At 37.7% G+C, this 60999-nt stretch overlaps 6 protein-coding genes across 7 annotated transcripts; 4 read left to right on the forward strand and 2 right to left on the reverse strand.

The window, feature by feature from the left end:
- Positions 1-8052: 8052 nt before the first annotated feature.
- On the forward strand, positions 8053-11821 carry LOC149009959 (dnaJ protein homolog). Its single transcript, XM_089162905.1, has 6 exons — positions 8053-8469; positions 9826-9991; positions 10090-10231; positions 10317-10593; positions 10685-10883; positions 11058-11821. The coding sequence occupies exons 1-6, from the start codon at positions 8320-8322 to the stop codon at positions 11378-11380; spliced, it is 1257 nt and encodes a 418-aa protein (XP_089019031.1). The 5' UTR covers positions 8053-8319; the 3' UTR covers positions 11381-11821.
- A 2475-nt stretch (positions 11822-14296) lies between these two features.
- Positions 14297-15555, forward strand: LOC149009960 (RING-H2 finger protein ATL70-like). The gene has a single exon (XM_089163242.1). It carries the CDS (start codon positions 14575-14577, stop codon positions 15076-15078), a length of 504 nt encoding a protein of 167 aa, XP_089019368.1. The 5' UTR covers positions 14297-14574; the 3' UTR covers positions 15079-15555.
- A 1988-nt stretch (positions 15556-17543) lies between these two features.
- On the forward strand, positions 17544-24213 carry LOC149009961 (uncharacterized). The gene is made up of 5 exons (XM_089163349.1): positions 17544-17649; positions 17751-17856; positions 18179-18280; positions 19572-19732; positions 23892-24213. The coding sequence occupies exons 2-5, from the start codon at positions 17763-17765 to the stop codon at positions 23997-23999; spliced, it is 465 nt and encodes a 154-aa protein (XP_089019475.1). The 5' UTR covers positions 17544-17649; positions 17751-17762; the 3' UTR covers positions 24000-24213.
- Positions 24214-24459: 246 nt separating this feature from the next.
- Positions 24460-26780, forward strand: LOC149009962 (uncharacterized). Its single transcript, XM_089163348.1, has one exon. The coding sequence runs from the start codon at positions 25118-25120 to the stop codon at positions 26351-26353; it is 1236 nt and encodes a 411-aa protein (XP_089019474.1). The 5' UTR covers positions 24460-25117; the 3' UTR covers positions 26354-26780.
- Positions 26781-27706: 926 nt separating this feature from the next.
- On the reverse strand, positions 27707-44272 carry LOC149009963 (uncharacterized). Of its 2 annotated transcripts, none has more exons than XM_089160647.1 (3): positions 29335-31653; positions 28936-29086; positions 27707-28833 (listed from the first exon to the last, which is right to left on the reverse strand). In XM_089160647.1, the coding sequence occupies exons 1-3, from the start codon at positions 29359-29361 to the stop codon at positions 27989-27991; spliced, it is 1023 nt and encodes a 340-aa protein (XP_089016773.1). In that variant the 5' UTR covers positions 29362-31653; the 3' UTR covers positions 27707-27988. The 2 variants fall into 2 exon arrangements, with proteins under 2 accessions (XP_089016773.1, XP_089016772.1); XM_089160646.1 differs by lacking the exon at positions 29335-31653 and adding an exon at positions 43964-44272 and having other exon boundaries at positions 27709-28833.
- A 4129-nt stretch (positions 44273-48401) lies between these two features.
- On the reverse strand, positions 48402-53493 carry LOC149009964 (uncharacterized). Its single transcript, XM_089163578.1, has 4 exons — positions 52730-53493; positions 51181-51336; positions 50388-51071; positions 48402-49921 (listed from the first exon to the last, which is right to left on the reverse strand). The coding sequence occupies exons 1-4, from the start codon at positions 53078-53080 to the stop codon at positions 48689-48691; spliced, it is 2424 nt and encodes an 807-aa protein (XP_089019704.1). The 5' UTR covers positions 53081-53493; the 3' UTR covers positions 48402-48688.
- Between the last annotated feature and the right edge of the window lie 7506 nt (positions 53494-60999).

Here is a 60999-nt window from a genome sequence, read left to right on the forward strand (position 1 = left end):
CTTGATTCTTAGATTTACAACATATTCCCGGGGATCAAAGTTAGTTGTTTTGCCTTCCCGGATGTCCGAGCCAAAATCTCGACAAAGAGAGTCCATCGGTTCTGATTGCTTTAGGAAACGGAAGCATTGCATTAATCGCGATCGGTTGGAGAACCGATTTGATCAGAACTTCCCTTCCTGCAAAAGAAAGGTTGGCCGCTTTCCAATTTGAGAGTCGAGCTCTTACCTTAGAAATTAAGCCTTGTAAGTTCTTTGATCGTGCTTTTCCGCACAACAGATCTGTACCAAGATAGTTTGTACTATCCTTTACTTCCTTCATCCCTAAAATTTGTACCAATTGTGCCTTCCGTTGTTTGTTGACATTTCTACTGAAGAAGATCCCGCTTTTCTCCAGATTGATTTCTTGTCCTGTGAGGTCAGAGAAAATCTCCAAGATAGCTTTTATGGAAAGTAAATCTTCTTTAACTGCACGACGTTCCATGATGTTACTTACGATTGGGAGTGACTGCACGCAAGCACACACATTAAATCAGCAAATTAATGTAATGTACCTGGACAGGCTTAATAAGGTTAGGGAACAAGCCACTGGTGGACACATGTCATGTGTACTTGCTTTTGAATATTTACCCACTCTCAGATATTTGATATTTTGATGGTGTCGCTTGAATAACATTATTCTGAAAGTTTTGTGATATTAGCAAATGAATTCAAATGATACAAACCTACGTGACAAATGGTGACTATTCATTTTCTCTGTTGTCATGTTGTGAAACAATAATGAAAATTTTTAGCTGCCAAAAAAAAAAAAGATTTTATTTATTTATTTTTATTTTCATTTGTATTTGTTATTTGTTATTTTTTATGTTATGAAACAATAATGAGATTTTTTAGGTTTTTTTTTTTTTTTAATAATAATTACTGTTGTCTCTTATACTATAGTTTAATTACTAAAAAGTCTTTGTTTTTTATAAAAATTATTGATGCCCCCTCAGTCCTATCAATGTTAAGAGGTGTTATAGTTGAATGGTTAATATCCATTTTGTATTTCTAAAATTAAGAAGTTAAAATACAATATCATCCTCATTAAAAGAAAAAACATATCAAGTACCAATTTGTCAATATTCTTACCATTTTGAATAAATAAATAAAAAAACTACCTAAATTATTATCTTTTTTTACTAAGAAAAATGAACTTTCTAAAATCGATAATGTGATAATAAATAAATGAAAGTCTAATGGAGTAGGAACTTCTTAAAATTGATACCATCAAATTGACAAAGACTAAAAAATGGCACCAAATTAAAAAGTAAATGTAAAAAAACTTTAAAATAAGGAGCTACCAAATAGGGTTAATTTTCTCCTAATTACTAAAGTAATAATGTAACTTAATATAAAGTGTAAATAAGTCGAATACAACCATAGAGTGATTTTTTGATTTTTAAAAAACAAAATTTGCCACGTCATCACTTAGGTAAAACGATATTAACAGGAGGGGGCACCAGTAATTAGAGGTAAAATGTAATGTTGGATTAGTAATTTCAAAAAGTATAGGGGATAAGGTAGTAAATAAGCTTACAATATAGGGCAACAATAATTATTATTACTTTTTTTATTTTTTATTTTTTATTTTTGCATTCTCACTTGCTGCTTTTAGGTGAGTTTTTTTTTTTTTTTTAATAAATTGTTTTAACAGCTCAGAACAAAGGCTTTTAATTAGTGACAACTTACTTTATATTTGAAAAGCATATAGGGGTTTTCTTTTTTTTTTTTGGGGGCGGGGGTGGTAATGAAGTCATCTTTATTATAGCTAAGTGAGGAAACAGTAGAACATAGCTACTGGATCTATGGATTGAATATAGTTCATTCAATCGTAATCGTAACTAACTAGGCCCTCATTGCTAGTTGGTCAGCAACATGGTTGAACCTCCTAAAAATATGAGATAATTGACAATCCAAAAAACAACTACCAATATGGCAAATATCAGCTAAGATGGACTGAATGTTGTGGGCCACAAGGGAATTTTCTTGAGTAATGGACCTAACCAGGTCCAATGCATCCGATTCTACTTGTACATAGTCCACTCATTCAACTGAAGTGTATAGTAGGTCTAATTTCATGGCAAGGGCTTCTGCAGTTAATGTTGAAGAGGCTGTTTCAGGTTCTGATATAGCAAACACGGATGTGCCGTTGTAATCTCTTAGTATAAAACCCAACCCTGTACTTTCATTCTCAAAAATAAAAGATGCATCTGCATTTATATAAGACCTAGATGGAGGTCTCCATGCCTAGTGGACACCCTCACAAAAGGAACTTTGGGCCCTTTGATAGGCTATAGGAGAAGAATGGGCCTCCACGTACTTTTTAGCTACTTTGTAGGCCTGTGTCCCCACTTGAGCAAGAGTCCATAAATTTATTTGAAAAATTAATTCAGCCTATGAACCCCAACAAATATAAAAGCCTAGACTCACCATTGAATGCTTTTCCTTTGTTGAGTCACCTAGATTCGATAGAAGCTGTTGGAACCAACGAAAAAAGTCAAATGGCCTATCATCTAGTAATTTATAACCAAGCCTGCTTGCAAACCTAAAAAGAATTTTTCATGAGTTTCTTCCTCTTTCCCACATCAGCAGCACATCGGATCAATGTTACAATAATGTCGTTTCATGGCAGCCCCTGTTGCTAGCATCATCTATATAGTTTAACAAAAAAAAAAAGGCATCATTCATATAAAAAATTTAATCTTGGGAGCAACTCTCGAGTGAATCACATTTAACTTGCAATTGTTTCCCCTTCCCTCCACCTGCACAACCCCCCGCCCCCAAACTAAAGGCCATTTTTATGGGTTAAGCAGACATTGCTTTCTTCTTTACATTGATAGTGGAGAAGGAAATTGTTAAAAACACTACAGGTGAAAGAACAAGGCAATAATATTTGGCATTTCGAAATTTGGAGGCAGAAGATTTAGGATCTCTCGTCTTTGTTGTGTCACATTCCTACCCAAAGTGACAGACCTTCTCTTCCTCCCTCTATGGTTGAGAGAGAGAAAATAGAGAACCTTTACCATCAGTCATCAATTTTTGTTCTTCAGCAAAGTTGATGCTTAATTTTACATGATTTTCTTCTCCAAGTCTCAACATCTATGATTTTAGTATTTTTATTTGTTTTGGAGTGCCAATGCAATATTTGCTTCTTCTTTTTTGTGATAATCTCTAGTTGAGGGATTTACAACAATGTTTTAGGGCCTGTTTGGTTACACGAGTCTGAAGATTTCAAATATCTAGAGATTTCAAATCTATAGACTTCAAATATATGGAGTCATAATTTATAAAATTAAGTGTTTGGTTGTGAAATGAAATCTATGGATTCATCCTAAAAAACTATTTGATCGACGTGGATTTTGTGAATGAGCAAATGTATAGTTTTTTTGAAATCTCTGGATTTCACCCCTTACCCATAAATCTCAGATTCACAGTTTTTTGTGTAAAAAGGTGAATCTATAGAATTCATGAATCTAGAGATTTTTCAACCAAACAGATATAATTCTCAGATTCATGAATCCAGAGATTTGAAATCTCTGGATCTCAAATATCTGGATTCATGTAACCAAACAGGCCCTTAAGCTTTTTTTATAAGATTGATAAACTTCTTCGACTTTGTTTTTTTTGGCCAAACCAAATGGCTATTTGTTTACCAGAGAAAATGGAGCTATCATCATTTGTCTATCGTTGTGTAATGTTCATTGCTAATGGGAGGGAAGAGTTCGGAATCAAATAATAGAGGGTTTTAATGGTGACAAAGTGTGCGGTGTACGTTATACGCATGGAAAGAAATGCGCCGCGCGCGAAACAAAAATCGGAAACCGAATACAAATTTCCGGAAAACCAATTTGGGAAAACGACGATTCCGGCAACACATTAAATATATTTATTAATTTCTCCTCTTGAGTCATGGGCGTCGCCGAAGAAGAAGAAGAGAAGAAAGAGGGAGAGAAAAGAGACCGTCTTGCCGGAGAAGAAGAAGAAAGAGAGAAAGGGAAAGAAATCCGGCGAACCGAGCGAAACCATCGAAGCTTCGTTCCCTGGTTATACGTTTACCTTATAGCACGTGAATATGTATGTGTAAAGCTGCTACCAACTTCCACAAGTTTATATTTGAGATTGAAAACATTTAATGTAAAGACATTTAGTTTTTCAAATTCTATGGTTGAAGAGATCCTCTCTTTCTCATGACGAATAAATTTTGATTGAGCAAAGAAATAATTAGGACTAATATACATTGTAGAAAGGGTAAGAAAATCCTAACTGTGTTTTCCTTGTAAAATAAATTGAACAAGAGATCACATAATGGAAGTAGGAAATTCTAGGCGCGTTACAACGTTGCTTTCTTTAATACGTAATTCACCGTCATATACTTGAGATATTGCTTTCTTTAATACGTAATTCACCGTCATATACTTGAATATATCTCTCAAGTTTTGCTAAGCACTCGCAAAACTCAATAACAGAGAAGACTGACTTCGGGATTTTCGTATATCTTGCTGTTGTGAAGCTAGAAGGTTTTTATAGGGCATTGAGGTGCCTCTTCTGAAGAGTGTTCAGATTTGATCTCGCTCGCTCATACACTGCACATGCACTGGGGTGTCTCATTATTATAAATTAAAATTAATAGGTGGTACCCATTAATTAACCTGGATTCCGACACTTCGGTTTCCAATGTGGGACTATATGGTAAAACACTTTCCTAAAATAAATTAAAGAAAATTTTCCACACTTACGAATCCAATAAAATGAAACATATTTTATTATATTAAAAATAATATAACAGTCTTTGCATTGGCATACTAGCGTATAACGGTGTAGCCTTCGGTGTGTCTCTCAACTTAACTAGACATAAATACAATAATAAGTTATTCAAAACATTTATAATTAAAAAAAAAAAAAGAACAAAAAGGAACAATTTTTAACATCACCCTTGTGTTACCACTTACCATAACTATCACCTTTTTTTTTTCTTCTTCTTTTTTTGGACCAAAGACAGAAAAATAAATTCATTCAAATAAACAAGTTTAGAAAAATCCTCCCAATAGGAACAGGGTTCAAATGAGCAAGTCCTCTTGATGGTTGCAACCACCAAACTTTAGATATATCCAAACAATGGGCCCCTTGAGCTAACAAATTGCCAGAAACATTGTCGGCTCTAAAATATGTAATACAACAATATTGTCAAAACCCACCAAAAGTTCTTAATAAGCTGTGAACTAAGTTTAAACAATTATAATTCAAAACACTAGAATCACCATGTAAACTGGAGACCACGACCTTACAATCAAAAAGATCTTGATATTCTTAATCCCAATAGTAAAAGTAACTTAAATATTGTCATTCATTTCATTACAAAATTAAAAAGATCTTAGATATTCTTTATACCTATAGTAAAAGCAACTTAAATATTGTCACTCGTTTCATTACAAAACTAAAAAGACTGTCACCCATTAAAATTGATGTTACCCTTGGATTATCTAATTTACCAATTAAATTCTCTATTACTAACACTGCTAGTCTCAATTTGTTTTTTATTTATCTATTTTCAATATTACATCTACACCCTAAACGAAGGAGATGGAAAAGGAGATTATCAAGAAAAATGAATATTCATGGGAAAATAGCAATTAAGTACAAGATGCAATAGTGGAAGAAAAGTGGTTTTGGACAATGGAGGAAGGTAAAGGCACGTCCAGCATGGGAATTTCATTAAAGGCATTAATGTATTTTTAAAAAGTTTAATTTGTGTGTATCAACACTTGTTATAGTTTCTTAACGGAGTTGGTATTAATCTTTGACAATAATTCAAGGGTGATGCTGTAAGTTTCCTCAACAAAATTAAAGAAGGTTTCCGCAATAACGATTTCTGGTTCAATATCCACGCGGCTCCTCGTTTTTTTCTATAAAGTGAGATAAGCTTTCAATTAAGATGAATTTTATCTAATTTTGTATTCCTTGCTATTTCTCATGGGAATTTTTTATATGGCACTATTTATAAATCTACAACCATAACCCATCTTCTCTTTACATAAGGTGAATATAATTAAGCATCATGTTAGAACTAACATTAAGAAATAAGGAATAAAGATACAAACAAAATGAATGAACACAAAGATTTAATATGATTCATGTTGCTACGCATTCTGCACGTCTCCTCAATCGAATGAACCTACAAGAATGAGCTCGACCAGGGTGGTTGAGTATCACCTCCGACAATCTAGTTAGGAAATTATTCGATTTAGGAAGACAATAAAACAATGAACAATAAAGTGTAGAATAATGATTGCTCTATTCAGTGTACTTTTATCTTGTGTTTTCATACATTTTTATAGTTTTTCTATGTATGAGTTTGTTTTGGATTCAAACATTATTTGGATTGCAATACAAATTGTAATGATTGAGCTCTACTCAAATACGGATCATTGAGTCTTGATCAAATACTTTTTCTCTGGTTACAAGTCTCATAGGATTTGTCTTGACATCTTGCATTTATGCTTATCTGACCGACGTTGACTTGGTTGGTCTGGCTTGGCCCAATCTGTTCGGACTAGATTTAACCGAACTGGTTTTATTCAATTTATTTAATCATTATCAATTCACACGCTAATATGATGTATTAAATTCATATATAAAGATGAAAAAGTGTTGTAAATATGTTTAAAACTTATTCATGTTATTTTATATATATTTCTATTTTAATCGTGTCTTCTATCTATGATTTTATTTAATCCCACATCGAGTTGAGAGGATCTGATTATATGGTTTATATATAGTAAGGGCCCATATATTATTAATTTGTGCGACTCGAACCGAGCCTGAATCATGTTGTGACCCAGCCTTAATTATATAAATTATATATATATTAATATTAATAAATCTATATGACTTGGGTCGTGGGCCTTGATCCGAAAGGCCCATTTTTTCGTGGGCTTGATCCGAATGGCCCCTTTTGTTATGGGCCCTATTCCGGAAATTCCATTGCTGGGTGAAAACGTGGATATGCCATTTGAGTGGCTATCTCCTATATGGAGAGGTCAATTGGAAGTACTTTCCTAAAAGAGTTGAGCTGAAAGATACCCTCACAAAGAGATGTGTCCTTATCCTTTCACAGTTTCACCTACAACCTTTGGGGCTCTATATAAACTAATTTTCGTGTTCATTCTTAACACTGAATTTCCTTCTCTTTCTCTTTCTCTCTCTCCCTGTTATTCTGTTAAGTAGTGAACATAACTTGGGGTGAAGACATTTTGAAAACCCGTATTGCACAATTCGGGGTGTCTAAATACCTTAAAGAAAGTACTTCTGATACGTTTCAGATTTGAAGGAATAGTGTGATTACAATAACAGTTCTAGTGTGCGTGCAAATTCCTCAACCGATTTCAACCAAAACTTTCACTATAGTTTACAATGAATATTTATTAATCAAAAGACCCAAACCATATTATAAAAATTCTCACCTCAATTCACAAGTGAAAGATCCTAATTATATATATATTTATAGAATTTAATTGGGTAAACAAGTTGACGAATTGGCCCAAACCCTTTATTTTCATCATAAATTTCACAAATTGGATCACTTATATCACCTACCAAAATATATTAACGAAGATCAATCTTTAATGTGGGTATAAGAGTTTAGGCGATGGTATTGGCGGATACCGATACGATGACATCGCTGCGTTTACCACACACAGAAATCGAAAACCGACACCGATTCTTTAATCTGAGTTTCTAATAAGAAGATTGAATTTTGACACAAAGCATCTCACTAAAAATATTATTTCCGTTCATAGATTGAAAGATCGAGAGGATTCTAGACGCTTCTCTTTTTATTTTACTGGAAGTCTAGAAGTCCTGTCAACACTGAAACTTCCCAAGGAGTGGCTGGTAAAACTTCTCAAGATTCACTACTAACCAATCCCCATCGTCCACGATAGCAGTAAGGACATGCACGTATAAATACGTTCTCTTACCAAACGACCCTTTGCTTTTTATTTCTTTCCCTTATATTTATGTGCCTCCTACAAAAGCTTTCCATCGATCTCGCTAGGGTTTTGTGATTCTTTGATTAGGGAACTCGTCTCCGCCTTGGGGTTGCCCTCTTATTCAGAAGGAACTGAAATCTGCAGTTTTGGCTGAAGTATCGAATCGATTTCTGAATTGTCATTCAATTTCAGCTGAAATTTTGTCCTCTTTGGTTGGAAGATCTCGATTGGTCGAAATCAAAGGTTGAATTTTCAAGTTTTCAGAGGCGGCTCTGTTTTACCTTGAGTAAACATGTTTGGCCGGGCGCCCAAGAAAAGCGATAACACTAAGTATTATGAGATCCTGGGTGTCTCGAAAGATGTTTCACCGGAAGATCTGAAGAAGGCTTACAAAAAGGCAGCCTTAAAGAACCACCCAGACAAGGGTGGAGATCTTGAGAAGGTATAACTCTGCTTCATCGCCTTAGCCTGCTAATTTTTGACGATTTATCGGTTTAATTCTTTCCCTTGTTTCCTCTCTTTTGATGATTGCGCTATAGCTACATATGTTTTCCTGTTTCATGTCTATCCTTACTAGAATTCGTTACCTTCTACGGGGTATTGCTTCGTTCGAATTCGTCCTTTTGGTTCTAGATTTCTTTGCTACTTGTCAGAGTTTCTTGTTTGCCGTGTATCAGAGAATGTGCTATTGAACCTGCACCTTTTACTCATTCCGTAGTGATATAAATCGGCATCTTTCCCCATCATTGTTTTTTTTTTTTTGGTTCTTTCCCGATTGGAAGTATGGCCATACTGTTGGAAGATTATTTATTTTAAGCGTGTGAAGTATTCCTGCGGTGAACATCTTGCCCACCAGGATGCTGGCCAAGCTTCGAAAGACAGAAGGAGACTTGCTTCCGACCGTTCAGACAGTCACAAACACCGCAGGCATACTCCCGAACGAGCTTACGGTGAGTAAGAAGATTACGACCCCGGTCGGTGTGGAAACGCCTTGGGGGCAGCCCAAAACCAACAAGAGGCCCCGGACAGAGAAGGAACCCCAACCTCGATCATCAGAAAAAGGAAAGCAGCTTGGGAGGCTGAAGAAACTAACTTCGCCAGGAGGACGTTATGAATTATTATTTCAATCGCTTTTTTCATGAATTGGTCTAGGTTAGGTCACAGCATCAGTTAATTTTGCAGTGGGCTTAGAGTTGTTTCTGTTGGGAGTTTAGTCCCACATCAGCTACTAATTAGCTAGCTCCCTTATATTCGTTTTGTTTGGAAATCTTGGCCCTGCATATTGATAGGGAACTAACTACCCTACAGCCTCAGTAGTCCTTCAAATTTTTAGGATGGAAGATGGAGCTTTATAGGATTTGCATTTGATTCATGAATAGGGGTCTCAAATGCATCCACTGGTTGGAGAATTAGGACTCCTGGAAATTTAGCAGTGATTTGAAGGCGGCACTATTGGTTTGATAAGAGCTACTATAGGTGGATATTGTAGGAGAATGTTGTCATGTTAGTTTAATTTAAGTGCTGCTAAAGGTTGGGATGTGAAGTGCCGTCACCCTGTATGCTATGTGTATGGATGATATTCACTCATCCATGATCAGATTCTGTGGTTCCTTCTTTTGTGTAGTCAGAGTGAGGAATTTCTTGGGTTCTGTTATACTGCATATTGTCGTTTGATGCTGTTTTGCCTTTTGAATGAAACGAATCAGGGTTTTGCATTTTCAATGAGTCAGTGTATTTTAACATATTACTATTACCACATAAGAATTTGAAATGTGGGTTTTCTCTTTTATGGTGACAGTTCAAAGAGTTGTCCCAAGCTTATGAGGTTTTGAGTGATCCTGAAAAGCGTGAAATCTATGATCAATATGGAGAGGATGCACTCAAGGAAGGAATGGGTGGAGGAGCTGGCGCCCATGATCCATTTGACATATTCCAGTCATTCTTTGGTGGCAGCCCATTTGGAGGTATATTGCTTGTAATCAACCTTTACTTGTCAAATGCTGTTGTTCCATTGTTTATATTTATATTTTTAAACTTTGGGCTTCATACTGTTTGTGACCAGGTGGTGGAAGCAGCAGAGGCCGTAGACAGAGAAGGGGAGAGGATGTTATCCATCCCCTTAAAGTCACTTTGGAGGATCTGTACAGTGGCACATCAAGGAAGCTGTCCCTCTCCAGGAGTGTGATCTGCTCCAAGTGCAAGGGGTGAGTTTTGGGGCACTTGCAAGCATGATCAAATTTTTAGTCCCAACTCTAATTGACTGATGTTCTTTTTATTTGATTATTCCAGTAAAGGATCGAAATCTGGTGCTTCCATGACATGTTCTGGTTGCCAAGGATCTGGCATGAAGGTGTCAATCAGACAGCTTGGCCCCTCAATGATCCAGCAGATGCAGCACCCTTGTAATGAATGCAAGGGAACTGGGGAGACCATCACTGACAAGGATCGGTGCCCCCAGTGCAAAGGTGACAAGGTTGTACCGGAGAAGAAGGTGCTGGATGTCGTTGTCGAGAAGGGAATGCAAAATGGACAGAAGGTTACTTTTCCAGGGGAAGCGGATGAAGCTGTATGTTAACTTGCTTATTTCTCTTCCATTCTATAATGTTGATGGATGTGATACTAATATTTTGAGTTTTGGCATTGGCGATTTTGTGCAGCCTGATACTGTCACAGGAGACATAATTTTTCTTCTACAGCAGAAGGAGCATCCCAGGTTCAAGAGAAAGGGGGATGATCTCTTCTATGAACACACACTGTCCCTCACTGAAGCTCTTTGTGGTTTCCATTTTGTACTGACTCACTTGGATGGTAGGCAGCTCCTCATAAAAACTAACCCTGGAGAAATTGTCAAACCAGGTATGGCATTTAATTTAAATGTGACAATTTACTTTAAATTTGACAGTAATCATACAACCCTTTAACTGTTGCTCCTTCTACTTGGAACCCAACTGTTATTCATGTTGCCCGATTTGCTTACTTTTTATTGTGTTGTTTCTTTGTTTGGGTTTTTATTGGGGGGTTGGTTAACAGATCAATTTAAGGCAATCAATGATGAGGGTATGCCGATGTACCAGAGACCTTTCATGAAGGGTAAACTGTACATCCACTTCACCGTGGAGTTCCCTGATTCTTTGACGCCAGAACAATGCAAGGCATTGGAGGCTGTGCTCCCTCCAAGGGCATCAATGCAGATGACGGAAATGGAGCTGGACGAATGTGAGGAGACTACGTTGCATGATGTCAACATTGAGGAGGAAATGCGAAGGAAGCAGGCACAGGCTCACGAGGCCTATGACGAAGACGATGATTTACATGGTGGTGGTGCCCAGAGGGTCCAGTGTGCTCAGCAGTGATTGAAATATCGCAATCTTTGGGTGGTTGAGACAAATGGCGATCAAATTGGAGGAAGTTGTTGGAAACTAGGCAACAACCATCAAAGGGATGGTGACAGCCAAATTAAACCAGTTGCTTTTGGTTGCAGAAGAGGGGTCAAAGGGTTATCACATAAATGAACGTGATGATTGTGATAATGTAGGGCAGATTTTGTATGCTGAACCATATTCTATTTTCTGTTGCAATTATTTCTCAATTATATTGTCATTTTATCCCGCTAACTATTGTGAAGAATATAATATCTATTGATCTATCAGTTCAGCTTCTGGTATGATGGCTGAGATTGCCATTTGTATTGCTGTGAGTCTGTGACTTTGGGCTTTCATCCCAGGAGAAAAAAGAAAAAAAAATCTTAAAACTGTGCTGTGCAGCCTGTGCTTTCATCAACAGTGGCAAGTGGTAACCAGGGCGGTGCGAGGAGTTGGGAGTCCGAATCACCAAGCCTTGGGGGCAGCGCTAGCTAGCATCACCTTGTGTCACCCCACCATAACTGCAGGGGATCAATTTTGTCAGATCTCAGACGTGAATTACCTATTTACTTGTGGTCGAGATAAGGTAACAGCAGGGCCCCTGCGTTAGATGGGCTATTGCCAATAGATAAATAAAAAGTGAAAAAACAAAACACGGTTTCGATTCCTGGTTTTTTTTTTTTTTTTTGGTAAACAGCACTTCATTTAAACTAAACAAAGTACAAACACACATGCATGAGAATACAAGGTTCAAAACGAACCAAGCAAAGACCAACGCGACCAAGAGACAGGGGGCCAAGGGTTGGTCAGCCCAAGTGGATCGCGCCCAAACCCTGACAGACACCAAACAACACAACACCCTCAAAGGGGGACAACTACAACCAAGGGGGACAAAGACCAAGGCGGGTCAAAACTCCACAAACGGGGGGCGAAAGTGTGGAGAAGGTTTCCTGGTTGCATATTGGTGTACCTTGTTTGCACGTTTATCATACCTCTACAAGGCCAATAAGTAGCTCTCTCCATCTCCGAGTCCAGTCTTCTCCACCCAGGCAGGCTATCTTATCACCCTTCTACACTCACGTAAGGCCTTCTTTTGGTAGACGAATGGAACTTGTTTTAAGTCCTAAGTGTGGAAGGATGGGAGGATTGCCTGCCAAAGTGGGAAGGATGTCTACCTCTCCATCTTCACCCTGGTCAGCCTTGTGAGTCCCTTTTTTATTTTGGACAACCTTGTGAGTCCTTTTTTTTTTGGACAACCTTGTGAGTCCTTAATGGGGCGTCTATATCTTCTTGGGCCTCACATTTTCCGGTGAGATGCAATGAAAATTCTTTTTTCTAGAATCAAAGTTGCGGGCCAGGTCCCCCGGGGCCCCGCGCTTTTTAATGCCTGGACCAGCAGCGTTTCACCGATACCCTTGACCGCACATCCCAGGAAATGGACAAGATAATGGTCTCAGCATATATATACCTTGATTACATCCTCAAGAGGTAATTTTATGATGACTGTAACACTTGAATTCAATTATTTATTGCTATTCATGTTCAATCACCTATAATCAGATTATGTAGGGGTATAGAAGTTAGAAAAGGAAAAACTCATTTGACATGTACCACCTTTATAAATTCACAGTAGGTTCATTTTAACCGTATCATGTGAAATTTTTTCCAATTTTGACGGTTAGAATTAATGCATGTTGAGCGGATTGGTGTTTTGCTGCATGAGATGGCGAGTACGCAATGCGTATATGTTGGACGTGCTGCTAATAAGTCTGCTGATTGGATGTCTAAGTTTCCACTTGATTTGGAGTGATATTACCACGGGTTGGAGGAGATCATTCATGCGGTTTGTGATACTACTTCCTTTTAGTTTCTCTTTGAATCCTTGACTCCATTGTTTAATTATCGAAAAAAAAAAAAAATTTATCCATCTTTAAACTGGCTCAATCATGTTCTGCTTCCAGACTGGAAGTTCCAGTACTTCAATATAAAACAAAAATTGTAGCCAATGCATGAGTTTGCACACCCACCTTTACCATTACAGAATCAATCAATACTTATTCCATGATAAATTCATTTCTTTTTCTAAATTTATAATATTTCTGGTGGATTATGATCCTAACAAATTAATGATTGAGCATTTGTGTTGTTTTCACCGTTTCAGTTCTCTGTGAAGAACAAGTATGTTCATTTTAAACACTATAAAGAGAGAGGGGAAGAGGGGAAGAGGGGAAGAGGGGAAAAGAGAAAAGTGTGTTCATCTAAACACCAGTGCTCCTAAAGCTTATAATTTACATACACTTGGGTCTTCTGGGGGACAAAGCATGTGCGATTAGAGATGAGAGAGGATCCCGATGGGAATCTGCTAGTGATGTTTATGACTTTAAAGTCCTTTGAATTAAATGCCACAGAAAAAATAATTGAAGAAATTGATAGACATTTTCCAAGCTCTACAGCTTACGGTAGCATTTTCTTTTGTCAATGACAGTGCCGGCCCGTTCCAATGCCTGTCTTAATTACCTGATTGATCAGGCAAGGTTGCTAACAACTTGCTGTGTATGATCTGCCTCTCCAGTTAGGCAAAGATACATACGTTTATCTCACTTTTAGATGTGTTCACTGTAGCAGCAGCAACACGATATGCTCTTAGCTTCTCTGTAATAAAATAAATCAAACGTCATTGAGAATTGAAATTGGGTATTTGAAAATGAAAACCTCACTTTCGTGCATTTGACGTGCATAATGAAGGGGAGAGTGAGAGGTACGGGTACCGACGTGCTTTGAAGATATTGCTTAAGAAATAACCATCACTGGCCTGATAATCAAATCAATCCAACAGAAATTAATAGACTATCGAATGTCCATACATGTACAGAGAACCGTTGACCTTGCACATTTGCCGCTAATGGAGACGCGTAAACTTGGCTTTCTTGATTGATTCTCTTTTCTTGAATCTCAATATTTTCAACCTTTGCTTCAAAACCCAACAAAGCTTCTTTCTCTTTCTCTCCTGTTATCCTCTAGCCGTTGACATCTATAACCATTGACAACCGCTTCTCCCTAGAAGAAAACAAAATGAGAAGAAACCTCAACAAGGCCGTAGCTGAACAGGCCACCTCAATCTTCTCGATCAATACTCAATATTAGCACCATCACAAACTGTTCCCCTTCTGATCTAATTCCAGGAAATGAACAACAGCACGTCAAACTCCAGTTCCGGGCTGTTCAACTCACCAAACGTTGGAGGTTTCGGCTATGGAATTGGTGTGTCCATAGGTATCCTTCTCCTTATCACAACTATAACTGTCACCTCTTACTTCTGCAACCGAACCCAGCTCTCTGGAGCACAAACTCAACAGGGTCGTGGAGAGCCTTCTGATCAACATACCATTGCAGTTGAAGAAGGCCTTGATGAAGCCACCCTTAAGAGCTTCCCGAAGGTCCCATACTCTCAAGCTAGGCTCTCTAAAAAGGACACCACTGCTTCTTGCTGCTCCATCTGTCTTGCAGATTACAAGGGAACCGATATGCTCCGGCTGCTGCCAGATTGTGGGCACCTCTTCCATGTACCCTGCGTTGATCCATGGTTACGGCTGCACCCCACCTGTCCTATATGTCGAAGTTCTCCAATCCCAACTCCGCTCTCTACTCCTCTCGCAGAGGTCGTTCCTTTATCTAGTCGGCCTGGATGAGAGTAAGATTTAGTCCCTGTTCATATGCTCAAAGGCTCCAAACTGGAAATTAATTCCAACCAGTAAATCAGTGCTCTCTCACCTTCTGGTAGAAGTGTAGAACCATCTGTAATAGAACTCTTTCTTTTCTTTTCTTTTTTTCTTTCAATTTTTTATTTTTAGTATATGGATCCACAACAATTAATGTAAACTTATACGAACGACGAGATAATGGATGCAGAAGCAAGACTTACGGCAGAGATTCAGGTCACCTCTCACATGACAGGCAAGTTATTCACAGCTTGAGATCATCGTTGCAATCAAGTAGTGATTTTAGTTATTAGGGCAATCAGATGAATCATATGAATGAAAACTGCGGGGAGTTTCAACCTTGATGCACCCAGAGAGGATCTATACCAGGTCCTGTTTCTACTGATATTATAATAAAATAAGAAAAGGGTCGTCATGGCTTAGAAACCTCTGTAATTCGAAAGGGAATTCTAACAATTTCCAACGAATCTCCTCAAAGAGACAATAGGCGTTTAAACAGATTCTTGAGAGTGGTAGCTGATCTAAATTTCTATGACACAAATGGTATGCAATATGATAAGCATGAAACAAATCAGAAGATAGGGCTGACAGCAAATTTTTATATGCAGCTACCGGAAATCACAAAGCATATAGATCCAATTGGAGACGCTAGAGCAGTGCTTGGTATGCATTATCTGATTTGATTCTGGGATTAGAATGCATTTTGAAACCTGATTCTTTCAATTTTCAGGCTTCAGAATTCACTATAGCCCCAGAATTTATTCAAAATATGCACCCAAAGGGCCCTACATTTCTGTAAAAGAAAAGAAAAAAAAAAACTTCCATCTGATGAACTCACTACAACACCAGAAAACCCAAGACCGCCATAGGGATTATGAAAACGTAGTAGAAAGCAGAAACCCCACTAGTACAAACACCGGAGAACCCTGGATTCAGCAGAGGCCTGGATGCTTCCACAGCAGCAGGGATACCAAATGGATGATCAGTCGGAGAAATCGATGGCGCCACGACCGTACTTTGAGGAATCTTCGACGTTTCTACATCCGGCATTGAAGGCAAAGCTGGCATGAAAGAGGGCGACACTGAAGGTGAAGGTGAAGGCGAAGGGGAAGATGGAGAGGACGGAGGTAATGGGGGTAGCGATGGTGGAGTTGCCGTAACGGGCTCGACTGTAACAGAGACTTTTTGTCCAAGAGCGCAGTAGTTCGCGATACTACAGATGAAGTAATAGACCTCTACTTGCAACAAAGGAACCACAGCCGGGCCGACCCAGAAGGACTGAAACTGGTTCTCGGCGATGCAACTCTCGTAATCTCGTCTTGATACTTGTAGTACGTTATGAAAGTCGGATTGGAATTGGAAAACTGTGGATAAGAAGAAGAAGAAGAAGAAGAATAGGATCAGACATGTTAGTCGTAAAGAAGAGAATTCATGAAGGAACTGATTAGGTTATATAATAGATAGAAATGGAAGGAATACCAAGAGTGTCCCCAATTTGGAAAGACCGTGAAGAAGACCAGTTAGTATAGAAGCCTTGGAATGTTGGAATCGACCATATAGAATCACCCACCCTGTGCTGCAACCCTTCTGCCAATGGCAGCCACCAGGCAACTACAATCACTAATATTACGAGCCGGCTACATGTTGAATACATCATAGAACAAATATGGAATAAGACAGAGACAGAGACAGAGACAGAGACACAGATAAGGATCCCAAGAGTGGTGTGGGCATACATATACGTGAAGAGAAGATGAACAGACGTCTCTTCCCTTGGAGAGAACAGCCGTTACTTTTCTCATTGTTTAGAACTGGCGAGATTTGGGATTGTAGACGGGTAGCATTGCCTCAAATAAATACATGTCATTCTTTTTTCATATTCCATACAATTTAACAATTGCACCCCAAACCCACTTATCTTGTCGACAACCCAACACCATAAAGAAAAAAAAATACAGATGCAGAAATTTCACCCCACGTCAATTCAATTCAGGGCCAAAGTAAAAATGTCAGTTCATGGCATTTGGTTTTGTTTTGTTGGGAGGAGTTGTGTCTGCTAGTGGCCGTGGGGTAAGTGTTTGGAAAACAGAGCCATAGGGTTGGGAGATATTCTTTCCTTGCCGAGCCCGTCAAATTCCTCTTTCCAAGGGGAAAAGACGACCTTTTAGGTAAAATGACAACTTTAGACATCACCTACAACTAATATTTCCAGAAAACCAAGTCCTTAAAGACGTTATCACACACGGCTGTCACTCTCACCTGCGACGTGATTTCGGAATCTGAGGAACCGTACCGGGGCGTAGGGTCTCATGTTGGAACTCTACACAACATCATCTTCATTTACCACCGTTAGATGAATGATCTAACTTTAAGTGGCATTCCAATGAAGATAAGGGGTATAATTGGGCATGTCAAAAACAATTATTAAGCTGGAAAAGAATAAAGAACGCTCCTCTCTGTTGGAAGAACTAGTTACTTTTTAGTACCTGCCATTTTCTCACCGCCAAGCCGAAGATTAAACCGACAGAGGTTCTCTCTCAGGTTGCCGTTCTCTTCTTCAACGCTTTCATGCTTCATATTATCTGTGTAATTCCTTAACTTTTTGTTGCGTAAGAATCTAATCTCATTTCTGTAACTTACAGATCTTTGAAGCCATGGAAGTACTGCAGTTCAAGGTCATGCTTCCACTTCTTTTCGCTGCTTTCCTGCTTTTCCCATCGATTCAAGCCAGGGAGGTTCACTACTGTGGTGAGTTTTACATGATCTTCTTCTTCTTAATTCGGTGAGAAACCCGATTTTCTGTTCAGTTTCTTTTTTTCTCCCTTTCCCATCGAAAGTTTTATGCTGCAAGAGAGTAATCTCGTTTGTGATTCTGGTAATGGGAAGTTGGAAGAAATTCGTGCTTATTTGGTTTATGTTTTAATTACTTTTGAGGTTTTATTCTCTTCAGTCACTATAGTTCCGCTCATTAGCAATTCTGTGTATCAATAATCTGGCGGCGGTTTTATTAATTGCTGGTGACTGAATCGTTCGTTGCTGATTTGTTGTGGGTATTGTCATTTGAGTGCAGATAGGAAAGGTAACTATGCCGTTCAGGTGTCTGAAGTTGAGATATCTCCAGACCCTGTAGTTAGAGGCAAGCCTGCTGCCTTCAGCATCATGGCATCTTCAGGTAAACTCTCGGCTTGTTCATAAATCATAATCCTGGATGTTGTTATGCTTTCGTTCGTTTTCCTTTTGGCTTTGTTCATTGCTAGTGAAATTAAAGGAAGGGTACTGAAGTTAGATATTTTGCAAACTTTTATAATTGTTACAGGACATGATTGTGTAACTGACTGCAAAACATTCCATATTTGGTTATTAGATTCGAGAGTTTTAAACCACCACGGCACCACCAAACCCCCCCCCCCCTCCCCAACCAAAAAAAAAAAAAAACCAACATTATGCACTCAATTCTGTTGGATTAAGATGATGGTAGAGATTACAGTTGAATACCATATTTAGTTTAGAGTTAGGAGTAGATACGGAATCATGATCGCCGAAGTTTCTGTTTCCTTTTTCAAACTGACTTCACTTCCGTTCCCATTACTTGTAACCAGGCGGAGCCATTAGAATTTTACTTGTACCCATCTCTTCTTAAACGGTTGCAGATAACCAACTCACAGATAAAATGGGCATACTGTACAAAAGATGTGTGCTCCAGTTCAGACTGAGCTTTTTATCTAGTGTGAGCAATGCAAAAGTGAGTTCCATAGAACTAAACAAATAATTAATTGTAGGGCTGAAATAGAATACGATCTGCACTTTTACATTCACCCTTGTTATATGGGATGATTCATTGAGAATTGCTTTTGTACACAGGGAGAGGGGAAAAAAAAATGAAGATCAGAATTTGCTTTCTTCTCTCTCTCTTTTATATTGAAGATGAAGAATTTTAGGTTTCTCAACTGCATGATGACGAGATTTTGGTAGAGTATATATAATGTTATTTTTTATTTGATGATGGCTAAAATGCTTGGACCTGTCGTTTAGGTAAGTAGTAGATTGAATTATTTAGTTTCAAAAGAATGATAGGACCCTTTACTTTGATTGTTTCATTTAATGGGGTCTAAGATTCAAGGACTTGACTCTTAAGAGTCACTTAAAGCTAGTGGGCTCCAAACACTTGAGTTTCATGCTTTACATATATCCAATTAATGATTGGAATGCTAAATAAGTGGAGCTGGAGGTGTAGTTATCGCTATTTTTTGTACTCTGTAGAAAATAAATTCCTATACTTGCTTGTATTTTGATGGGTGATTTAACCCAGAACTGCAGACTAGGTGCTTTGTTTCTGCGATTTGAGTTTCCTACTACTAAAAGCTGCTCTCTCCTAAAAGCTTCTAAGAGGATTTTTATCCTTAACTTGTTTTGGAATTTCATTTTTCCTATTGAAATGATCCTATCTAGTATTTTCCATGCAGGTGAAGCCATTTCTGGTGGGAAAGTAGTTATTGATGTTGCTTTCTTTGGGGTTCACATCCACAAGGAGAACCATGACCTTTGTGAGGAAACATCATGCCCCATCTCAGCTGGTGATTTTGTGCTTTCTCATTCACAGGTCCTACCAGGATATACTCCACCAGTAAGTTATCCGTCCTATTCATTTCATAACTAAAACTGTAATCCCCTTAACTGTTCATACCTCTATTCCTAATGGCATGCTGACGCAAGACTGCCATGCTCGACTCAGCTACCTTGTTATTGTGGTAATAAACTTTAGTTCATCAAATTATTATTCTTTATTTTTTCTGATTAATGAAGAAATTGAAAAAATGTTTTATCTGGACCTAGTAATGATGTTCTACAAACATATATTTTAAGGTGCAAAGAAGCTGCTGTTGTTTTTTTTGGGTATTTTGGTGATTTTTTTTGGGGGGGGGGCGGGGAAAGGCACGCCCAGTGCATGAGGTTCCGCCACTATGTTGGCCAGTACCTGTAATAGACACCTCATAAGTCAGTGTAATTTATGCTACAGTATGGAATATTTCCTGGAAAGTGTTTCCCACTGTATACCATCAATGTTTTCTATAATGATACGTACCAGCCCGGTAAGCCCTATTTGTAGTGGAATTGGTAGGTATTGATTGATTCTGTAGGGATTCAGTAATTTCATAAAGTTTACAAGGTACCAAACTGGTATCAACAATTCTATATGAGTCAATATGGTTCAGTTCTAGATTGGTACAGTTTATACGCCTTCAAAACATGCAAACAGAGTTGTTGTCACGTAAGTGTTCATCTTAGAAAATTTCTACTGTAAGATCAATGACAGATTGCAGTAGATCATCAAATTAGAAGCTGAACTCAGAATAATTTAGTCCTTGATGTGAATAGTAAAACTAGGAATGATGTTCAGTTTAGGCTTGTTGAATCAGGAGAAAAATGGGCAAAAAAATATTTGGAAGCTTAGAAAGATGGTTGATAATAGATGTTGATTTGCATGATTCAGTATATATATATATATATATATTAGGTATGGGGAAAGAATCATAGATTGTTGGCAGAAATATTACCCCCACCCTCAACCATGGAATCAAATTCAAATAGAATAGTAATAGAGAGCTTCAAAAGAGAAACAAACCGCATGGACGTTGATTCGCTGAGAAAATCTACCTTAGCTTCACTCCGTTAGGTGTCAATTAGATCAAATTTCAATCCCATGAGACTTGGTAAAACACAAGACGATTGTTAAAAAAAGAAAAAGAGCACCAAAAAGTCTTTTATTTATCAAAAATTGTGTTTAGTAGTATAAAAGAGTCAAAAATAGAAATTTAATGATAAAAAAGAAAGTCCTGACCTGATCCTTAAATATAAGGTAACCAAAATTAAATAGGAAAGTGAAATAACTGAGGACAGACTCAAACTAGGACTGGACCTGCGGAATCCTTGTCCAGCTCCACTAAAACACCTATTAACAATTACTTGCAATTTAGAGGGAACCACATAGCAGGTTCAATTGAACTAAACCCAAACAACTTAGAATAAGACAAATAAAGATACTAACCGATTCTGTCACTACCCATATTTAGTCCCATAAAAGAGGTCTATTACAATAAAATCCATGAATCGAAGGCCTATATTGTGGATAATTGATCCAACGCTGGACGTATTCCTAAGCAACAAAGCCCAGCTTGGTGATGAATTACCAAACTTGCAAAACAGATTGAAGGTATGGATCTTCCAAAACAGGTTCCTAGTAAAGGCACAACTTATCCTTGTTCATAATAAGGTTAAATTTTTTTTTTTGATTTTAGTCTTCCTTCACTGATCGTCGACAGTTGTGCTGAAATGTTGCTTATTTTTGTGTTCGGTTCCATTAAAAAATTTAAATGTTCAACGATGCTAATTGAGTGGCAGTGATAGATGTCAAGGCGTTGCCCACCTTGCTTGGTGTCGCCTTGGTTTTCGTTGCCCTCTATTGCCTGCCTCGCCTTGTTGCCTTGACAACTATGGTGGCTGTGATCCTCCAGTTCTAGAACACTCAAGTGCAAGTTTGGTTTTTTATTTTCTCAATATATTATTTGACACGAGAGAATCCACAGTTGATATTGTCCCGATGGACCATTTGAGCCTCGGGAGATTTTATTTGGCTCATGGTTGAGTGAGCTTCTTATTTCTCGTTCATATTTGCATGTCAAGCAAATGTGCATTTGCCCTTTTTTCCATTCATAGAATAGACAAACCTTCTTTTTCCATATCTCTGGAATGATGAGGCTACTTTTTAGGAATTGGTTGCTGAAAAATACAGAACCCAGACTTTGAATTCTGAGGAGAAAAAGGGTTAGGAATTTGATGGATAAAAAAAGCTCATAGTTGGTGTCTTAATTACATGCATGGAATTATGTATGTAGATAACGATGATGTGGATCCCTTATGTTAAGTATGTCGGTTATCAAAGAAGAGTCCTTTTGAGTTTGAATATCTGGGCTGGATTGAATTACTACAGAGCTTTTAGGAATGTGCTGGCTGCTGAGTTTACTTTTTTTTTTTTTTGTCTCTGTAAGGGAACAAGGCTCTTGTTATGAGTCAATTTAGGCATTTTTTATGGTTGTTATAAATGAAGCAAACCCCTTGTCAATTAAGGGTGATATGGGGAAGGTTGTTTTCTGAGAGTTTTGGTGGTGTTGGGCAGTCCATAAAGGAGTGATATCCCAGATGTCATTTCCTCTCTTTACTCCATGACTTCTACCTTCCCCTCATCCTTGTGATTCATTTTCTTTTGTATCCTTTGCTCTCTGTTCTTCTACCATAGTAATTAACCTTTTATGGTACTTCCATAATTCAAAGACTGAAAGACTGACAGTAGTCTCTTCTTGACTTCCTAGGGCCAGTAACGACCTGCGGAGGATACCGACCTACTCCACTAGTAGTGGTCCTGCAACAACTTGCTAATAGTTTGCAGGGTAGCTTTTGGACCATACAGCACCCAACCCCCATCACATTTCCAGGCTGAGGGTTGTCAGTGGGAAAACCTGATAGGCTTTCCTATAGCTTTTCAGTGGAGAAGAAAAAAGATATGAAGGTTCCTGTTATCATGAGTGGATTTGGTCTAAAAAATTATGGGAAATTACATGATTAGATATAATTAGGTTGTGCTTACAAAACTATTCACTTTATTGTTTTAGCTAACCAAAAGCAGTGTTTTTTTGGTCTTCTGTTACCGTTTCGTTCTGAATTCCTTCAACCACCCACCACTACTTTTGTCTTCCTCTCCAGCACCTTCCCTCGCCCCATCAAGTTGACTACTTGTGGCAGACCATGTGCCTATACCACCGATTCTGCAACTGCTAACCCTCCCTGCAACCTGAAACTTCAGCTAAGCGCCTCAAGGTCTCATCCTTTTGATTGTCTCTCTCACTAAAAACTACCAGCTCTGCCTCCCTGGTGAATCCTCCTACAAGCATCACTCCCTGCTTGTGGTCACTCTTGCAACTACCAGAGAACATGTTGAAAACTGCAAAAAGCTTTTTGGAATTGCTACTAGTGTTGTGAAATCAAAAATTGTTTTCAAACCGTCTTCATTCCTCCTCTTGTATGTTCATGAATTGTTTTAAAGAACATATTTGACTTACAACTAGTGGTTGCTTAAGATCAGGAGGTGACCGATTTCTTGGGTAGATCACCTCTGTACCTCCTGATTCTCTGAAACTCCTTGACCGCTACTCTTTGCAGTTGCCTTGTGGCAGCTCCAGATGGTTTTATCTTTTTCAAAATCACTCAAATTCCATCTTGCAAATCATTAGCAGCTGCTGTAGACTCTGTCTGCAGAGGAATGGGTTGGGTTGTTGGGGTAGGGATGGCTGTTGCTCACAAGGGCAATTGGGGGTTGCAGGGAAGGTGGATATGGTGATTGGAAAAGGTAAGGTAGTGGAAGTTGGTTTTTTTTTTTTTTTTTTTTTTTTTTGGGGGGGGTGGTTTGGGGGGAGGGAGGTGTGAAAAAATATGCATAGCTGAAGTACTGTTTTGGTTACTTATATAATCTCAGACCAAAAGTTGTGTTCTTTGTTAATCAAAATACAGATGCTGTAAATGAAAAATGGAAGGCGTTTGATCCTCCCCCCCCTCCTTCTCTTTTCAAACTATATCTACCATTTCTGCGTGTGTGATTGAACCTTTGAAATTGTATTAATAATAGTTATGAAATTATTGCTTTTTGGTGTAATCCGCCTTCCCCCTTTTCTTTTACAAATTCTTGTAAGCTGGTTGAAGTGTTTCGTCTTTGACAATGTTTTGATGCGCAGGGTTCCTACACACTGAAGATGACAATAGAGGGCGCAGATGGGAAAGAGTTGACTTGTGTTAGCTTCGATTTCCGCATCGGGATAGGTTCAGCAGTGTCTGATGTCTAAATGTTCTCACGAAAAAACAAAAAGATGTCTAAATGCTGGAGGAATGGTCTGAGATCATCACCTGTTAGGTTAATATTGTAAAGAAGAAAGATAAAATCATGAAGATGCTTGTTATTAGCTTTTATGTTGATGTGGAACCTGTCTGAATTGTCTATTTGAGTTTAGGTTTCATAATCATTTCATTTGGGATGCGATTCCAGCTGTGTGATCATTATTGTTGTCACTCTTTAACCCTTCTAAAAAGCCAAGGGTGCTGTTCATCTTGCGGTGGTGGTTCAAATGTTGCACTTTAATCTAGGGAACGTGGGATGCCCCCTGATGTCTAACCAGTGACTTATCTTTTACGACTCAAATCTCCGGCCATCAGGTTGAAATAGGTCATTCGTGGTTTCTCCATCTATCTCGTGTCCAAAATGATTTTCATTAAAACAGAAAGCGGTTTGAACAATTGTGGCATCATTAGCTATGAAGCTGTAATGGGTTGGCCTCAGCAGTGGGTTGCAGGAGGTGCAAAGACAGACACGGTGAATGCAACAGCAGTGGATTGAACGCTTTGAGATACTCTTCCTGGTGGGTCTGGTTTCACATCAATGGCATACTTTTGTTTTGGTTTCACAACCAACTTTGACATTTATTCTGATACATTGCTGTGCTGGGAAGCATCCGATGATGGATCTCTATCCCCTTTTGTTAGGGACCCATGTTTATATATAATTATATATATCCCAAAAGAGTATCAAATTTCTTTACCAAAAAAAAAGAAGAGAGTATCAAATTGAGTACCGGGATAAGAAAGCTACTTTGCCATGGCAAGTTACTCATTTGAATGGTGGAGGCCCCGGGCCCTGCCAAGGAATTATGACCGTTGCATGGGATACACTGTTTTCCTCTCTCTTCCCTCCCTCAGCTCTTTTGCAAGCTAACCTCCTTTTTTTTAAATTTAAAGTGCAATACAACTGTGCACATGTTTAAATTGAGAAAGCCAGAGAAAAATTTCCCTAACCCATCATCTGCAAAAACCCGTCCTTTCTCTGTGAATATACCCTTTTAGATTCAACTTTATCCCGGAAGTAATAGATTCGGTTCCTGACAAGCAGAGAAGTAGAGGAGTAGAGGAGATGAAAAGCATGAAGGGAAGATTCCTAAAGAAACTGAAATCCATTCGTCCGGCCACTTCCTTGAAAGCAGAGCGAGTTCTTCACGTAAATGCTTCTGATGGGTTCTTAGATTCTTTCATACCCCACTCCGACAATGGGGTGTTTCAGAATGCAGTCATGTGCAAAGTGCAGGATGACAAGGTCAATCAAATTAATCTTTCCAAGCTGGAACCCGAGATTATTGACATTGCAGAGCTCATGAAAGACCTTGAAGAAGCGGAGGAGATGGAGTCGGAAGAAGATGATGTTGGCAACAAAGAAAATATCGCTCTCTCTGTAAAGCCGACATACATGTTTTCTCTGAAGCAAAGTCGAAATCCAGAGGCTTCCGTCATTCTACCAGAGTCCGCAAGCTGTCATCTTCGCAATGGCCCATTGTCGGAGCTCGACGTGTCATCTCTCCGGCAACCTGACGTTCCACCTGTCGATCACGATCCACAGATTCGAGAGTCATCACTGTCCGTAATACGTCCAGGCCCCTTGTCAGAGATCAAAATTTCGTCTTTCCGGCAACCAGACCTGAATCCAGGGAGCCTCTTTGACCCCAACCTTCTTGCAACCTCTGAGCAGGGAGTGATGAATAACATCAGAGCCCATGAAGCTGAGAGAAAAGCTCGAGCAACTGTATCAATGGATACAAAGGAAAGAAAAGCTGAACCTGAACCAGAAGCTGAATCTCAGTCGAAATCTTGCCTGGTAAAAGACGAGTTTTTAGAATTTGAAGAAAAATGCCCACCTGGAGGAAGTGAGAAGGTGATTCTGTACACGACGAGCCTCCGAGGGATAAGAAAGACATTTGAGGATTGCAATACTATGAGGTTTCTATTGAAAAGCTTCAGGGTTTCGTTCTATGAGAGAGATGTGTCGATGCACATGGAGTTCAGGGAGGAACTGTGGAGGATCTTGGGAGGTAGAGTAGTTCCTCCTAAGTTGTTCATAAAGGGTAGGTACATTGGAGGAACTGAAGACGTGATGAGCTTGCACGAGCAAGGAAAATTAAAGCTGCTCTTACAGGGATTTCCAGCTGATCAGACCGACAGCAGGTGCGATGGGTGCGCCGGGATAAGGTTTGTGCTCTGCTCCAATTGCAGCGGTAGTCGAAAGATAATTCCTGAAATGGAAGATGAGGAGGATTTGCCCATCAGATGTCTTGAGTGCAACGAGAATGGATTGATTGTATGCCCCATTTGTTGCTGAAAAATCATCTGTGGCTCTCTCTTTGTACTACTTCCTCTACTTGTTTTTGTTCCCTTCTTTCCATTTCTTTTGTTACAAGATTGTTTCTATTTGTTTGGTTTGGAGCAAGAGGCTTGGAGTCGTGTTCATGTAATACCTACCCTTTTCTGTAGCAGGGGATTAAAAGTTTTAACTTCAACATTTACCATCTGATAGATAACCTTTGAAATTATCATAAATAAAACATGCTTTTGAGAAATCTTTTCCCCGTTTTCAGAAATTCAGTGGGATGCATGGTGCAGTTCGGTCCTTAATTAGTATTTTCTGTCTTCTACTTTCTTGGGTAACTGGTGCATCCAAACCCTTTACTTGGAGTTATATTGGAGTCGTAGAGATCTGAACTCCGAATATTAAGCTCAAGGAAGAATTAATGACGAGTACTGTCCACTGGGCTCTCCTGAACTGGTTAGGGACAACTGCAGCATACATCATCAGCTGAGCCTCACTCTTTCTCTTCAGCAGCTGGATTTGGTTCTCTTATGTGACAACCATTCTCGTACACACTCGAGCATGTAAGACTGTAAGAGCAACAACCGGAATCTGAGCACTCCTAGGAGCAAGAACCACAGTGTGAGTGAGTGAACTCCATCTGTGCACCTAGGAGTAAGACTGTTAAGAGCAAGAATAGGAATCTGAGGATCCCATTGACAGAACCTTTATCCTATCATGCGCTTCAGAAGCATAGGTTACACTTAGCGGTCATTACTTTCTTGATTCAAGGATGAGGGCGAACATACTTGCAAGAACTGGCCAGGGTGGGTGCAAAGATTGCGAAGCCTACACCGAACCCTAATTAAAGAGGATCTGCAAATTTAATGATTTCTTCCTACGTCATTGAATAATGGACGGCCCTACTAAAAATAATGCCTTCTGACTCTCCCTTTTACCTTGGGACATGAATTAGTGAATCCCTGGACACAAATGACAGATAATTATCGCTCGCTGGACTGTTAAGCAATGTATTTTGGGCCGTGAAGACTGAAATTTTTTATCTCAGCCATTCAAATTCAAAATTTCGACCAAAATTTTGGATCTGACAAACCGAAATCTCGCTTGACAATACCCAAGCAAAATTATTATTATCTCAAAGGTTCTGAAAATACAAAGTACTCCAGGAGGTCAGGATCTGCTCCTTGGTTAATGTTTATACCACAGCACACCCCATCAGGAAGTAGATAGGAGCAAAATTGCTTCAGTCCACCGTCATGCAGAATTTGGACCGCCTGATCCGAAATTCTGGTTGAGATTTCAATTTGACGGCCTGGATTTTTTTCCAAGACAGTCCTGCGCATTGACTAAAGTAAAGTCCAGATAGAAGAAACCCAAAAAGGAAATTTGTAAAGCAGATCAGAAACAGAGAGATCACATCTCAACCAATATACAAAATCTTACATCAACACACTAAATGTCAAGAATGTTGCTTACAAGTAAGAATAGATGGGAGTCAGAATGAGTACCTAATTATGCAAATAAAAACAAAGGCGAAGAGCGCCAGGAAGCCGCCATAAGAAATCTAACAGCAAGACAATAAATAGTCACCATCAGTCATAGATCCTAACAGAGAACGATATAAGGGTACCAAATACATTAGCATCTTCAGCAGCTAACTGAAGACACCTTGAGCTGATGTTGTGCATCCTCAGAGTTTAATGTGTGTGCGTCCATGGGTTTTTTCTCATCTTGGCTCTGCTTATGGCTGATATTATGCGGTACACAAGCACCCACTGTGGCCTCTTCTTCGATGATATTCCCTCTCTTGGTATCCTCAGGAACTGCCTCCTCTTCTGCCTTGACTTCTTCCATACCAGATTTCTCCTCCGCAGCCTTGACTTCTTCCATACCAGATTTCTCCTTGTCTGCCTGAACTTCTTTGGCATCAAATGCCTCCTCTTTTGTCATGACTTCCGTCACTTTAGGCTCCTCCTCTGCCAGCTTAAGTCCTTCGCACTTGACTCCTTCAGCAGAGGACACCTCCTCTGCCACTTTCACCACTTCTTCAGATCCTACCTTTTTGGGTTCAGATAGTGATGGCAGCACCTTGGACCCTGCTGGTTGCTTCTCCTTATAGTCTAATTGCTCTGGATTCTCAGCCTCTTCTATACTTTCTTTCTCAGTTTTTTTCTCAACAGTCTGCTGAGAATCCTGCTTGGAAGCGTCCTCAGCCATCACAGCATCATTTGAAGTAGGGTTCGCTACATTCTTTTTCATTTCATCATCTCCCTCCTGCATTTCTACGTCTGTGTCTCTAATTTCTTCTACGGCTGCAACAATAACACCTTCCTTTTGAGGAGCATCACCTTCACCATTATCACCAGTTTTCTTCTCATCGGCTCCCTTCTTTGAGCTTGATTTCTTCTCTCGTTTCTTTGGAGGCTCAGTTTCTGGGGTCTCAGTTGCCTTTACCTTTTCACTGATTCTTGCGGAGCGCCTCGGCGTGTCACCTACTTATCAGTCAAAGAAACATTACAGCTCATTTCGTTGTACATTGAAATCCATGTTACAATTCTGCCATGGGGAGAGAAAGAAGGATAGAGAGAGAATACCAGTGCCCCAGTCAAACTCAGAAAGAGATGGCCCTCCAGGGTGAGATTTAAGGAACTGCTCCAACTGTCTTTTATTCTTCATCTCCTCACCAGTAGGTGCTATGAAAATTATTTCGTTCCTTCTTGGAGTTCCACCTTTCTTGGGGGTGAACTGTAGCAGAAATTAACAGTACATTATTTTAAGTGAACATGATCAAGATAGAAGGGAAGGAAGAAGGGTGACCTTACAACATAAATAAAAATTATATGGTCAGAAAAGAATACGCTGACATTATACCAATGAACAAGAATGGAATCTGAAAGATCCAATATATCTTCTTTTTATTTTATATGCAACCTTTCAAAGGGAAGTACAAAAACCACAGATGACACAATAATAATAAATAAACAGTCAGGAACCTGAAGTCTTCTGGGAAAGTGGCCCATTTCTTCAGTTTCTAAAACCTGCAGGAACCCACTATGAGAAAATGAACCTATTTTATGCAATAATGTTTTGTTGTTTTGTAGAAAAAGGCATATCCATGCCAGAAGGCTCTCTTATAAAAAATTTGCTTCATCCATAAGTATGGTGTTATCCTGGTGCCGAAGGCTTTCATACAAGCAGAATCCTGCAGGGGGGGGGGGGGAGGGCCATTTTTCCTACGCAGCCTTACCCTAACAATCATATTGCTCAGAGGCTGTTTCGGTACCTTGACCTCAAGCTACATTGTGGTACACCAACCATTGCACCAAGGCATTTGTGAATACAACTTGTCAGAATGTCATTAGTTGCAAAAGCAATAACTAATAAATATTGATTGATCAAATGACATAATCAAGGCAAGAAAAATATAGGTATATGGCTATGTGCAACTCCAATCGCAACAATTGCAACACCAATATAATTGCTCAAATTGCACACCCAATCACATAATTCTAAACACCAAAATGCACTCCCAATAATTCTTGCATCTTTGGCGCTGATTATGACCAGTGCTATGCTTGATTCACATCACAATCTCATTGAAGAAGCTAAACTCAATTTCACTCAACACTATGACATGGGATGATAGTTGCAAGGCACTAAAAAGAAGCTTAAATGCATAAACAAAAGTCTCCTCAAATACCAACGGTAGATAGTACAACAAGTGGACTGCAATTGTTCATAAATCGCGTCACTTTTTGCACAAAGTGGCCACACTTGGGACTCAGAATATGAGTCATCATAACTGCAGCCTGGTACTTTATCAATGCAGCAAGCAATGGTCCCTGGTACTTGTATCTTCTGTGCCAACTCAAGGGTGCATAGCATTTACTCCTAAAACTGACTTGATCCTGTATTTAAGCATGTTGAACAAGGACAAATAGCAAGGCACCTCGCTCATAAACAATGGACGACAATCCATCCAGCTCTGCAAGCCTATATGCTACCACTTAGAGGATGCATTCCTAGTGATGACATGAAAAAAAGAAGAAAGAAATGGCTCTAATAGTAGAAATTCTAGTAACCATATCATTTTCATATACTTATCCCTGTTTTAAGGCCTTAGTCTTGTCCCCTCTCCTTTTACTGGTTGACTATAAAATGCTACACCGATAATGATAAAAGTACTCTTAAGTACAGTAGAATTTTTTTAATGATTTTTTCAGTTACTTCTTTGCGTTGAAATGAAAAAGCATGCTGACACATGAAGGATGATTGATGCCCATTGTGCATGCATTTTACTGATGATTCTGGTTTTGTTCAAAATCTCACACGGGGTACATAGCATGTTGGAATTATTAAGGGGTAATTTAGAATGGAAAGGTTCCAACATAAGATCAAAACAGAATTTTTGGAACCCCAATAGTAGGAATAATGAAGGCAAATGTCGTGGTCAAGGTTGATAACCAACGAAACCCATAATGATCATTCTATCTCTTAGTTGATTGTAATAACATGGATCGACTTGAAAATCATGCTCCCATAGAACAAGCACTGAGGATCATTGAAAGAGAAAATCTTTTGTATTATTATAGATTAAGTTAACAGTAACAGCTAAATTCTTCCAAACAGCCAGATACCAGCAATGCTTTCTCAAACTAAATAATATGTAATTTAAAAAATAATATTCTAAAAAATATGAAAGAGATAAGGATGTTGAGATGAATAAGTGGCAAGAAGAAGGAGAAGTATTAGGAATAGACAAACTTTCACGTAATTTAAGAATGGCATTAAGAGGTGATGATAAAGAAAAGGCAGAAGGAATTATTGCATGCACAAGGTAGGAGTGATACAGTGCAAATGGAGGAATTATGAGGACAAGGAGAAGTCTAAAATGGCTGGGCAGATGGCAAGGAAAAACATGAACATCTGCTTACATATAAAGCATTGAACAAAGCAGAAATAAACATCATTAATGTAGCCAACCCTGATTTGATTGGACAAGGCTCACTCAACTCACCTGCAATTAGCTCAAGGACTTCCAGACAGTGGGATAAAACAATTTCCACCTCATATTAATTTCAAAACAAAAAATGGTTAGGAGCAGAAAAAAGAATAGAGCAAATTGCACAAGCACCCCAAAATGGAGGCCTTAAAGTACTGACACCCCACTTTATGTTTGAAAAACATAGATACCCCAAAATTGGATTTTCATTGGACACATTAGTCCAATTTGTCACTGAAAACCATTAGATCACTGTTTTTTTTTCCTTCATATTTTGACAGGGATAATTTTGAAATTGAAAGAAAATAAACAATGATTTAGCGGTTTTCAGTGACAAAATTGGACTAATGTGTCAAATGAAAATCCAATTTTGGGGTGTCTGTATTTTTTCAAACATAAAGTGGGGTGTTACTGCTTTAAGGCATCCATTTTGGGGTGCCGGTGCAATTTACTCAAAAGAATATATTCCTCTAATCTCACTAAGTTACCAAGCCAATCCCATTCAGAGGATAAAATGAATATGATTATACTACACAGATCAAGCCTTTTGCCACACCTACATCAGAATATTACCAGAATCTGCTTATGTCGAGGGTGAAACATTTTTTCAATGGTTAATATGCATCTTCAGTGTGCGTGTGTGGAGGGGCTGTGGAGGGTTTGAATTTCCATATTTTACAAACACAGCTCATTTTTTACTAATAAAACAAAGTAAAGAGTTCAAAGATGTAGAACCTAAAGGAACAAGTTCTTACCTCACAGAATCAACATTAATAACAGAGAGAAAACTAGACTGGGGGCAATGTCAGATAGTCAATGGACTAAGTGTTTCAAGGTATAATTTACCCACCGAAACGCCCAGGTACAATACCTGGACAGTTCAAATTAGCTGATACCAGGTAAATGATACCTGTGTAGTTCAAATTAGCAGCCATCCTCAAGTCGTCAAGCTTTGTTTTAAGTAGAAATGACATACCTGAGTATGGTAACAATACGTCGTGTCCAAGTACATATAAAGCCAAGGCTATTACTCCAAAGCAGTTCAAATCCACCATAAAACCACCCAAGAGTCGTATTTAAGCAGAACTGACATACTGGAATGCAGCAACAATAAATCCTTACAATGCCCAAATACATATTATACATAAGCCACGGCTATCACTCCAAAGCAGTTCAAATCCCTTAATAAAACCACCAAAACTCTGATTTTTGGCCAACCGTTTGCTGTACAGTTGAACTTTTGTTCCCAGTCTAAAATTTAAGGCTCAATAGTTGATAGTAATCAATGCTCATTTGAATTTTAATAAAATAAACATTCAAAGAAACACAAAATTTAATACTCTTCAATTACTACTGGACATACTAATTAATCAATTTTACAGAGATAATAAAGATTATCAAAGTTTTGTGAACTGTCATTAATTAAATTATACCTGATTTGAGAATGTTATCGAAGGAACATCTTGATTATTAAGCATATCAACTAAAACCTTCTAAACTGAAATCAGATCTTAACATTTTGAAACTTATCTGAAATATGTTGGTGAAAAGTTTGCATTCTTTGTAACAAAGGACTATTGGTTATTCCTAGAAGAATGGGCCACTCAATTACCAACATTCCTTAAAGCACTCGGATATGACAAGTTTGACAAGACAGCAGTATTAAACACAGTTGTCAAAGAACTGCCGAGGTGTCCAGGCAGATATATGGGGCTTGGGTGATGCTCCACTTCATGCTAACACAATAACAGAAGGTGCTTTAGAGCCCTAGGCATCGTTTAGGGCTCCTAAAGACGCTTTAACTCACAGGTGGTCGTCTTTTGGAATTAATTTTTTTATATATATATGAACAGTTTTTAATGAATTATATGATTCCATATGCAGTGAGAAGCATGAATTCATGTTGTCAAAAGAAAATGAAAACGTAAGCCTAATTGCATTTCACTCTCAAAGATCAAAAGAAGGGGGGAAAATGGAGTAGAAAAAGACATACTGCAGTGGGTCCTCTTCATGGCCTCAGGCAACATTTTCCAGCAGACTAGAGTCACTTCATGTTCTCAGGGACTTCATTTGTAGACACCACTCATTCCAGGTCCTTTATTTTTCTTGATTTTCACCCTGTAGTTATCTCTTCCTCTCTAAACCTAATGGCGACTTCTTCCTTCTCTTATTCTGGTAGCGCACCCCCAGCCCCCCAGGAAAATGAAAGATAATAATTAAAAAAAAAAAATTCTTCTTCTCTAAACTAAACCCAACACTCTAACAGCAACATACCCTTTAAAGCATCTCAGGTGGTTCTTGTTCTACGATTGAGCCTTTCCCACCACCTCTCAATTCTTTGCCTCCTCTTCAGTTATATTTTTTAAGTTTAAATCTTCTTTGCTTTCTCCCAGCTTCTCTTATCTTCTTTGTTCAACTGTTCAGTACTTGACAGTATAATTTACTTTGTTTTTTTTGTTTTTTTATATTTCTTTCATTTTCTTTCATCTGTAACTGTAACTGAATATGATTTTCCACTACTCCATAATTGTCATGGTCTCAGTGTAAGTGATAACATTATACTTCTTCTTTATTTCCTTCTGCTACAGTGGTGTTTTTTTGTTTTTTCCTTCCTTATGAATCTTTTTATTTCCTTCATTCGCCAATGGACTGTACTGTGCTTTTCTTTTACTTTTACCTTCAAATTTTCCCTTAACTTTTTTTATACTGCCTTAGTGACTTTGTATGTATATTCCAACTTGCAATGTCAATATGTTACTGTGTATCTGTATCCAGTGTAACTGAGTATTGGCCTATATTTGCTACAGCTGTGTTAGTGCGTTGGTGCATGTTACTGTAGTTCTTACTTCAGTAACTCATTAATTTTTACTGTGTCACTGATGGATATTCAAATTTACTATACCACTCATAGCTGATACATAAAAGAAGAAAAATTTAACAGTGAAACACTTAGGTCGTCTAAGCACTTAGGAAGGACCTCAAATGTCTTGGATTGCCTAGCACCTAGATGACTATGGCATTAAACTATTTTGCAAAAACAAAGAATACATAAAGTAATGAGGTAAGCCGAAAAAGCAACAGGGCACATTCTCTTTGCTGATGTTAGTAGGTTGACACACTTTTGACTCCAAGATAGGTTTCAAAAGGCTGTGGTCATCTTGAATGTTCTACTAGTCCAATGACACAAAAATTTGCATCAAGCCCATGTAAGCCCAACTGCCCAGCTCCTTGCAAATGGCCTCAAAAGGAACTTACACAAGACCCAAACTTTTAGAAGAGACAAGGCCTCAGAGCATGAATAAGTAAACCAAGGGATCTAACCACAATCTATCCATTGTACCCAATCCAACATATAATAGAATCTGTGGTGCATTATACAGGAACATAACAGTTTGCAGCATAAATAGATTTGTCATTAAAGAAATGGATAAGTATTGGCATCAGCAGGATTAGAGCACAGTAAGAGCATCACCAGTAATTTAATTCAAACAAATATGTACTTTGGTAACCTACAGGAATTTTTAAACAAGCATCATATTTATATTTCAGAATGTCTGTAAGCAGTATCGTTCACTTAGAAATGGTTGAGAGAGGTAAATGGCATTTAATTCAATTAACGGTGACTTAAAAGAGAAGGAATAATAATATGGAGAGGAGAAGTATAACACTATGTCAGAGACAAGAAACCCATTAGAGGATCTTACAATGACATTTCTCACATACTGCAAAGGTCAAAAAATGTAGACAAAGAAATAAAACATTTGAACCTCCTCAAAATCTGAGATTGGTTTAGGGTTTGCATCACAACACCATAAGAGTTTTTATGGGTCCATAACCTTGAGACAGAACAACTCAATGTCCTTATAGATTTGACAAATCAATTGTCTCTACATGCAAATCACAACACCATGACTGATATTTTAGGAGTTCAATTGATCCACAATTTAATAGCCCTAAATTAAGGAAGTTTACCCAGTCATTACTAAGTCTACTCAAAAGCCAAATACCTCATTATGCAATTCCTCACAATCATTTAGTCTCTCAAAAAAATTGTATTTTATTAAAAAGGACCACCAATCATGCAGGAAAACCAAACCCTACACACATTCCAAATGCTTAGACTCGTTCCATACAAAAGTCCAGAAATACACCAGTGAATGCCAAATTTCCTACCAAGCACATTGGTAAAAATTAAGTTCTCAGGGCACAGTACAATAATGAAAGAAGACTTTTCTTTTAATACCATATAAGCATTTTCCAAAATAAAAAATGCACGCTTAAAAGAAGCTTGTGTCAAAAGAAAACAAACATTTATCTGCAAAATCAATGTGTATATAACTACTTGGATTGGTACTGTGTTTATGGATAAATTATTATAAACAGGAATATGGTTGGAGTAGCTCAAGGACAATTGAAAGCTGAGTCTGTTGACAACTAGTTTTCAAGCAAGGTTATTGACAGAGTACTACCTGAATGAGGGGGACTCCCTGTCAGAAAGGGTTCTCTTCTTTCTTACAGATTAGTGTTTCCCAATTAAAAATGCAAGTGCAAATTCATTATGATTCCTTTCTATTGGATTTCAAAACCATTAGGCAAGGAAAAACTGACAACTGCTTAGATATGCTTTGGATATCACACCATAGTTGCATAGCAAGAGGAAATCATCTGTACAATAATGAAATGTTTGGGATACTACATCGTTGCTGGCTGAATAATATTAAAGTTTTGGGATCAAGTGAAATATATAAAAAAGTCTCTCAGATATTAGAACATTGGAGCTGGTTGGCACTGGAAGAACAAAGCATATAGGAGTCCATATTTGCAAGAGAGTTTAATTTGGCAGTGACAGAACATATCAAATATATAATAGGTGATACAGTAATAAAATTTAAGGCCTCTATGAACTAATCCAGTAATTGCTATGTACACAACTATTGAATCGCTTGTTTATGCAAGTTGTAACTGATAGTCCACTGATCACAACAATAAAAAATGGGAAATGGAACATTCGAACAATACAATTATAGTCCACTGATCACAACAATAAAAAATGGGAAATGGAACATTCGAACAATACAATTACTGTGAGTTGGCATCACGCATCCAGATACAAAAAGTTGGCATATAAAGCCCTTTGAAGTAACTTCTATCGGATAACATATTCACATGGGACCATAACCACCGAGTATACTTTGACAAGAAACATCCTCTAGAATATATGTTTCATTTTTGTCTCAACGCTGAAGAACCGAAAGCACTGTATGCATTATAATTGTTTGCTCAGACCTTCAGATCTTCAAATCAGACCCAAAAAAGTTCAGAAAAAAGTATTTTTCAATTTCTCTTTTAAAGGGGGCAAAAATTTATTGATACGCAGACTTAGTTGTGCCATCCATTAGATATTGAGGGCAGGTCCAAATTTGCCACATGTCAAAATGTTCAAGAAGTGTTCTGTAAATAATTGAGTCAAAAGAATGTTTGACCACAAAATATCAATTTTAGCACACCACAATTTCTTCTAAGACTTAAAAGAGGAAATTATGGGATGATGAGAAAGAAACAAATAACAAGGTCTTTATCACTATAGCCAAACTCCAGGGGAACAACGGGTAACATTACGACAGTCAACCCGAAAGGAATTAACCCTTTCTCTAGGACTGTCCCCACCCCCAGCCGAAAAATGAATACATAAATAAGGAAACAAAACTAATAGTAATTACTAGGAATCAGCTTATCAAGTTCTGTGCAAATTAAGCACCAGCTGATTGACATCATACACAGTTGGATACACTTCCGCGTTTAGGGTTCTGCCCATTAGACTGTCTTATTTTTGAGCATTTGGATTCACTTAATTGTATAGAGGTACTGATGAAGTACAAGACTTCATTGAAGATGGCCTTAAACAGCCACAGCACCAGAAAGTCTTGTGGAAGCCCAGATCCCAAAGACCCAAAATCAACCGACTCTTAAGTTCCTTTATTTACGTCACTAATTGTCCTTTTATTTACTTTTAATATCAATTGCTTTAATTAAGATTCTAACACCATCTCGTATGATTTATGGAGTTGCTATAATTGGATCTTTTATTTTAGTAGGTTCAGGTTTTCTTTTCTATGATATACACAGCAACCCAGCATTCACAAAAATTTATGCTTGAATCCTTAAAATTTCTTTCTTAGATGACAAAAGCTTTCCTTTTGAGGTTTGACTGTTTGAGTTTTTTCATCTGCAATGTCCTACTTCGGATTATTCCTTGGGTTGCTGGATGGACACAATCTTCTACCATGTTTTCCTTCTCTAACCTCCATTATTTTCTTCATTTTTATTTGCTTGTCAGCCAGGTTTGTTGCAGCCAATACTAGACTGCATCATTTAGTATTAAAGCCAACTAGAGATCCGCCATCGTACCTATGTATAGAGGTGGGCCCACAGCTCCAGTTGAAACAATGACCCGTGGAGTGGAGAATCTGCAACTTTGCCGATAAGTTACAGATAACCAAATCACCAATCATGCTGATTTTAACAAATGTTCAATGAGTAACTAGATGAGGAAGTTGACAAATGCATAAGTATTGGAAGGCTTGAACTAAACGTTGCTTCAGAAACACAATTGAAGATCTAACCAAGGTTAAAAAAATTCATCTCAAAAAGCCTTCTCCACAGGGTCAAATTTCTTGAGGGAGACTCAGTAATTTTTTATCATTAAACTTGCCTGGAATGAAGTTTTAGTTAGCCAGTGGCCATAGTTGGCTCCAAAACTTTAGGAAGCTTGTTTTAGGCTTAATAAACTTATGTTAATAGTTGAATACTCAAATTATTTTATTATAACAAAGCACCTAATATGGTATCTTGGTTTTGCATCCTTGGTTAGTAGTGAACATCAAACCATGAAACTGCCTATTCGACAACTAGTTTGAGTGTATTGGAATCCGTTAAACAAGATATTGGCGGAAATGTTACTATCAAATTTGACAGAAAAAATAAACAAATTCTAGATCTACAAAAGTGCATCTTGCTCTACTGGAGCGAAGCGAGCCTTGGCGCAATGGTCAGTGGACCACTTTGTAGCCTGAGGTCAAGGCATCGAAACAGCCTCTCAAAAGAAATTGCTGGGGCAAGGCTGCATAGGAAAATTGCCCTCCACCCCTGGGACTTCGCTTGTGTAGAAGCCTTCGGCACCGGCTCACCCTTTGCCATTGGGCATCTTGTTCAAGTATACAAGTGGATCACAAAGTATGTTATATATATGTATATATAAAGAGACACATAATTACTTGAGAAAAGTTAAGAACTTTAACTTTCTACAACAAACCACAAGATATAGTCAAGTGTTCAATATACTTATTACATATATATCCAACTCAAGTACACTGAATAAAACATAGTCATTGACACCTTACTACTTTAGTCTTCCATGTCTCGACTCCCAAGTCTCGACTTCCAAGTCCAACCTTACTACTTTAGTCTTCCATGTCTCGACTTCCAAGTCCAACAATAAAATATAAGTATGTAATTACTGACTAAAGAGGTTGAGATCCTCAAAAATATTCAAAATTTTCATCAACTTATTTGACAATGTGCTTTTTTTTTGTCCCACCTATGTCATTTTTGTCTAAATATAGTCCAGATTCTCAAGTTTCTGAGACTTCACCAAGTTTTTGACCTAGTTCTGCCTGCTTCATGGAGTGGTAACAGCACTACATTCAATAACAATATCATATAGATCACGAAGGAGGTGGACTGCACCAAGGAATGCCAGCCCATCTTTGCCACTTTGCCAACAGTGCTTAATGCTTTTTGTTTCACGTCATCCAGTCAACCATACAACTTTATTTGGTCAACGGCATCCATAGTTGTCAAGGCGTCGCTTAATCGTCGCCTCGGCGTCTGGGCTCCTTCGGAGCACCTCAAATTGGCGTCGCCTTATTTTTAGGCAATAAGGCGTCCGCTTTTTTTTTTCTTTCTTTTTTAAATCACGAGAAAGATGCCTAATCGAAGGCATATATTGAAATACTTATTAGATTCCGATTGTAAAGTATCTATTGTTTGAACCTATATGCATATGTATAATGACGCTACATGTGATCAAATGTTAAAATAAAAATAAAAACAAACAAAATTGAAAGAGATTAAGTTCTTGACTCAAGTCTCACACTCTCACTCTCACCCTAATCCCTTTCTCTCTTCCTCTCTTCTTCTCTTCCATTCCCGCAGCGACACTCCGGCAAGCAGTGGTCAGTGACAAGCAACTTCTTCTCTTCCTTTTTTCTTGCGACTTTTTATTTAGGACCTATTATGTGTGGTTTGTAGTATGTTGGATGACTTGAGGTAGTCTAATATTAGTTTTTTTATTATATAAGATATGATAGATTTAGAGTGAATGAGATGTACACTAAAAATTTCACTTAAAACGCCTCAACCGCCTCAAAAGCGCCTCGGAGGGCGCATCGTCGACTCATCGCCTCAATTAGCCTAAACCGCCTTGCATCGCCTCGTCGCCGTGACAAAAATGACGGCATCTAATTTTCTCCGTGTTTCCGTCCGTGACCATTACTCACAAGGGTTTCTCAATTAGAAACTTCAAAGATGACAAGTATAAATACAGAGAAGTAGTTGCCATTTGGGTGTGGAGATTGGTATTCTGAAACTTAGTTGGTCAGCACCATTATTCCAGGTAGAGTGACTAGGAGAGCTGTATCATTATGTTGCATCAAGAGGCTTTTGGAGGTCTTTCCTACTTCCTAGCATGTGTTGGTTTTAGTGTCAAGAACATTCAGTAAGAGATATCATGCATGATGAAATCTCCTACCACTCCCAGAATGATCCAACTAGGGATGCTACATCGCCATGGTCTCCATCATGTTCAGTATGGCTAGTTTATTATACAAGGCTCAATGAATCACAGCCCGTGTGACAACCATCTTCAACAGCAGTGTATTTGCATACTAATATACCATCTCAGATCCACCTTCCAGATTGCCAGGTTTGGTCTCCATCTTTGTAGGTTTTCAAACTAAGGAGTACCAAAGAAGCTCAATTGAGCAATTTGCATTAATAATGAAAGCTTGAAGAAGGAAAGGTCAATGATCTCATGGAACTTTTGGTCCACATTCTGTCTTTCCATGTCGGTTTCTTTCTTTACAAGTATTCCTGAAAATTGTTTCCAAGTTTGGTTTCAGTCGCCACAATTGCTGAGTACAAGAAAGAGGACGATGATTGAGAGGAATCAAATATGTACTCGTTGAGATTCCTTCCATGAATATGGCTTGTAGCAGTTCAGTTTCCATGTCTACATGTTTCAAGGTGGAAAGGGTCATAGGGAGAATGAAAATTTGGAGTTAGGTTCTGCTTTTGTAGTTCCTGGGAGCAGATTAGGGTTAGTCCTCTTATAAGGTCTATTGTGGTGTATTACAGTGTATGGTATGTCGTGTGTCCACAAAAAATTGGACTGGCCCCTTTAATGTTTCCATGACCCACAAGGATAAGTTTGACTTATGTCTCAAATTCAATTTCTCCAAGCCATGAATATCACCAACAGATTGAGTAGCTTCAAGTTTTGCCAGAAGTTGTCACAATCCACAAATCAGTAAGTCAGGAAATAGAATCTTCTCCATTTAAGGACTATTTTGACTGGAAAGGTGCTAAAACGGTTACTAAAACTCAAGGACTAGTTTTCTATCACCAGAGGGTTTTGATGCCCACCCAGAATTGCATCTCATCATTTATCTTGATTATAAATTTAATTATTAATATGATCAGGCATAGTTTTAGAAATCTTGATTATTTGAGATTTTCATTTGACTGATGAGCCAGCCCAAGCCCATGAGTAGTTTCTTTAACTGTAATACAAGCAGGCATAGGATTTTGTGGTTGCTTTTAATCTCAACCATAGGAATTTAATAAAATGGGTGGTTGAGATTGATCAAGGTTTCATTAGCATTTACTTTCCTCCATATATGTAAGGCTATAATCATATCAGTTGGTTGACAACCCCCATCAAAGTTTTGAACAACTTCACCCCTTCCAAGTCTAGAAGAATTTGTATCATACCCGGCTGACCACACGCCACACTCTATTTTTCACACAAAAGTATGATAAACAGTATCCACATCTCCAAGCTTGCATTAGGCGGGCATTACTCATTAAAAATTCACAGGAATCATGTTACTGCATTCCCAACATAAAGACACCAACAGGGATCTTTATCTCCCTTTTCTGTCAGTGGCACAAGCACATTTTCCAATTTAACCATGTTAAGATTAATTTATTATGTCAATACAAATAAAGCAAGCATAATATCTTATAGTGATCAGTTAATAATAATAGATTTCCCTGGGGGCATGGTGGTGTTACAAGAAAACCCTCATCAAACTAAGGAACAACATTTTCATCCAACTACATAATCATCCATTGCCAAATAATATTATTGATATGCAAAACTTCATTATATACATTAGATATCTCCATATCCCCCCCCCCCTCTTGAAGAGATTAAATTCTTAAAGAGACAATAAAAGGCACGCAGAACTGATAAGAAGTCTACAAGTACGCATTTAAATGAGGACACTATAAACAGTACAAAAACCAATGAATGGAGCACAGTTCATGATTTCATTTCTAATTCATAAATTAATACAAGGCCATCTGGAGATACAACAGCCAATTTAACTCAAGAGAAATTAAATTTAGCAGAAATTTTAACAGGAATCAATTGCAAAACATTCTACATAATATCCTCAGCAGAAAGGTGCGAGTCCTCATATTCTGAGAGTTCTTTCTTTCCGGAAACAACAGACAGCCGCAGGCATATCCAAACCACCATGAAACCTTCAGGGCAGTTTAAAAAAATATTGTCCAGGTGCCAGCTCAGTCCCTACCAACTCCAATCCATTTTAGAATCAGACAGATCCCTGTTGATTGATCAAAGCTTATAAACTGACCAATATCATATTGTATAGTCACCAAGGATTAACCCGTACAATAATTGGATCAGACAGCATCAACTAAGACATTGAAGTATCGCTTTAGGCTAAGGTCTGTAACTATTATGTATCAATGACATACTAGGATGGCAGTACAATTGACTAAATTGGAAAGCAGGACAGCATGCAATAACTCATATTGAAGGACATCACATATGCATCACAACTGATTCTCCATCCTTTCTAACCAGTGACACAACAGAAACAAAGGGATAAAAACCAAAGAAATGGAGAGAGAGAGAGAGAGAGAGAGAGAGAGAGAGTGTGTGTGTTTGTAACTCTAAAACTTTTCTTAAGATTTCATAGTTCTTCTGTAAAATGGACAGATAAAAGCCACTTAAGAAATAAATTCATACCTAATTGTTGTGTGAAAAAGAACAAACTATTGTAAAGTGTACGGCAGAACATGGGGCCAACCACTTATTGAAAAACTTAATAGCTAGACAATGTTTGCACCAACATCAAGAAGTGCCCTTAGTAGTAAAAAACTTTTTTTTTATTTTTATATGTTCTTGAGAAAAATAGTTCATAACGCATACCAATCCATAGTAAGGCAGTAAGACACAGGTATTTCTTGTTACCACTGATTGCTATTTCATGCAGAGGTCAGTTCTTCTTGCTTATTATCTCGTCAAAAAACACCTTTTGTACAGAGAGGAAAAATAGAAACAATGGAGCTGACCAACATGAGCTTTACAAAATACAGATAGATAAAAACGCAAAAAAAATGTACTTCACACTTGACATCAAATACAAGATCATAACCCAAAACATTATACAACACTATAGTGGATAAATGTAAATAATGGTCTACAGATGTTATGCGCATTTGCCAAACAGAGAAAATTAGAAAGATAAGACAAATAAATGCATCATCTATTGATCTTAATGCAATTTAAGAAGAAGAAAAAATCATAATACTTATGATATTCCAAAAAGAAATCATCAAATTCACTGCACAACTTAAAAAGGAATAAACAACAGCTCCATTTTCATTTTTGAACAGCACTAAAAATAAATATTGGACGGCATCAACTAACAGCTAAACTTTAGTGCAGCTACAAAGGTATATAAACGCGCACACTCACATCAATAAAAGAAAGAGCTGCTCAGGTATACAACCAAAACAGTAAAAGCATAAAACAGGGAGCCTCAATTACTTCACAGGAAGAATGCTCCCAGTCGCTTAAGAATGTACAAGTACCGTCTCGAGTGCGATAAATAACTAACCCGACAAGCTTAGCTCAATAATTCTGACAAATTAAGCCCTTGTACAGCTATACATACACTGCCTTAGCCATTACCATAAAATTTCGGGTAATAGTCAACCACAAATTCCAGCGAGAACTACTTCAGGACAAAAACATAGATATTACAACAAAAATCATTCCGGAAGTGAATTAAACACTTGAGATACTCAACGAAACTCTAAGCTATTATCCTATCAGACGAAGAATTCCAAGAATACAACGATCATCACATAAACCCTAGCCACAAAACGCATAGACTAAGCAGAGAAAGCACTGAAAAATAAATAAGATAACCGTTTCTGTGGTAGGAAACAGAAAAAATACAATGAATTGGTTGAGACTAAAGAGAACATAAAATGGAAAGGAGAGAAAATTAGACAATTCAAACCTTCTTCTTCCACCCTTCCGGCGCAGGGAGTTCAACTGAGACCATCTCATATTTGCTTTCCTGCTTCTCCATCTGAGTTTCGTTTTCGCTGGGCGTAATTTCCTCCTTATCTGGAACTTTCGCCATGATCGAGTTTCGCCTTTGCTCCAAACTCCAAAGAGAACTAAAATGAAAAAGAAACGAAAACAGCAGCGTTCCCGCTCTTACTGCTCCGAGCCAAATAGCATGAAATGGCACAAAAACAGTCAAAAAATAATAATAAATGAATAATAATGAATAATAAATAAGAGAGTAATCTGCATCCCTCCCTCGCGCAATCTTGAAAAGGAATCTAAAACTATATTGGAATCCCGGATTTTATGTCCGGAGTCTGGACCGGATGGTTCAGGAGTTGATGTACAGTGTGATTCAGTGAAGTGAACAAAACCCGAAACTATATTTGGAAATGGGTGCGGGTTTGGTACCGGTATTGATGTGCTCTGGCCTTGTGGACCTGTGGTGACGTGGTGTCGTGGTCGTTGCGGGGTGATTTGACGATAAAGCCCACATTCCCGCAAAGCGAGGGTATGGAGGCGTTACTGGACATGCCATGTGGCTTCCACGTTTTTCACCCGCGGAAACCGTTATTTGAATTGTGGGTACAAAGGGGTTTAGGCGGAAAAAAGAAGATGAAGAAGAAAAAGAGGACTCGTTTTACTTGTGGAAATGATTTTTTAGAAAGTAGCACCAAGAAAATCTATTATAAAATTAAATTTTGGATTTATTTGTAGTCTAATAGATTATTACAAGGGACCACACACCTTTATAGGAAAGGATCTTAGCAAAATTTAGGTCCATATGTTAATAGAATATTCCTTGCGTATATCCAGTCAAATACTGACTTAAGGATAATATTGTAAATGGAGGATTTCGCTCATATTATTTGCATTTTTGCCCAACGCTACTTGATTTGTCAATAGTCTTATCTATGAACCTCCAGGCTATGATTCTCTTCAGTAGAAATGTCAACAGTGCGGTTTGGAGTGGTTTCGGGTGTGGCTTAACAGTTTCAAGCTCAAAAATACACTACCCATTTTTAACATGGCCCATCAACAAAATAATGGTTTCGATTAGGTGCGGTTTGGGTTCGGACTAACTGTCTATACTCGGGTTGACTAACGGTTTAAGCTAACAATTTAAGGTATACAAGAAGAAAAAAAAACAAAAAGAAATAGTTAAGCATCCTGCAACAAGACTACAAGAGCCAAAGTTCTATAGAAAACAAAATTGTTATAAAAAATTTCATTAAAAAATAAAAAGTCATTCCACGTTGTAGAAATCCCAACCACCTTATAGAAATCAAGAACCCAGATAATAAATAGTAACATAGAAACTGCGAATTCATTCCTCAGGCTCTACCGGATAGTCCTTCTGAAACTAACCAAAAACCCTTTTAAATTTCAACTTATGTTATGATTGATTGTTTTGAAATGGTTATTGTTTTGTGATGATTTAAACAATATTTAATGTAAAACTATAAAACAGGTTATAACTGGTTGCGGTTTGAGTTTGGGCTAGTGTGTGTTCTACCACTCTCAGCCCAAACACAACCCATTAAGATTCGGTTAAGGTATAACGAGCTAGTGCGGTTCAGTTTTAATAGTTCAAACTGCAAATTGATACCCCTACTCTTCAAGCACAACAATGGTTGTTATAGCACTTTCCTAAGGTTTTTTCAGGCAATTTAGTGGAGAAAACCGAATTCCTCACTCACTCCCTATTTTTCTGTTGTTATTTTTTCTTTGTTAATAATGATTTATTGTTTAAGAGAAAAGATTGTGATTTAGTTGAGAAAGTTGATGCTGCAGCAAGAGCACTAGAGCAGCATTTGAAATTCTCTCTACGTTGTAAATATGTTTAAAATTTAATTAATATTATTTTATATTTTTATATAAATATATGTTTTAATCGTGTTTTTATCATATGATTTTTATTTAGTCCCATATTGGGTTTAAAGGTACTGATTATATCGTTTATATATAGTAAGGACCTATATAATATTAATTTGAGGTTGAGGATCGAATCTTGTGCGACGCAAATCGAGCCTAAATCCTGTTGTGACCCTATCATGGTTATATAGATATATATTAATATTAATAACTCTATATGACTTGGGGATGTTCATAAGCCATCCGGAAGACCCATTTTGAAAGCCAACTATTGGGTGAAAACATGGAGATCTCATTAGAAAGATACCCTTTAACTTAGAGCCTTTAATCAGGTTATTTTGTTAAGCAATGAACATAACCTGATTACACATTAATTGCACGTTAAATCAAAGAATAATGTGAAAGGATATTTCGAATAATATCTGAAGCCAGATGTATTGTATCAAAAGCTTCTTGAAGAAGATTCAGGCCTTGGTTTCTTCAACAAGTCAAGCATCATATTCAATCTATACTATTCAACAAGCATATGTCAATCTAAGGGGATCAGGAGAATATTCTTCATGAGAACATCATGGATTCTAAGTATAAAGGTAATGGTTAAAAGACATAAAACAAATCAAGTGAGAAAAGAACAACATTTACTCTCCTACAATAACTCTTAGCATCAAATGATCTTTGAGTTATAACTCCTCACTACGAGATTTTGTGTTATATAGAATCTAACTAAACTAAATGAGGTGACTTCTATCCATAGAGGCGATCCACTCTTAGGCTGTCCCTATTGGGCTGGGCCCTTCCCCAAAAGGCCCCACCGTCGGAGCATAAGCGCCCTCTTGCTTCATTTCATGTGCAAAGGTTTAAGATCAGCTCAAGTTGTCTTTGAACCAACTCAGGTCTAGTGCACATTCGGGAGCAACACCTCCAAAAGGTTCTGCTTGACTTGGATTGTCTCAAGTTGATTCAAGTTAATTAAAGGCATACACCACCTCACCCCGTATTTGGTTCAATGTAGTGTTCACTTTGTTTTTAAAAACCACAACACAGTGGTGGATGTTCTAGCCCATAAGGCAACCGTTTTGCCACCCTAGCTACACTGATTACACTTTTTGGCTTAGAGATATTTGCTCTGTAATCTCAATCCCTTCTGCCTAAATAAATGAACTTTCTTAAAAGAAAAATGATAATATTTTATTCTTATGACTTATGAGAAACAGTAAAAGAGAAAACTGTTCAATCTAGTCAATACCGATCATTATTGACTATGGATTTCTTTTCTTTTTTTTAATAGATGCCATTGGTTGTAACTTGTAAGAACTCTAAAAAAAGACAAGCCAGTTAGTCTTAGCCGGGCGTCATGGTGCTTAAAAGTCTATGCCATGAACACATGGGCAATGTAAATTTCTAAACAGGGCCTTAAATGGGCACTAAGTAGAGCAGCCCCAGAGGGTTGACTATCCTCCACCTTTTTTTTTTCTCCCTGCTCTTGCAAGAAAAGCTGGGGAAGCCATAAACAACCTGTTACAGGATTGTCAATACAAGACAATAATTCTGATTTGGGGCGCCAGCCGGCATTGAATAATCTGAGCAAAGGCTTTTCTTAAGGGCATTTCTATATCTGTGGATTGTCTTCTGGAACAATCAGAAGGAAACGGAAACATCATTCAGCTCTAGCATGTATGAGATTTGGAGTTTCAGAGAGAGGAGCTACTGCTGTGGGCATCGAATCTTGTACTCTCCTGGTACTGGCATCTTCTACTTTCTTCTGGCGAAAACCTGCCTATCTGCTACCATGAAGTCACAAATTAATTCTCAGCTGCACGGTGGAATGTATAAGCATACTCCTCAAGTTGGCTCGAGATCACATCACCTGCCATCAAACTGAAACTTCAAACGAAAGGATGAAGTCAACGTGAGTTCAGGTAAGAAACCACCTTTTTATAGTCTGGCTTTGCCTATGTATGCTATGGCCCAATACAATTTATCCTTTTCCTTTTGTGCCAAAAAGTTTCACAACCTTTACGTAGGGCTCAAGCAGGATACCATGTTTCTTCTTTTCAGTTGTCATTCTGTTCCCCACGATATGTTGATTAGCCGAGTTAAGAAAAGAACCCAATTGGCAGGCCATATCATAGCAGCATAGCTGTCGCTCACGGGCATATCTCTCACTCTAACATCCACAAAATCTCCAGCAACCTACCTGTAAAAGTGAACTTCGTTGAAACTTGACTGAAAGCCACCTAACCAGTTACCCACCCAACACATACGTGTGGTCCCTCCCTTCCATCTCACACCAACAACAGTGTATTCCCAGTCAATAGAATCGCTTTTACAAATTTAATAGCCAAAACCAACCACAATGAATAGCGAAGAAGACATACAAACCCTCAAATCACCTTAAAAAGTTCTTTTTTCTATCTAATTTAAAATTGGAAAGGAAAAGTTTAATAGATACCCGCAAGTTACATATGGAAGTTAACACAAACACCCCCCCCCCCCCAAAAAAAAAAAAAAAAAAAGAGTAAATCAAAAAGCATTTACAGACCCCAACAAAAACGACCAACCCAAGAAGGAAAATTGACTAAATACACGATGATGCATAAAGATGCTCCGTTCCCTGCCTTCCACAGCGGAGAGCTGCCTCTCTAAACGTCAATGGGCTCTCTTCGTTTATTAACCCATGCACTTCTGCAGGACTCAAACCTAACCTACTCTTTATGTGAAGTTAGAATAATCACACTTACAATTTGTACACTCCAACCAAACCCCCCCCCCCCCTTTTCTTCCTGGCAATTCTTTCCTAACAAGCTGCAACTGCAACTGCAACTGCCATTGGGGTGGCTATAGTTGGTGCAGCATCTGCTGCTGGTGCTTCTGGTTGTAGGATCACAGGCTCTGGCTCAGAATTCCATATGGGGTCCTGCTCTGTCTCAGGCTTGCATATGGGCTCGTGCTCAGGTTCAGGCTCTGCATCAGGCTCAGGCTCAGAATCTAGTGTTGGCTGTAGAAACTCAGTGTAGTGAAATTCAATCTGAAGTCGATGATGAAGAGGTGTTGATGCCATAAAACCTTTCTTGATATCCACCTGCAGTTCCCTTAAAGGAATGGCAGCCAAGAAGTTCTTGATGTATTCCTTGCATGACTCCTTCCCACTGCACACAACCTCATCTTCCCCTTCACTGGATTTTGATTCCTCTGGGTTAAAAACTAAAGGCCCAGCAGCTGCATCGTCCTTGAAGTCATTCTGCTGGACCTGATGATTTGCAGATTCAGCGACTGCTATTGCTTTCTGCTGATCCCCAGCGGGTTTTCCCTCCAACTGTGCCTCCTTAGGCAATTTGTGGATTGTTGTGTCTTTGTCAAATTTTAGAATATATGCCTCTTTACATCCCTCATAGAGCCTTTCCCCTAATGTGTCAACAATATAGTAAGCATCTGGCTCAACCTTGAGGACAAAGAAGTGGTCATTCCAGCTGACAATGTAAACCTGGGGATCACCGTTGCTGGGGCAATTAGATCCAGCATGGCTGATCTCATCCCAAATGTTGTCAAAAGACATAGCACCATGCAAGAAGTCAAAACGACCATCTTCCATCCCATCTGGATGGAAGAACCCAACAAAAGACTTCTGAGGGACAACAGTCAGAGGCCGGATCTTGGCCTGGAGGACTGTCTCAAGATCAAAGTGCTTGTCAGGGAACCGCTCCCTATAGCTCTCATTCTCACAGAGGTTTCTCCACTCTAAGGAACCTTCTCTGATCAGGCTGTCAAACTGAGACTTAATAGGCATGTCATCTCGGTTGTTCTGAAACCAGTCAGCGATCACAGCAACCAGGGCAGTGCATGCGCTTTCTCCTGCAGCCCGCCCACTTCTCTGATCAATTGAAGCATAGAAAACCCCAGTCTTGAGCTTCATGTGACCATCACGGCTTATTATCTCCTTGTGCTCCCAGCTACCCACTGCAAAATTGTCATCCCCAAATTCAGACACTGATGACCCATTCACATTTGAATCCCCATCTGCCTTGGACCACTGTCAAGAAGAATGGAATATTCAACTTTTAGAACCTCAGGTATTAGAAGAAGCATGTGCTAGATAGTAAGTAATGGCACAAGAAAGAAACACACAAGATATATCCATGCTAGATTGCAGAAGAAAACCGTATTTGCTAAGCATGCAACAAAACTGCAACTAATGTCATTAATGCCAATTTTTCTCATATCATGAAATGTTGAGATCACCATTCATTCCTTTTCAACAAGATCATCACACAATTAAATTCCAAGGTTCAGCCAATTTTTAGGACCACAGCAAAAGCAGTCACAATAATGATTTTAAAGATCCCCAGAATTAAAAATCAGAATTGTACGATGGTGCCGTAAACCATTAAAGGCCAGTGACTCTCTCGCACCTTCCCTTCCCTAGAACTTTACCTTGATCCTGGCTGGGAACTAATCCAAGGGGAAAAAGTAAAGAAAAAAGTGAGATAGGACCTTACCCCTTGATTGGACTCATCAGATGAACTGAGCTGCCGACGATCAAAATCAATGTCATCCCCACCTTCCTCTGCATTGGCTTTCTTCAAAAGTGGCTCCCCCTTTGATTTAGGAGATCTGAAGCTCAGTTTTCTTTTTCCCCAAGGCAAGATGCTCCTCTTTGAACTTTGCAGTAGAGACTGCTGCGAGATTGATGCCATTGACTCCAAATTCAAGGATCCCACATCAGATTTGCGGTTGCTGTAGTAAATCCAGTCCCCATTCTCTTCACTGATTTTCATCTCGGAGTAAAATGATCCTCCAACACAGTTTGCATGGGCAAGTGTACCATAACTGAATGATTTCCTAAAACTAGAAGTCACCTTCTCATCCTCCAGTTCTCCGTCATCATAGTCATCTGGTGAGTCTGTGTCATAAGGATATGGACACTCACCATCCTCACTTCTCGGGGAGAATTTGCCCTCACTACCCTCTTCTTCACTGCTTGTCTTCTTAGCTTTTCGAGTAGACACATATTCAGTAAGTATTTTTACCTTTCGCAGTCCTGCTTTAAGTGCAGAAACTTCATCTTTCTCTGTTGAAACAGCTTCTCCTGGTGGGGGTGACTGTGGAAGAGAAACTATTGATCTCTGAATCGTCTCACCATGCTCCTGGGTGGCTCGTAATTCCAATAAACTAAGAGATATCTGCAAAGAGGACAAAGGTCAATTCAAACAAATCTAGGACCTCACAAAAGGAAATGCAAATAAAGGAAATTGAAACAATAATAGATGCTGAAACATACTAAACACTTACACAGATGACAGGACGAAGCTCAGTACCACCACCAGGCTGAATGAGAGGGATATTAACTTCAAGGTCCTTCCCTTCAGCAGCAGAAGCAAATTCTGCAACGTTTAGAGTTGCTGTTCCAACAACAGAGACCTTATTCTTTTGTCCTTGTTTTGAGATCTGATCAAGGGGCAAAATAAGAGTAAGTCCACATGCTAAAGAAAGTTAACTGGAGATTATTTCTACTCATGCATATAGAAAATACAATACTAAGATGCTAGATACTGCATCCAAGAATGTTCTCCTTTTTCTATTTGCAACTGGGCATTACTGAAAGCCTAAAAATTCTCAGAAAACTATCAATCAAAACTAAAGAAAGACAAAAACAACCACTACAGGAAAAGGGATGAAAACATGATCAACGCCCAGCATAAAAAAGGTCAATCTCAACTCTAGCAAAAACAAATATAAAGTTTTTGAAAAGCGATAGACAACAGCAGTTTTCAAGCAAATGACATGGAGAAGCATTAGAATTATCAGAAGAAAATAATTAAATAACACCTGCACAAGAAAATTATGCGGAACATCCAGCAGCATCCATACAACTTCAAAGCTGGCTACAATCTGGATAAAAACTTAAAAAATAAAAAGAAGGAGAAGAAGAAGAAGAAGCAAACAAGCATTGTGAGAAGGATCCCAAAAAGAACTATACTTCTGGGCACTAAAAGACTTGTTCTTTGTGAGAGAGAGAGAGAGAGAGAGAGAGAGAGGATTATGACTCCTGATTACTCCCAACCACGTCTACTCCAGGAAGGAAACCATAGGAAAGGACTGAAACCCAGCAACAATTCAATTTTCCATCAATCATCAAATCCCTGAGAACCCAGACCAACAAAATAGCAGAGAAAGAGAAATGAAGAAACTAAGATACTTAGCTCACAAGGAAAAATCAGCTTCCCAAGCGAAAAAACTTCAAACAAGAAGTCAAAGTTAGATCATCAACCTAAGAAAATGACCAGTTGCACTGAAACTCTAACAGTAACGTGTATACTAGACAGGTACGCCTTCCTCTTCCCACCCCTCGTTTTGTTGGTTGTTTTTTCCTCCCAAATCCCATAGCGGTGAGTCAAAAGCTTCAAACAATTCATTTTTCCAACAAAACTCAAAAGAATATTATCCTTCTAAGTTACCAATCAAATCGTCCATTTCCACAAGAAAAAAGTCAGAGAACGGCGAAATCTAAAAGAAGAAACTAGACAGTAAAAGAAGAGCAGAAAGAAATCACCCTCCTGTGATCCTGTTCTTTGGGTGTGAGAAATCAAGGTCAAAAAAGGGTTTATAGACCAAAAATAGGGAGGAATGAGATAAAATCCAGATAATAACTTTCATCCAAAACCAAACAGAAGATAGAAGTATTTATCTGCATTAAGAAGAACAAAGGCACGCCCCAGGAAGGAAGGAAGAAAAAAATTAAAAAGGAAACAACAACAACACTCAGAAACCTTAATTGACCCAGCAAACGATCAAGAGACTCGAATAGAGGGAGAGAAAAAAGGGAAAACCAGAAACTCACAACTAGAACGGTGAATGCAATTTCCCACAAATTGAAAGCGTTATCCTTTTGAGCAGTGAGGTTACAAATGGAAAGAAACTCCTCGTTCCAATGAACAAGGCCATCAGACTGCACGTCCTCCTCCTTGGTAAAGTTCCTCTTCACCGTCCTCCTCAGCGAACTCAGAGCGTTCTTCGAGCCTTTCCACTTTATCTCCACCACTAATCTTGGCACTTCCACCACCGAATCCTCTCCTTCCGCAGGAACAACCGGAAGAAGAAACCCTTCAAGCCTTCGGAGAACCAGCTTGACCTCAAATTTCTTTGAGGACGGAGGCGGCCATGGTCGCCATTTCATCATCTTAACCACCATTAACCCTCCGATCAAGATACCAGAACTCAGAATCCCCCAAGAAACACTCAAGCGAAATGAAACCCTAAAAAATCCCAAGATCTTCAAGAAACGAAGAGAAATCAAAGAACCCACAAACAACTTCCGAAGCACTCTAGACTGAAACTTGAGCAACAAACGAACAGTTCAGATCACCGCAAGATCGCCCAAAGTCCTCGGCGCCAAGAAAGGACTCCTCCTCTTACGGGTCTTCGGAAAAAAAAGATTCTAAAACAACACAATTCTCTAAAGATTCAACAACTATAATCTCTCTCTTCCTCTCTCTCTCTGTCTCTCTCTCTCTCAAGTCCCAACTACAATAAGATTATATATAACTTGTCTCTCTCCGTGTAGTTAATAATCCTCTCAACTGGTTGTTGTCTCGCTACATGCTCACTCTTTTCGAGTTCAGACTTCAGAGATACAAACCTGCCGAATATGCCCTTTATTTTTTTATAATTTTATTTATTTATTAATTTGTTGGAAAATTTGTCCCTGATGCATACACACGCACGCCACGACTCGAGTCGAGAGACGATGGATGGGGATGGGATTGTGGGCGACCCAGGTAATAACAGCCAATCAATTCGTTTTTTATATTTTATTTTTTATTTTTTATTTTTTATTTTTTTATTTTTTTATTTTTTTTTCACATACAAAAAACTTCATTCAAATAAACAAATCTGACTGTATCCTCTGCAGGAACACTATACAAATGATCAAGTCACTTGATGGTATTGTAAAAATTTTAATTCATTACCACCCATTATCTATTAAGAAGAAAACTTTCTAACTCATACAAAGAGATTCATGCTACTGTCAAATTTAAGAATAAAATCTTCGTTTATAAGAACATTGTAAAAATATAAAAATTCAAATCTTTTTTCTTTAACATTAAGTTTATTTTTAGACGATGTAGGTTGGAAAATTTTATCACCACGTGGATAAAACGTCACAGTTTGAAATTTCAACTTTAGTAAAAGTATTCACATTCACACCATAGAACAATACAAATGAATGTATTTATGTTGGCTGCAATTTTAGATTTAATTCAACCAGAAATGTAATCAAATTGATTGAATGATTAATTTGAACAATTCAAACACAAGTTGACCCTTGCCAACTTACTAATTAATTTGTTGGTTGTAAATTGTTTATAGGAAATTATTTTCTTAGTGACTTTAGCTACAAGCACGTCCTTACGTGTTCACACATATTGATAAACAGAGCTTTTCCTTTAGATTTTTATTTGGAAATTACTTGGATATAATTTATCATCCTAAAGAGTCAATGCTCAAATTATAATTTTTTGTACCAACAAAATTAATAATAATAATAATAATAAAAGGGTATGTTGAGCCATCCTTGATGGGTGCAACGTATAAAATGATTATACATTTTTATTGAGAAAAAAATAAGATATCATTATTTTAAGATCTTATATTTATTTTTCATTATAAACTTATGCAGGCTCAGGCCATGAAATGCAAGAGGGTCACTCTTATGTAATACTTAAGAGTGAATGGACCTTAATCCAATTATAACCACTACAATTAACGGTTATAAGTTAAAGATCTACGCATATCCGACCGTCTAAATGGTAAACGTTATGAAATGTTTAAAATCATGTTTATGAGGTTAGATGCTTCGAATAAAATATCTAGTTGAAAGGCAAAGAACAATTTTTTAAAATATTTTTTACTTTGCAACTCCTAAATCAATTGCATGATGAAGCCATCTTCATTCATTAAAGATGATATCTTTTGTTGTAATACCAATGCTTAAGCCCTAACCACAAGGTTGGGTGAAACTCCTAATAACAAAAGACTCAAGAGTCATGCCTATCTAGATTCATGCTTATGATAATTGCTAGGATATGATTCATTTTTAACGACAATAAATGAATCTCCTAATAATGACTAGGATATGATTCATTACCAAATAGGATATGATTCATTTTCAAGGACAATAAATGAATCTTCTAATATTGACTAGGATATGATTCATTACCAAATAGGATATGATTCATCTCCAATGACATAAAAGTCATTATAGATTATAGGAGATTTTAAATCTATGGAGTTATAATTCATAAAATTAACTGTTTAATTAACCTGAATTTATAGAATTTTCATTATGAGAAACTGTTTGATTGACGTGATTTTTGTGAATGTGTAAATATTTAGATTTCAGATTTCATCGCGTACCCAAATGTCTGCAGATTCACGATTTAGCGTAAAAAGATGAATCTATAGATTTCATGAATTCATAGATTTTTACAACCAAACGAGTAAATCTCGTATTCATGAATCCTGTAACAAAACAACTCTAAGGTCATTGAAGAATAAAGCCTTTTAAATATAAAATCAAAAGTAGATTTTCTTACATGTAGACTCTAAGTTATAAATTGATGGTTATTTATTTATTTCGTCATATCATGGTTTCTAGAAGCTCATAGTCTGTATTCCAAAAGATAAAATTAACTATTTGTATTCCTTTTAATCCAAATTGAAATATACTCATAAATCAGGTCATCATGGTCCTTATTTTATTAGGGCCTGTTTGGTTACATGAGTCTGGAGATTTCAAATATCTAGAGATTTCAAATCTATAGATTTCAAATCCATGGAGTTATAATTTATAAAATTAGGTGTTTGGTTGTAGAATGAAATCTGTGGATTCATCCTAAAAAACTATTTGATCGACGTGATTTTTGTTAATGTGCAAATGTATAGCTTTTTTGAAATCTCTGGATTTCACCCCTTACCCATAAATCTAAGGTGAATCTCTAGATTTCATGAATCTATAGATTTTTACAACCAAACGGGTATAATTCTCAGATTCATGAATCTAGAGATTTGAAATCTTTGGATTCATGAAACCAAACAGGCCCTTATGTTTTCGTTTCGTTTATCCACCTATCACTAAAACAAACAAAGCCTAATGAAAACAAAGTAATTACCAAACAACCATAAACACTGTTAAAAGTAAATATAAAAACTTGCGATTTTGTCAAGAGTGCGACATGATCCGTGGTGGTCATAGTTTTGTATTCACATTATTGTAACCAATTTCTCAATTAGCACACTGTTTTCATGCAAAACCCTTTTATTTGGATAATTAATTAAGGCAATAAAAGGCATAAACAAATCATCCATCAAAAGTTACTTTTGACATATGATTAATAATACAAAAGATCGACATTATAAGTTTTTTATTTGTTTATTTGTTAAAAATGTGTATATATTATTGATCTAAAACAAAGTCACGGGGAAGTTTACGCCAAAGAGAGTCAAAAAAGCAAAATCCATGACAGCAAAAGTTACTTTATTTAAATATTATTGTTCAACAACAGTAATTTGAATAAGTTCATAGATTTGAACTAACATTAAAAGATTTCTAATGGTTTTATTATTTTAAAATAACGGTGTTCTTTTTGAAATTTGTCGAGGAATCTGCGTAAATACTTGAACAGTTGTTGTAACTTGTAATCACAATACTTCTTCATAGCTGAAACGTATCAAAGGTATTTTCTTTAAAGTATTTAGACACCCAAAATTGTACAGTACGGATTATAATTGTGTCTTCATTTCAAGATCAGTCAGCCCAAACCTTTTAGGTTACATTTCAGAAATGTTACTTAAGGTGTAATCAGATTATGTTCACTACTTAACAGAACAACAATCGGGAGAGAGAGAGAAAAAAAAAAGAGGACGAGGAAGAAATTTAGTATATAGAATGACTCGAAAATAGGTTTATATAAAACCCCAAAGACTGTGGGTGAAAAAGTAAGATCATCTCTCTTTGTGAGGGTACCTATTCAGCTCAACTCCCTTTAGTAAGGTACCTGTCCAGTTGACCCCCTAAAGGAAAGTGCCTCTCTAATGACATTTTCATGTTTTCACCCAGCAGTGGGCTTTCCGGAATAGGGTCCATGACAAAATGGGCCTTCCGGATCAAGGCCTATGACCCACGACCCACGTCTCAAGTCCCAAATCATATAGAATTATTAATATTAATATATATCTATATAACCATGGCTGGGTCACAACAGGGTTTAGGCTTGATTTAAGCCGCACAAGGTTCGATCATTAACCCAAAGTAATATTACATAGGTCTTTACTATATATAAACGATATAATCAACTCCTCTCAATCCGATGTGGAGCTAAATAAAAACCATACGATAAAATACAAGATTAAAACATATATTTATATAGAAACATAAAATAATAATAATTAAGTTTTAAATATATTTACAATAGTTTCAAATCCAAAGGATATGCATTGAATGTTTTATAGATGTGAACGTGTTTCTAACACGATAGTGACAATTCTTATATAAAGACAATAAGACCAAGCATTGAGAACAATCTAATGACCAATTAAAGTCAAGGCTAAATTAAGTATGACTAACACCCAAAACGAGTTACTGTCAAAACGGAAGACAAATTTGAGCACACCAATGAGAAAGATCATTTTCAGGTAGATTAACCGATTCAAGTGGAATTATTGTGATGAGACATTGAGATATTTCATGAACATAACCACAATTGTTAATATTAGACAAAGTTTGAAATAGAAGACAACTATATATGGAACAGAGAAGTTGATATGAGGAGCAAAGGAGGATTTGATTTCTAGAGGTGGCCACGTATCTGCTTGGATAAGAGTTTTGATATCTTAGAAATGAAAGATCGTTTTTTGTCACATAAGAATCACATGACTAAAAGACATTTAGAAAACTTTCTCTTAAATGTTTTTTCTTTCTACATATTTAATGTTAAGAACCAAAATTACCATTCATTATTTTTCAAAGAAGTCCAAACGACTTTATTTGGTGAATCACTTCAAGCTTGGGAAGTTAATTTTCCTGATAAAACGGCAGAAAATAAAAATAAAAATAAAAAATTAAGAGAAAAAGAAAATAAAAAAATTCGTTTTTCTTTTGATCAAAACTCAAAATTTGTTATTCATACAAAGAAAGTTAGAATTGAAAAAAGAAGAAAAAACGAGAGAAAACCACACGCACGCCTTGTGTATTGTTTAGATTATTAACTTTTGAAGGAAAAAGATGACATCTTTTGGATTCATTTGATGCTTCAAAGAAATTGGGTTACAATATCTAACAAGAAAGTTGCACTCAAGAAAATAAAAAATAAAAATAAATAATTTATTACAAGAAAATGTGTTTTTATTCATAGTCACGTTTTTTAAAGGTAAGATTCATCTGCACTTTGATTACATCCTCAGGGGGAGAGACGTTGTTTGTAAGGGTCGAACCTACGATTTTTTCACTAATAAATATGGATCTCTACCACTCTACAAGACTACAACTCTATCAATCCTGCATTGACAGATAAAATAAGAATTCAATATTAAAAAAATTCTTTTTATCCATTATTTTTCTCTTTAATATTTTTATCAATAAAAGAGAGGTCAAGTACCGATATTTCACACCGGAAAACACATTTATTAGCTTTATAAAAATAAATAAGTTATCCTAATCAAGGAAGGTTCATGGAAGAGTATCGCCTCTTAGGATATCCTAAATTTTTACTACATGACAAATCAATAGGCTCTAATTTTTGGATAATCTATTAACGTATAAAGCAGTTTACCAAAAAAAAAATTCTAACTTATAAAGCTTTAGAACTAACCTGTTCATCTACATAACACCAATCTCTTTAGTCCTTTCCCTTCCTTTCCCTTGGATTGGTAGAAGAGCCAAGTTTTTCAACTCGAATGGTGTTGAGGGGACAAATGGACAAAGCAGTTGTAAACTTGTCTCTCATCATACCAACTGCTCTTCTCCTTACAGTTACTTCCTCACCAGTTTTCACAAATTTTAAATAATAAATTTTTAAGAGAAGTCTTCCATTTTGCTTTTTATTTTATTTATGTGGATAAAGAAAGCCTCACACCCTCCAATGTTGCCACCAAACCCTATCTTTGGACTAGTGATCATAACATGATTGGAAGAATACATATTTAAAATGATAGTGGGCGGCACCATTTCTTCACTCTTCTACTCTACAAACTACTACCCAAAAAAATTGAAGAACTCTACAAAGCACTTCTTTAACCATATGACCACCACTTCTGTTCTGGTTGATAGTTTTGTAATTTACATAAACTCCTCTGGCCTCAGAGAAAAGTTATGCAAATGATGAATTCAATAAGAAAATGATTCATATGGGTTTATATTGTTAATTATAAGTGTCTCACTCCCTCTTCTCAAGTGGGCTAATTTATGATAGTGAGTAGAGAAGCTATGAGAGCCACATAAACTCACATTTGATCATCTTTTTCTTACTTAGTTTAGTGTTTTGTACATAAGCAATAAGAATCCAAGGAACCCACTGCCGGCCTTCCACATCTCATCACCATATGCCTTTCACTTTCTGACTGGGGCATATTAGAAGTCTCCCCAAAAAGGGGAAAAATAAAGAAGAAACACACTCTGTTTTATCAGAACCATTGTTTAAACCCAAAACCCAAAATAATATTTACTAGTCATTCATCATCAGGTGGGACTTTACGGTAAGTTTAAAGCCAAAGCAATAAGAAGTCTTTCTTGGCCACAAATTTTGGTACCGATGTGAACAATGGGTCATCATGAGATATGATTCAGATTATAAAAACAAAAGAATGAACTAGTGCAATGGATGAAGAAATTAGCGCATGATGTGAGACACAGGAGTTGACAAATGTGGGAAAAGTGAGGGGGAGCTTTTCAAAGTGACACTGAGTGGCCCCTTAGCTAAATACCATTTTTCTTCCCCCCAATAGACAAAAAGAAGTATGATAGATTCAGATGAATAAATAGGTCAATCGCATCCAATAAAGGGTTAGTGGAATGGTTGAGAATCTAACTTCTCAATGGAGATGTTGTGTGTTCAACCTGTTCAACCCATGCCGATATCTTTATACCGAAAAAAAAATAATTAGTCCAATCATGCACGAGTCCTTTTGACAAACCCCTGTTCGGAAGAGTGGATTTCATTCATCATGAAGAGCTGGAAAACTAACAGAGTTTATCTTCCTAGCAGGAGTCCTTTCAAAACCAGACTAAACCAATTGCAAAAGGTAGACCTGAGCAATTATAAACGTTTTATTTATTTATGGGGAAAGTCGTTTCAACAATCTGGCATATGGATCTAGGGCATCTGGTCAAGACTACTAACATCTGCTACATCCTCATCCTTCACCAATATTTGTCAATTAATAACTCTTAATCATTGTTCTGTATTTCAATTGCATAGGTAAGCCAAATCTTAATATCATTTCCGGTCCCTTTCCTAAATATTTGCAGATAGATGATTCTGACTATTCTTTTAGAAACCCTCCACCTTATAGCATTACTTTGTTGCAATGACTTATGATACAACAATGGTTAACTCTTACGCAAATTAAAGAAGAAAAAAAATCAAAGAATCTGACATACACATCTGAAATCCTAGAACCAGATATGGGCCAGATTCTCTCATGCGCAATAAACAACCCCCTCTTAGCAAGGGAGTCAACAACAGTGTGGAATAAAACTGAAGGTCACCCCCTCAAAGTATCCTTCAGCTGAATGATATCGTCCACCAAGTATGCTATTTCGGTTGGACAAGTTTTGGCTTCTCCTCTTAGTTCCTGATTATCAGATTCAACCTCTACTTTCATGAAATCCTTCCCAATGGCATAGAGCAGCCCCTTCCTTACTGCAATTGCCTCTCCTTGTAGAGGGTGAGGAACAATGCAATGGATCTAAGACTTCCAGCACTGGGAGCCCATCATGGTCTCTAATAATAACTCCAAACCCACTTGCATCTTTGTTAAAGGAGGCATCAGAGTTTAATTTCAAGTACCCAAGGGTGAGCTTACCCCAAAACTGTCTTTCCCTCTATCTTAGTG

This window comes from Hakea prostrata, chromosome 7, assembly GCF_041222555.1.
Source record: "Hakea prostrata isolate BN-2017 chromosome 7, UWA_Hpros_2, whole genome shotgun sequence".
Lineage (NCBI taxonomy): Eukaryota > Viridiplantae > Streptophyta > Magnoliopsida > Proteales > Proteaceae > Hakea > Hakea prostrata.

Excerpts from the sequence above, each read along its gene's own strand:
- LOC149009961 (XM_089163349.1), top strand. The coding sequence starts at position 17,763 with ATGGAAGTACTGCAGTTCAAGGTCATGCTTCCACTTCTTTTCGCTGCT. Across the intron at positions 17,857-18,178 it reads CAGGGAGGTTCACTACTGTG|ATAGGAAAGGTAACTATGCC; the intron begins GTGAGTTTTACA and ends ATTTGAGTGCAG. Across the intron at positions 18,281-19,571 it reads CAGCATCATGGCATCTTCAG|GTGAAGCCATTTCTGGTGGG; the intron begins GTAAACTCTCGG and ends TTTTCCATGCAG.
- LOC149009960 (XM_089163242.1), top strand. The coding sequence starts at position 14,575 with ATGAACAACAGCACGTCAAACTCCAGTTCCGGGCTGTTCAACTCACCA.
- LOC149009962 (XM_089163348.1), top strand. The coding sequence starts at position 25,118 with ATGAAAAGCATGAAGGGAAGATTCCTAAAGAAACTGAAATCCATTCGT.
- LOC149009959 (XM_089162905.1), top strand. The coding sequence starts at position 8,320 with ATGTTTGGCCGGGCGCCCAAGAAAAGCGATAACACTAAGTATTATGAG. Across the intron at positions 8,470-9,825 it reads AGGGTGGAGATCTTGAGAAG|TTCAAAGAGTTGTCCCAAGC; the intron begins GTATAACTCTGC and ends TTATGGTGACAG. Across the intron at positions 10,232-10,316 it reads ATCTGCTCCAAGTGCAAGGG|TAAAGGATCGAAATCTGGTG; the intron begins GTGAGTTTTGGG and ends TGATTATTCCAG.
- LOC149009963 (XM_089160646.1), bottom strand. The coding sequence starts at position 44,089 with ATGGCGAAAGTTCCAGATAAGGAGGAAATTACGCCCAGCGAAAACGAA. Across the intron at positions 29,087-43,963 it reads CGGAAGGGTGGAAGAAGAAG|TTCACCCCCAAGAAAGGTGG; the intron begins GTTTGAATTGTC and ends TTTCTGCTACAG. Across the intron at positions 28,834-28,935 it reads TGAGTTTGACTGGGGCACTG|GTGACACGCCGAGGCGCTCC; the intron begins GTATTCTCTCTC and ends ACTGATAAGTAG.
- LOC149009964 (XM_089163578.1), bottom strand. The coding sequence starts at position 53,080 with ATGGTGGTTAAGATGATGAAATGGCGACCATGGCCGCCTCCGTCCTCA. Across the intron at positions 51,072-51,180 it reads AGCTTCGTCCTGTCATCTGT|ATATCTCTTAGTTTATTGGA; the intron begins GTAAGTGTTTAG and ends TCCTCTTTGCAG. Across the intron at positions 49,922-50,387 it reads CTGATGAGTCCAATCAAGGG|TGGTCCAAGGCAGATGGGGA; the intron begins GTAAGGTCCTAT and ends TCTTCTTGACAG.